This window comes from Emys orbicularis, chromosome 7, assembly GCF_028017835.1.
Source record: "Emys orbicularis isolate rEmyOrb1 chromosome 7, rEmyOrb1.hap1, whole genome shotgun sequence".
Taxonomy (NCBI): Eukaryota; Metazoa; Chordata; order Testudines; family Emydidae; genus Emys; species Emys orbicularis.
This window is the reverse complement of record NC_088689.1, coordinates 78951924-79023487: the sequence shown is the minus strand read 5'-3', so window position 1 is coordinate 79023487 and position 71564 is coordinate 78951924. Positions and strand designations below refer to the sequence as shown.

General features: G+C 51.6%; 1 protein-coding gene across 1 annotated transcript; it reads left to right on the top strand.

The window, feature by feature from the left end:
• The first annotated feature begins 25707 nt into the window (after window positions 1-25707).
• On the top strand, window positions 25708-59143 carry LOC135881557 (toll-like receptor 7). The gene is made up of 4 exons (XM_065408220.1): window positions 25708-28877; window positions 52666-53255; window positions 56047-56100; window positions 59022-59143. The coding sequence occupies exons 1-4, from the start codon at window positions 25708-25710 to the stop codon at window positions 59141-59143; spliced, it is 3936 nt and encodes a 1311-aa protein (XP_065264292.1).
• The last annotated feature ends 12421 nt before the right edge of the window (window positions 59144-71564 follow it).

The window sequence follows — 71564 nt, the reverse complement described above, 5'->3', positions numbered from 1 at the left end:
GTCCTGAGCAGTATCAGGGGGTAGCCGTGTTAGTCTGTATCTACAAAAACAACAAGGAGTCTGGTGGCACCTTAAAGACTAACAGATTTATTTGGGCATCTGTTAGTCTTTAAGGTGCCACCAGACTCCTTGTTGTCCTGAGCAGAACACTGGCCGCTAACCCCCTGCTCCCAGACTCTCCCGAGCAAAACACTGGTCACCAGCTCCCCACCAACTGTCTTGAGCCAAACACCAGGCACCAATCCCCCCGACTCTCCTGAGCAAAACAACAGCCACTAACCCGCCCCCCCCCCCCGGACTCTCCTGAGTTAACCACCAGCCGCCAACCCTCCCCCCCCCACTGTCCTGAACAAAACACTGGCCGCCTACGCCCCCCAGACTCTACTGAACCAATCACCAGCCTCCAGCCCTACCCCCCCAACTGTCCTGAGCAAAACACGAGCCACCAGCCCCCCCAACTGTCCAAAACCCAACACCAGCTGCCAACCCCCTGTCTCCAACTGTACTGAGCAAAACACCGGCCACCAACCTGCCCACCCCGACTATCCTGAGCAAAACACTGGCTGCCAAACCACCCCCACACACACACACACCGACTGTCCTTGGCCAAACACCAGCCACCAACCCTCACTCCCAACTGTACTGAGCAAACCACCAGCCATCCCAAGACTGTCCTGAACCGATCACCAGCCGCCAACCCTCCGACTGTCCTGAAGAAAACAGAAGCCGCCAATGCCCCCCAACTCTTCTGAACCAAACACCGACCGTCACCCCCTGTCCCGACTGTCCTGAGTAAAACACCAGCTCCCAACCCTCCCTCCCGAAATGTCCTGAGCAAAACACCAGCCCCCAGACCCTCCCGCGACTGTCCAGAGCCAAACACCGTCCACCCCCACAGCTGTCCTGAGCCAAACTCCAGCTGCCAGCCCCCCCAACTGTCCTTAGCAAAACAAAGGCTGCCAACCCCCCACAGACTGTCCCGAACCAATCATCAGCCACTGTCAGGGTTCCCTCCCCACTCTGAACTCTGGGGTACAGATGTGGGGACCCGCATGAAAACTCCCCTAAGTTTATTTCTACGAGCTTAGGTTTAAAACTTCCCCAAGGCACAAATTCCTTCCTTTCCCTTGGTATCGCTGCCATTACCAAGTGATTTAAACAAACATTCAGGGAGGGCCACTTGGAGCCCTACCTCCCGCAAAATATCTCCCCAAGCCCCTACACCCCCTTTCCTGGGGAGGCTTGAGAATAATATCCTAACCAATTGGTTACAAAGTGAGCATGGATCAACCCCCCTGGGTCTTTAGGACACTGAAAAACAATCAGGTTCTTAAAAGAAGTTTATTTAAAAAAAAAAAGATAAAATCTGTAAAATCAGGATGGAAGATAACTTTACAGGGTAACAAAAAGATTCAAAACACAGAGGATTTCCACTCTAGGCAAAACTTTAAAGTTACAAAAAAAAAACAGGGATAAACCTCCCTCTTAGCACAGGGAAAATTCACAAGCTAAAACAAACGATAATCTAACGCATTCCCTTGCTATTACTTACTATTTCTGTAATATTAGATGCTGAGTTCAGATATGGCTTAGGGAGATGTATTTTCCCTGCCATGGTTCCTCACTGACCCGGAGAGGACAAAGGAACCCAAAACAAAAAACCTTTCCCCACAGATTTGAAAGTATCTTCTCCCCTCATTGGTCCTTTTGGTCAGATGCTAACCAGGTTATCTGAGCTTCTTAACCCTTTACAGGTAAAGGAGGGATTTTATGCTATCCTTAGCTGTATGTTTATGACGCCACCAACCCCCACCCCCACAACTGTCCTGAGCAAACCACCAGCTGCCAACGACCCCCAAATGTTCTAAGCCAAACACCAACTGCCACCCCCCTGACTGTTTAGCACCAAACACCATCCGCCAGCCCCCCCACAACTGTCTTGAACCAAACACCAGCCGCCAACCCCCGTCCCGACTGTCCTGAGCAAAACACCAGCTGCCAACGCTCCCGAAAGTTCTGAGCCAAACACCAACCATCACCCTCCTCACCGTCCTGAGCAAAACACCAGCTCCAACCCTCCCTCCCCCCCCGCCACTGTCCTGAGCAAAACATGAGCCACCAGCCCCAGCAACTGTCCTGATGCAAACACCAGCCACTAACCTAGTGACTGAGGATGTGGAAAAAGCTAATGTACTCAATGATTTTTTTGCCTCTGTCTTCACAAACAAGGTCAGCTCCCAGACTGCTGCACTGGGCAGCATAATATGGGGAGAAGGTGACCAGCCCTCTGTGGAGAAAGAAGTGGTTCGGGACTATTTAGAAAAACTGGACGTGCGCAAGTCCATGGGGCCGGATGCGCTGCATCCGAGGGTGCTAAAGGAGTTGGCAGATGAGATTGCAGAGCCATTAGCCATTATTTTTGAAAACTCATGGCGATCGGGGGAGGTCCCGGATGACTGGAAAAAGGCTAATGTAGAGCCCATCTTTAAAAAAGGGAAGAAGGAGGATCCGGGGAACTACAGGCCAGTCAGCCTCACCTCAGTCCCTGGAAAAATCATGGAGCAGGTCCTCAAGGAATCAATTATGAAACACTTAGAGGAGAGGAAAGTGATCAGGAACAGTCAGCATGGATTCACCAAGGGGAAGTCGTGCCTGACTAACCTAATTGCCTTCTATGATGAGATAACTGGCTCTGTGGATGAGGGGAAAGCAGTGGATGTGTTATTCCTTGACTTTAGCAAAGCTTTTGATACGGTCTCCCACAGTATTCTTGCTGCCAAGTTAAAGAAGTATGGGCTGGATGAATGGACTGTAAGGTGGATAGAAAGCTGGCTAGATCGTCGGGCTCAACGGGTAGTGATCAATGGCTCCATGTCTAGTTGGCAGCCAGTTTCAAGCGGAGTGCCCCAAGGGTCGGTCCTGGGGCCGGTTTTGTTTAATATCTTTATTAATGATCTGGAGGATGGTGTGGACTGCACTCTCAGCAAGTTTGCCGATGACACTAAACTAGGAGGCGTGGTAGATACACTAGAGGGTAGGGATCGGATACAGAGGGACCTAGACAAATTAGAGGATTGGGCCAAAAGAAACCTGATGAGGTTCAACAAGGACAAGTGCAGAGTCCTGCACCTAGGACGGAAGACTCCTATGTACTGCTACAGACTAGGGACCGAATGGCTAGGTAGCAGTTCTGCAGAAAAGGACCTAGGGGTCACAGTGGACGAGAAGCTGGATATGAGTCAACAGTGTGCTCTTGTTGCCAAGAAGGCTAACGGCATTTTGGGCTGTATAAGTAGGGGCATTGCCAGCAGATCGAGGGACGTGATCGTTCCCCTTTATTCGACATTGGTGAGGCCTCATCTGGAGTACTGTGTCCAGTTTTGGGCCCCACACTACAAGAAGGATGTGGAAAAATTGGAAAGAGTCCAGCGGAGGGCAACAAAAATGATTAGGGGTCTGGAGTGCATGACTTATGAGGAGAGGCTGAGGGAACTGGGATTGTTTAGTCTCCAGAAGAGAAGAATGAGGGGGGATTTGATAGCAGCCTACAACTACCTGAAGGGGGGTTCCAAAGAGGATGGAACTCGGCTGTTCTCAATGGTGGCAGATGACAGAACAAGGAGCAATGGTCTCAAGTTGCAGTGGGGGAGGTCGAGGTTGGATATTAGGAAACACTATTTCACTAGGAGGGTGGTGAAGCACTGGAATGCGTTACCTAGGGAGGTGGTGGAGTCTCCTTCCTTGGAGGTTTTTAAGGCCCGGCTTGACAAAGCCCTGGCTGGGATGATTTAGTTGGGAATTGGTCCTGCTTTGAGCAGGGGGTTGGACTAGATGACCTCCTGAGGTCCCTTCCAACCCTGATATTCTATTATTCTAACCCCGCCTTCCAACTGTTCTGAGCAAAACACCAGCCACCAACGCCCTCCAACTCTTCTGAGCCAAACACCGACCGCCACCCCCATGACTGACCTGAGCCAAACACCAGCCGCCAACCCCCCCAGCCCAACTGTACAGTTGGGGGTTCACTCTCAACTGTCCTGAGCAAAATACCAGCCACCAGCACCCCACAACTGTCCTGAGAAACCCACAGGCCGCCAGCCCCCACCCAACTGTCCAGAGCCAAACACCAGCCACCAGCTCCCCCGACTGTCCTGAGTCAAACGCCAGCCACCAATCTCTCCACCCCGACTGTCCTGAGCAAAACATTGTCCGCCAGCTCCACCCAACCATCCAGAGCCAAACATCAGCCGCCATCCCCCACCCCCCACAACTGTACATAGTCAAACAGCGGCTGCCATCCCCACCCCAAGTGTCCTGAGCAAAACACCAGCTGCTAACCCCCCCCCCCCTCAAACTGTTCACCGGGACCCCGCATCCCCTCCCACACCCCAACTCCCTGCCCCAGCCTGGAGTCCCCTCCTGCACCCAAACTTCCTCTCAGAGTCTGCACCCGCATGCCCCCCACAGCCCAACCCCCCACTCCATCCCCTCCTCCCCATCCCCACCCCAGAGCCCATACCTCCAGCTGGAGTCCTTACCCCCCCCTCCGCACCCTAACCCCCCGCCCCGAGTCCCCTCCTACACCCCAAACCCTTCATTCCCAGCCCCACCCCAGAGTCTGCACCCCCAGCCAGAGCCCTCACCCCCACCCGCAACCCTGCCCCCGCCCAGTGAAAGTGAGTGAGGTTGGGGGAGAGGGAGCAACAGAAGGAGGGTGGATGAAGCGAGCGGGGGCGGGACCTCAGAGAAGGAGTGGGGCAGGGGAGGGGCCTCAGGGCAGGGGTGTTTGGTTTTGTGCAATTAGAAAGTTGGCAACCCTTGCCAGCCACTGGAGCAGCCCAGAGCCAGGAGCCAGCAACTGGAGCAGCCTGGAGCCGGGGCACCACAGACCCCTCTGAGATCAGAGGGGTCCTGCATGGACTATAAGGTGGATAGAAAGCTGGCTAGATTGTCAGGCTCAACGGGTAGTGATCAATGGCTTGATGTCTAGTTGGCAGCCGGTATCAAACAGAGTGCCCCAGGGGACAGTCCTGGCTCCGGTTTTGTTCAATATCTTTATTAATGATCTAGATGATGGAATAGATTGCACCCTCAACAAGTTTGCACATGACACTAAGCTGGGGGGAGAGGTAGATATGCTGGAGGGTAGGTGTGACATTTCACTCCATATGCTTTATGGAAATATGCTTATGAATATGACATAACTGGAATATGCTTTATGCTAAATACCCCTTGTATGGTGTCATTAGAAAGCTTGTAATCTACTAAGTGTGTTCATCCTATTTGTTTACATGTATTATTTCTATATCTGGAGTTAGGAGAATAAGATATAAACTTGTTTTACTGATGTAAACATATTAAGTGGAGGCCATTAAGGGTGCTCCAGAAACAATCAGTTGTAAATGGCCTTAGTTACTTGAAAGCCTTCCTGTGTAGGTGTGGGCCAGTGATGGGGAATGGAGACTAGGGGTCTTACAGTGACTTGTGACCATGTCACCTGATAATGAAATCCATCTTAAATCTGGTACTTTTCCATTTAGAAGGAGGGGTGGGGACCCAGAAAGACAAAAGAGTCCTGCCTTGTGCCAAAGTTATAAAAGGGGGTGGAGCAGGACAAAAGAGGCTGCCAGTCATGAGAAAACCCCTTCTTACCACCTGAGATGTCTGCTGGAACTAACAAGGACTGTACCAGGGGAAAGGATTGGGCCCAGACTAGGAAGGAGTCTAGTCTGTGAAAGAAGTTTATTGGAACATCTCTGAGGGTGAGATATTACCTGTAATTAGTTTATTAATGTATTAGGCTTAGACTTGCGTGTTTTTGCTTTATTTTTGCTTGGTGACTTATTTTGTTATGTCTGTTATTACTTGAAACCACTTAAATCCTACATTTTATACTTAATAAAATCACTTTTGTTTATTAATGAACCCAGAGTAAGTGATTAATATCTGGGGGAGCAAACAGCTGTGCATATCTCTCTATCACTGATATACAGGGTGAACAATTTATGAATTTACCCTGTATAAGCTTTATACAGAGTAAAACGGATTTATTTGGAGTTTGGATCCCATTGGGAGCTGGGTGTCTGGGTTCTGGAGACAGGTAACCTGATGAGCTGTTTTTAGTTAAAGTCTTCAGCTTTGGCGGCGTGGCCCAGACCCTGGGTCTGTGTTGCAGCAGGCTAGCATGTCTGGCTCAACAAGACAGGGTTCTGGAAGTTCCAAGCTGGCAGGGAAAATGGGCTCAGAGGTAATTTCAGCACATTAGGTGACAGTCCCGAGGGGGGTCTCTGTGACTGAACCCATCACAGGTAGGGATAGGGTCCAGAGTGACCTAGACAAATTGGAGAATTGGGACAAAATTAATTTGATGAGGTTCAACAAGGACAAGTGCAGAGTCCTTCACTTAGGATGGAAGAATCCCATGAACCACTACAGCAGGGGTCGGCAACCTTTCAGAAGTGGTGTGCCAAGTCTTCATTTATTCACTCTGATTTAAGGTTTTGTGTGCCAGTCATACATTTTAACATTTTTAGAAGGTCTCTTTCTATAAGTCTATAATTTATAACTAAACTATTGTTGTATGTAAAGTAAATAAGGTTTTTAAAATGTTTAAGAAGCTTCATTTAAAATTAAATTAAAATGCAGAGCCCCCCGGACCGGTGGCCAGGACCCGGGCAGTGTGAGTGCCACTGAAAATCAGCTCGCGTGCCGCCTTTGGCACAGGTGCCATAGGTTGCCTACCCCTGCACTACAGGCTGGGGACCGACTGGCTAACCAGCAGTTCTGCAGAAAAGGACCTGGGGATTACAGTGCATGAGAGCTAGATATGAGTCAACAGTGTTCCCTTGTTACCAAGAAGGCTAACGGCATATTGGGCTGCATTAGTAGGAGCATTGCCAGCAGATCGAGGGAAGTGATTATTCCCCTCTATTCGGCACTGGTAAGGACTATTACGTCCAGTATTGGGCCCCCCACTACAGAAAGGATGTGGACAAATTGAGAGAGTCCAGCGGAGGGCAACGAAAATGATCAGGGTGCTGGGGCACATGACTTACGAGGAGAGGCTGAGGGAACTGGGCTTGTTTAGTCTGCAGAAGAGAAGAGTGAGGGGGGATTTGATAGCAGCCTTCAACTACCTGAAGGGGGGTTCCAAAGAGGATGGAGCTCGGCTGTTCTCGGGGTGGCAGATGACAGGACAAGGAGCAATGGTGTCAAGTTGCAGTGGGGGAGGTCTAGGTTGGATATTAGGAAACACTATTTCACTAGGAGGGTGGTGAAGCACTGGAATGGGTTACCTAGGGAGGTGGTGGAATCTCCATCCTTAGAGGTTTTTAAGGCCCCGCTTGACAAAGCCCTGGCTGGGATGATTTAGTTGGTGTTGGTCCTGTTTTGAACATGGGGTTGGACTCTTCCAACTCTAATCTTCTATGATTCGTACCAACAACTGTTTTCCAACCATCCTGGCCTCACTAACTTAGCTGTCCACCAGGTGGATACAGGAGCCCACCCTCCTGTAGGAGGTCTGGGTCACTGGGAAAACAGCCCAGGACCTGGTGGGAGAGGTCAGAGACATGCTGACTTTAGGGGGTGATCCAGCCATCCACCAGCCCTTGGGGCCTCTCCTGTGGTGGCGGTCTCCAGGAAAGATGGGTCGATCCGATTCTCAATGCCATCACCATGTCTGGTGCCTGCCCATACCTAGGCCTGATGAGATCCTAGACAAGCTGGTGGGGGACTCAGTACCCCATGGCCAGGGATCTCACCAAAGGCTACTGGCAGGTGCCATTTGATCCAGATGCCAGGTTGAAACCTGCTTTTGTCACCTCTTTGGGCTGTACAAGTCCCTAGTCCTACCTTTCAGCCTTAAGGAGGCGCTGGTCACCTACCAGTGCCAGATGGATCAATTACGGAGGGGGATGGAGAATTTTACCCTAGCGGACATTGAAAATATTTGTGCCATTAGCCAGACCTGGGAGGATCATGTGTCCCAGGCGAAGAGGGAGCTGAGTCGCCTCCAGGATTCAGGGCTGACTGTAAAAGCTGGGACATGCAATGTGGGAATTGTAGAGGTGTCGTACCTGGGCCACAAGCTGGGGAGTGGCTGCCTAAAACCAGAGCCGGCCACGGTGGGGCCGATCCGAGACTGGCCTGCTCCCCAGACTAAGAAACAGGCCCAGGCCTTTATTGGGATGGCGGGGCACTACCGGAGGTTTGTACCCCACTTTAGCTCTGTGTCAGCTCCAATCACTAAGCTATGCAAGAAGGGTGAGCCAAACAAGCTGGTCTGGTCTGGGCAGTGCCAGAGGGCTCTCTGCACACTGAAGAAGGATCTGGTCAAGGGCCCGGTGCTGGGAAACCCAGATTTTGACAAGCCTTTTATGGTGTTCACTGATGCCCCACACTCAGGGCTGGGCGTGGTGCCGAGGCAGGCCAATGCAAAGGGGGAGAAACACTCCATCATGTACCTGAGCAGTAAGCTGCTGCCCCAGGAGCAGGGCTATGCAGCCATAGAAAAGGAATGCCTGGCCCTGGGGTGGGCTCTTAAAAGGCTGCAACTGGATCTATTTGGGTGGCGCTTTACTGTGTACATGGACCACTACTCCTGCCCTGGCTGCACCAGATGAGAGGGGCCAATGCCAAGCTCCTGAAGTGGAGTCTGTCCTCCCAGGATTATAAGATGGAGGTGGTCCACATTACAGGGAGTGAAAAAGTTATAGCTGATGCTTTGTGCCGGAGAGGGAGACCTGAACTTCCCCAGGTCACTGGCTAAAGTGACCCCACTCAGTTAGGTCTCGAAGGAGGGAGAGATGTGACGTAGTGGGGATTTCCCCTTGTTATGTTGTATGTGAGTCTTACTGTTTTGCATGAGTGCTGTGTGTGCCTCAGTTTCCCTGTGTATTGCACCAATGTCTAGGTGGTGGTGTTGAGTCTGAACTTTTGATGAGCTTAAACTTAACCCAGACTTGATGTCTCTGTCTGAAACTTTTAATCAAAGCTCTGACCTGCTAACTACTCATGACACCCCCCCTCCCCTTAAGTAGCCATCTCCACTTTTGTCTTTTTAAGTTTACATTTTAACCTGTTTTATCCTGTAGAATCTTGATTGATTATGCATGACCATTATGATCTGTTAATCACTTTGTTTACTTCTGTGTATAAATATTGATGCTCACCCCTAATAAATTTGCCACACTTACTCCGAAGCCTTTTAAGCTAAGGATAGTGTGAGCCCGTTGATCAACGAATTGGTGTCTGGTCTCTGACAGATTGTGAGCCCCATACCAACTCCGCACAAACTCGGGTGCTGGAGAGGTGAGTAAGGACTTGCTTTTTACCTAACAATTTGGGGGCTCGTCCGGGATTTCCTTCTGGTGCGGTGCCTCTGTCCAGTGGTCGGACCACTCATATATGAATTGGCAGGCGCCACGGGAGATTTCTCCCAGCCAATTCAATATTGAGGGGTCGTGTACTGGACAGCAGGATAAACGCCAGTTGGAGGGCTCCTGTCAGACACCATGGGTCAAGGGACTAGCGTGCCTCTTGAGAGTCCACTGGGGATTGTAAATAAGTTATGGAACGAAGGGAAACTCCCAGTACAGACAGGAATGTCTAGGAGGAAGTTAAAATAACAGGAGTACTTGTGGCACCTTAGAGACTAACAAATTTATTAGAGCATAAGCTTTCGTGGGCTACAACCCACTTCTTCAGATGCATATAGAGTGAAACATATATTGAGGAGATATATATACACACATACAGAGAGCATGAACAGGTGGGAGTTGTCTTACCAAGTCTGAGAGGCCAATTAAGTAAGAGAAAAAAAACTTTTGAAGTGATAATCAAGATAGCCCAGTACAAACAGTTTGATAAGAAGCAAGTGTGAGAATGCTTACAAGGGGAGATAGATTCAATGTTTGTAATGGCTCAGCCATTCCCAATCCCTATTTAGCCCTGAGTTGATTGTGTCTAGTTTGCATATCAATTCCAGCTCAGCAGTCTCTCTTTGGAGTCTGTTTTTGAAGTTTTTCTGTTTTAAGATAGCCACCCGCAGGTCTGTCAAAGAATGGCCAGACAGGTTAAAGTGTTCTCCCACTGGTTTTTGAGTATTATGATTCCTGATGTCAGATTTGTGTCCATTAATTCTTTTGCGTAGAGACTGTCCGGTTTGGCCAATGTACATGGCAGAGGGGCATTGCTGGCACATGATGGCATATATCACATTGGTAGATGTGCAGGTGAACGAGCCCCTGATGGTATGGCTAATGTGATTAGGCCCTATGATGGTGTCACTTGAATAGATATGTTGTTCGCCCTCTATAACACTGATAGAGAGATATGCACAGCTGTTTGCTCCCCCAGGTATTAATACATACTCTGAGTAAATTACTAAATAAAAAGTGATTTTATTAAATACAGACAGTAGGATTTAAGTGGTTCAAAGTAGTAACAGACAGAACAAAGTAAGTCACAAGCAAAATAAAATAAAATGCGCAAATCTATGCCTAATCAAACTAAATACAGATAATCTCACCAGTTCCAGAATGCTCCCTTTTACAGGCTAATCTCCCTTTAGCCTGGGTCCAGCAATCTCTCACAACCCCTGTAGTCTCTGTCTTTTGTTCCAGTTTCTTTCAAGTATCCTGGGGGGGGGGGGGGTGGAGAGGCTCCTTCTTTAGCCAGCTGAAGACCAAAATGGAGGGGTCTCCCCCAGGTATAAATAGGCTCTCTCTTGTGGGAGGAGACCCCCCTCCTCCCTCCTATGCAAAGTCCAGCTCCAAGATGGAGTTTTGGAGACACCTGGGCAAGTCACATGCCCCTGCATGACTCAGTCTTTACAGGCCGACGCCATTGTCCACATGGTATCTTGCATGTCTCCAGGAAGACTTCTTATGTGGATTGGAGCATTCCAAGATGCATTGTTCCCCAAGTGTTTCCTGATCAGGTACTTAACCTAGCGAATTCCTTCCTAAAGAAGCTGACCAAATGCCTCCCAAAGCTTACTTAGAAACCAAGCAAGCATAGGAGGAAGTTGTACACACTGTGTGTAAGGAATTGGACTGGGTATACCGCGGTATTGGCCGACCCGGAGATGAGGTGGCCTTCGTATGGCTCTTTCGAACAGGCTGCCTTAAGAGGAGTAAGGAGCCAGATCGAAAAAGACCATCCGGGACAGTTATGTTACTGGTTTTGTTGGGACACAGCAGCAGAGCTGTGGAAATCTTTAAAAATTATGGCAGTCAGGTATTCTCCCGAGAGTGAATCCCCTCCATGTTATTTCGATGAAGGGTGTAAACCACGGCGTGTTTTGACTCGTCAGTTGGTCCCCACTGCGCCTGCCCCTATTCCTCCGCAGGGGGACTCTCTCCAGAGCGCAGAGGGGAATCTGCAGGACTTCAGATCGGAATCTCTGCAGAGGGATAAGGGGGAAATGGAAGGGCACACCTCGGGAGGAGTAATTACTAGGCAAAAGATCAAGCAAATGCAGCAGGAAGCATATCCCTTCCCTGGGGACGCCCAGAGGGTCCGGTCGCATCCGCAGATACTTACACCAGGAACGAATACGCCCCTGCACCACCAGCCCAGCCCGTTCCTCAGGCCTGGATCAACTACGGGCAACAGCAGCAGCTGCAGCAAACTCAGCCTCCTCAATGACGGTACCCCGGGGGCGAAGGCAAACAATGTGATGGTCTTATTTCCTTAATGTCTTTAGCCGGCTCCTTCCTCACTTTGTCCCCTCCCAGCAAAGAGCCTCGTCTAACCCTTTCAGTCCAAGGACTGCCTGTCTCTTTCCTCATTGATACTGGAGCTACTTTCTCTCTTTTAAATCATGCCCCCTCTCCCTGGCTATCCTCTGAGGTTAAAACTGCAACTGGGGTGGAGGGCAACCCACAGTCTCTGGGACTCACTTTGCCTCTAAATGTTATTTATGCTGATACATGTTTTTCTCACCGTTTTCTTTTTTCCCCAGCTTGTCCGATCCCTTTGATGGGCCGGGATTTACTCTGTAAGCTTGAGGCTACTTTAACCTGCACTCCTAAAGGGGTAGGATTATTGATGACAGTGTTAGGAGATTCGGCCCCAACTCAGGGTAATTGGGAAACCCCCCCCTCTCTCTCCCCTGACCTCACTGACTTGCCTTTAACCCTCTGGGGAATTTCTGACACTGATGTTGGCCTGCTCCTTTCGGCAGAGCCAGTAAGGATTCAAGTGAAGCCCTCCTTAACCCCCCCGTCAGTCCCTCAATACCCCGTCGCTGGAAGCCCGGGAGGGCATCCGCCCCATTATCGAGGGATTCATTGCACAAAAGCTAGTCCGCCCTCAGCGCACTCCCTGTAACACCCCTATACTGCCTGTCAAAAAGCCTCCTAAAAAGGACGGAGACCCTATTCGTTGGCGCTTTGTACAGGATCTACGGGTTGTTAATCAGTATGTGGTCCCTCTTCATGCAGTAGTTCCTGATCCAGCTACTATCATCAGCCAAATCCCCTGGGATGCTGAGTGGTTCACTGTTATTGACTTAAAATCAGCCTTTTTCAGCATTCCTGTGCACCCAGACTCTCAGTATCTCTTTGGTTTCACCTGGGAGGGACAAAGTTATGTCTGGCAACGACTTCCTCAAGGCTACAGAGACAGCCCCACGATTTTCAGCCAATGCCTCCGCCACGACTTGGAAGGCTTCACCAGTCCACAGGGATCCACGTTAGTCCTATACGTAGATGACATCCTATTAGGTAACGGCGAAGAAGCTGCCCTCCACATCGATGGTAAGGCACTTTTATTATACCTACACACCAGAGGCCACAAGGTAGACCCTAACAAGATTCAGTGGGTCTCACAGAAGGTCCGATATCTGGGCTTCCTGTTAACCCCAGAGGGGAGACAAATGGACCCAGTCCGCATAAAGACTATCCAAAACTGCCCTCTGCCAAACACCAAGAAACAACTTCGAGGTTTCTTAGGATTAATTGGCTTCTGTCGCCCCTGGTTGCCGTCCTGCAGGGAGTTAAGCAAACCGCTCCACCGACTCACTGCTACAAGGACAGTGTGGCCTCCTCCATGTCTCTCCGCCCCCCCAATTACAGCAAACCCTTTCACCTTTTTGTCCACGAGAGGGGCGGAATTGCTAGTGGCGTCCTTACCCAGCTGAGCGGGCCCCACCATTTCCCGCTTGCTTTTTACTCTCAGCAGATCGACCCTGTCGCTCAGGGAACCCCATCCTGCACCCGGACTCTGGCAGCAGCTGCCCTGCTGATCACAAAGGCAAAGAGCCTGACCCTGGGTCATTTTACCACGGTTTGGACCTCTCATGCCTTGTCAGCACTTCTGCGTAGGGGCACAATCCAAGTCTTTTCGGCCCATCGTCAGCAACAGCTAGAGGCCGAACTCTTAGAAGACACTAACCTAATTTTTGAAAGGTGTGGGCCCCTTAATCCAGCTACCTTGCTTCCTGACCTGCCAGTCCTCCAGGATCAGCACGACTGTGTGGAAGTAGTTCATAGCATCTTACAGATAAGGAACAACCTGTTTGACGTGCCACTGGACAACCCTGATTGCATCCTCTTCTCGGACGGAAGCTCCTTCTATGTTGATGGCAAGCGTTTCACCGGTTATGCAGTCACCTCTGAATGGGACATTCAAGAGGCCGCCTCACTGCCAGACAACTGGGGAGCCCAAGCCGCCGAACTCTATGCCCTGGCCCGAGCTTGCCAGTTGGCCGCTGGTAAGACCGTTACCATTTTTACTGATAGCAAGTATGCTTTTGGAGTTGTGCATTGTCACATCCACCTCTGGAAGTTTCGAGGTTTCCAGACAGCTGCCGGTAAACCCATTCAGCACCTCCCCCTCATCCACAAGCTTTTGGACGCCCTCCAAGAACCCTCGGTCCTGGCTGTAGTTCACTGCCGGGCCCATACTAAAGATAATAGCCCCGTCACCCGTGGGAATGCCCTGGCTGACGCCTCCGCCAAGACGGCTGCCGTCTTACCCTTAGCCATGCCCACGTTGGCTATTGTAACCTCCTCCTTTACTCCACCGCACCCCGTACCAGTACCCGCTGCTGAACTACAGTCGTGGGAGAGCCTCGGAGCCACTCTGGTCAAAGGGACCTGGCTTATGCCGGATGGCCGAGCCTGCCTCCCTCGCTCCACATACCCCGTGGCAGTTCGCTGGCACCATGATAAGGGGGGTCACTACGGCACGCACGCCCTTGTGGACACCATCGCTCGCTTTTGGTATGCTCCAGGCATTCAACCCTACTGCCTGTCAATAGTGAAAGCATGCAGCACATGTCAGCGTAATGGACCTGCTCCGCCTCTTAACAAAATTAAGGGTGGAAGACCTCCGCCTGCTGCTCCATTTCAACATCTTCAAATTGACTTTGCAGATATGCCAAAGGCTTTTGGGAAAAAGCACCTCCTTGTTTTGGTTTGCCCTCTGACTTCATGGGTCGAAGCTTTTCCTACTGCTAATTGTACTGCTGCCACAGTGGCGAAGATTCTCCTTAGAGACATTGTACCCCGTTTTGGCATCCCTCTCGTGCTTAACTCAGATCGCGGACCCCACTTTACTGGTCATGTCCTTGGCCGTTTAGAACAAGGACTGGGCATTTCACACTCCTTTCATACACCCTACCACCCCCAGTCTAGCGGGAAAGTTGAGCGTATGAATAGGGAGCTTAAGCTTACATTGGCTAAATACTGTCAGGAAACAGGGTTAAAGTGGCCTCAGGTACTTCCCTTGGTCCTGTTTCACCTTCGTACTCGCCCAACCCGTGTATTGGGATTATCCCCCTTTGAACTGCTCTATGGACACCCCCCTTTTCAAAGGCGGGGCGCTACCACGTGCTGATGTTTCACTATTGGGAGGGGATCATATGACCGCGTGCCAGTTTCTCTCCCTACAGGCTCGCCTCCGTACCCTTTGGAAAGCCTCGCAGTTCTCCCAGACCGTGCCGCTGGAAGAACAGATCCACCCGTTCCAACCAGGGGACTTCGTTTGGGCCAAAAAGTTCGTTCGTGACGACACCCTCCAGCCGAGGTTTACTGGACCCCACCAGGTTCTTTTAACAACCCAGACTGCAGTGTTCCTGGAAGGACGCAAATCCTGGCTCCACCACTCCCACGTCAAGCCAGCCGTAGTGGACCACAGTGACGGACCAGCAGCTCTTGCCACCACTGAGGACACTGCCTCTGACCAGTGGACCAGCTTACCTCTTTCAGACATCAGACTTAAATTGACTCGGAAAAAATGAGAGGACCTTTTATTCTGACAACTGTATGTTTTTTATTATGCCTTTTTAGTTTATTTTCTGCTTATGAAGATAATGCTTTTATTAGATATTCCCACGAGGTTAAAACTCGTATTTTAGGAAATAGAAGTAATTGCTGGGTATGTACTCAATTTCCAGTAAATGCAGAACAGGGACTCCCCTTCACACCCATTCCTCTGACCACTGCTAATATGACTTGGATGCCACCGGCTAGAGTAAAAGATCCAGTCCAACACAATCTTACATGGGACAAAACAGGAGTGCCAATTAACAGATATCTCAGGGTAACCAATCAGACAGGATCACTGTGTTTTGTTAAAGAAAAGGGGTCAACTTTTGTGGGAACAAGTAAATGCAACATGTATTTTAATAGCACCGCCTTTAGTAAAAATCTTGGCTTCAAGCCTTGCGCATCCCACTTATCCCATATGTGGATCCCTCACCCCGATCCAACTTTTTCATGGGTGGGCAAGCCTTCAGAGTCAGCTTTTAAGAAGCCCTGCTCAGATCACGAGGGTGTCCAACTAATTGTTAAGGGATATAAGATTGCCTTCTACAACTGCTCAAGCAGTACTACACTGCACTTTGAAAACACCACTACCAAATTGTGCCTCTGCAGTTCGCACAACGACCCCTCTGCGTTACCAGGGGAACAGTGGTCCAACGGGTGGTGGGTTACCTCCTACTTTGAGAAATGGAATACCCGAAACGCACTGTATGGAACATACTGGGTGTGCGGGCCCAAAGCTTATTACTTTCTCTCCCCTGATTGGGCAGGGTCATGTTATTTAGCGTGGCTAACACTGCCTTCTCGCATCTCCCTCACTCCCCCTCATTTTCCCCACGTTCGTAACATCCGTGAAACCTTCAGAGATATTAATATCCGTGATGGTTTGTCGTGGCAGCGGTGGGTTGGTCTCATTAGCTTGAGGGGTGGTGTCATCCGTCTACAGGGACTACTGGAATCTTTAACCAATGAAACTGCGACCCTATTTGAGAATCAGGCCGGGGAAATGTCCCAGCTGCGCCAGTTAGCTTTGCAAAACCGAATGGCTTTAGACATAATGTTAGCAGCCCAGGGAGGAACTTGCGCCCTCATAAATGAAGAATGTTGTGTTTTTGTAAATGACACCTACCCTGACACTTTTCAACGTACCAAACATCTAAGGGAAATGGCTAAGAACTACTCCTCTGGCCAGCCACCTTATGATTGGTGGGGAGCCTTATGGAATTGGCTGCCTGGATTTGGGTGGGTTAAAAAACTCTTGGTGGGTATTGTTGGGGCCATAGTAATCCTTATAATACTGTGTTGCTGTATTCAGTGTGTCCCCTCCCTCATAGACTCATGTGGGTCAGTTTATTCTTTTCCTACTTCAGCCAAAGGCCTTACTCTCTTCGAGTTGGCCCAGGCTGAAATTGCCAAGCGGCCCTTGGCTCCTTAAAATGGGGTGTAGCTTTTGGTAAATAGTTATCCCAAAGCTACAAATGGAGGAATGTTGAGTCTGAACTTTTGATGAGCTTAAACTTAACCCAGACTTGATGTCTCTGTCTGAAACTTTTAATCAAAGCTCTGACCTGCTAACTACTCATGACACGCCCCCTCCCCTTAAGTAGCCATCTCCACTTTTGTCTTTTTAAGTTTACATTTTAACCTGTTTTATCCTGTAGAATCTTGATTGATTATGCATGACCATTATGATCTGTTAATCACTTTGTTTACTTCTGTGTATAAATATTGATGCTCACCCCTAATAAATTTGCCACACTTACTCCGAAGCCTTTTAAGCTAAGGATAGTGTGAGCCCGTTGATCAACGAATTGGTGTCTGGTCTCTGACAGATTGTGAGCCCCATACCAACTCCGCACAAACTCGGGTGCTGGAGAGGTGAGTAAGGACTTGCTTTTTACCTAACAGTGGGAATAAGGGTGTGTGACTTTTCCGGGGCTGCTCCAGCTGCCTGCACTGATGCTATAGCCGCTCCTTCGTAACCTGAGACCCAGGAGGGGGATACGACCAGGTGACTCTTGGCCCGGGAAGCGAGACAAAGGTGAGGAGCAATGGGCAGGGCAGGGGCCAGGCAGCTGGAAGTGAGTCAGTCTCAGCTGGCTTGGGGCTCAGGGGGAGGACCAGAGCCCTGGCTCTGGGCTCCCCTCCCCCCAAGATGGACTTGGCTGAAAGTCACTGATTTCTGTGTTCAGAAGTTCTGTCCTGCGCTGTGTTCCTGTTGACTAATAAACCTTCTGTTTTACTGGCTGGCTGACAGTCCATCTTTGGAGTCCTGGGCCAGACGCCCTGGACTTCCCCTCTTCCAGTCCCCCCAGGCAGACTGCCAGCTTCCAGGGACCGGACCTCCAACACCCCCCTGTTGCCCCTCCTCCTTCTCTTTGTCTTGCTTCCGGGGCAAAAGGTGTCACCTGATTGCACCCCCCTACTGGGTCTCAGGTTACATAGATGCAAACAGTTGAGCAGCCTCACCTGCCCTGAGGGCCTCAGCAAAAATCACACACCCAATTCCCACCACTGAAGTATTGGTGCAGTACAGTGGGAAACTAATGTACACACAGTATTAGTATAGGACAGTAAGACTCACATGCAACATAACAAGATGAATAAAACCCCACTTTGTCGCATCTCTCCCCCATCCGAGACCGAACTGAGCGGGGCCACTTTAGCCAGTGGCCTGGGGAAGTTCTGGCCCCCCACTCCAGGACAAAGCATCGGCTATAATGTTGGCACTCCCCCTCACATGGACCACCTCCATGTCATAACCCTGGAGGAGCAGGCTCCACCTCAGGAGCTTGGCATTGGCCCCTTTCATCTAGTGTAGCCACCTCAGGGGTGAATGGTCGGTGTACACGGTGAAGCACCACCCAAATAGATACGGCTGCAGATTTGTAAGGGTCCACACCATGGCCAGGCATTCCTTTTCTATGGCTTCATAGTTCTGCTCCCGGGGCAGCAGCTTCCTGCTCAGGTACACAATGGGGTGTCTCTCCCGCTTTCCATCTACCTGCATTAGCATCACACTCAGCCCTGTGTCTGAGGCATCCATGAACACCATAAAGGGCTTGTCACCCTAACCTTGGGGGTCAGCTCAAACTTGCACAGCAGGGCTTGTTTGAACAGTTCATAGTCCCCTGCTTCCACCCCATCCATCTGGCTGAATATCTCTATGTCCTTGGGACCCAGTAAGGGGGTGAAATGCCGAAGCCTGTCTGCAGGGTCAACCTGGTGCACATTGCAGGCCTTCTCAAAGGCAGTGAGGAAGGTATCTATATCATCCCCTTCCTTAACCTGAGGCAGCACTTTTATATTGGATTTCCCTGTTGGCTTAGCCACCCTGGCCCATCCCCACTAACCCCAGCAGGGGTCCCTCTGCTTCTCAGCTCTGCCATCACCAGTTCATGCTGCCTCTGTCTCTCACGGTCCTCCCATTCCTTCTCCAGTCCTGCTGTTCCTTCTCACGGTCCTCCAGCTCTTTCAGTTTCAGTTCCATTTCCAACTCCAACTGTCTCAGCTCCACCAATGGGGAACTCGGCTGTGAAGATCCCCTGCTGGTCGGTTAGGTGGATCCTGGGGCTGCTTGTCTGATTTCAGCCCCGCCCATGTCCCCGTTGAATCGGTGGCTGGGGTGACCCCTGGGGCTGCCTGGCTGCTCCCAGCCTCTCTCGCGGCCCCAGCTGGGTCAGGAACCGGCAGGGCCGGCTCTAACTTTTTTGCTGCCCCAAGCAGCAAAAAAAAGCGCCGCCCCCGAGCCCCCCCCCCCGAGCGCCGCGCCCCCCGCCGCCCCCCCCGCCGAGCGCCGCGCCGCCGGAGCCCGCCCCCCCCGAGCGCCACGCCCCGTGCCGCCCCCCCGCCGAACGCCGCCGGAGCCCACCCCCGCCCCCCGCCGAGCGCCGCCGGAAACCCCCCCCCCCAGCGCCGCGCCCGCGCCGCCCCCCCGCCGAGCACCGCGCCGCCGGAGCGCCTCCCCCCCCCGCGGAATGCCACGCCGCGCTTCCCCCGCCGCCCCTTACCAGGTGCTGCCCCAAGCATGTGCTTGGGTGCCTGGTGCCTGGAGCCGGCCCTGGGAACCGGCTCCTTAGAGTGATCATTCTCTTCCAACAGAGTAATCAGCTGTGCCTTGGTGAATCTTCCAATGGGCAGCCCCCTCTCTCTTTCCTTCTTAAGGCAATGGTTATAGGCCATCTCCACGCTGTTCCCAAGTGGTCACGGACTCACAGGCCTGTGCTCTCTCAGCTCCCCACAATCCCTGGGAGGAACCTCTTCAGGGCAACAGCCCTTCTCGGGGGTCCACTCTTTCTCGGGGTTAAGCTGCAGGCTTCTCCACTTCCTGGAACCGCACCTCTTTGAGCTGTGCAGGACTATCTGGCTTCCCCAGGAGCCCTGCCCGGGCAGACTCGCTGCGGGAAGCGCATGGTGTGGAAGGGGATGCTGAATGCTCCGAGGTCAGACCCAGGAAGGTTGAAGCTGTGTAAGCTTCTTGCCCTGGAGACAGTATGCTCAGAGAGAGGAGGCATGCTCTCCCAGAGTCCTGACTGGCTTCATACGGGAGTAGTTCCAGAGCATCGCCTCAGTGACTTCGTGACAGACGGACACACAGACAGACAGACAGACAGCCACAGGGGGAGTGGACGGATACACAAACAGACAGACACCTGCTGGGGGAGGAGACGGACACACAGGCAGACAGCCACGGAGGGGAGCGGACGGAGACACAGACAGACAGCCGCTGTGGGAGGAGACGGACACACAGACAGAGAGGCGTGGGGGAGCGGACAAACACATGGACAGACGGGCGTGGGGTGAACAGACACACAGACAGACAGCCGCGGGGGCAACAGACAGACACACAGACAGACAGAAGCCACGGTTGGAGCGGATGGACACACGACTGTGTGCAGTACTGCTTTACTGTTCTGCTGCAAAACAAAAACAAAAACTAACTGGACAGTGGGGCCTTCCTGGGAGGGTGGGAGGAGGACAGAGCCCCCTGACCATTTCCAGGGACAGGACATCACAGACAGCACCTTCAGCTAAGGCACTTGGGCCAGCACTGTCTGCCAGGGGAGAGAGTCCTCTGTTGAGCCCTGCCCCGCTCCCTGCAGCACAGGCTCTAGTACAGGGGTGGCCAAACTGTGGCTCTTTTACAGTTAAAGTGCGGCTTCCGGAGTCCCCAGAACTCCCCCCCCCCCTTCTCAACCTACAAGACACTGGCAAGGGGAAGCTCAGGGCTTCTGCCCTGCAGCCCATGGTGGGACTAGGGGCTTCTGCCCTGCAGGGAGAGGGTGCTAATGTCTTTTGCCCAGGAGGGGGGTTACATTGGGGCAGAAGCTCCGAACCCCAGCAGGCGCCACCCCACAGGGAAGGTTGTGTATGTCTTGTGGCTCTCGAATGTGTGAAGATTATTCTATGCAACTCGGAGGGTCGGTAAGTTTGGTCACTCTGCTCTAGTAGCACGTTGGGGCCAGCACCAAATGCCTGGGAGAGCTCTTCCTGCAAGAGAAGCCCTGGCCTCCCCGACCCCCACTAGCTGGGCCTCTCCAAGAGCAGAAGTGGTCTGACTCTGCGGTGCAGCCCAGGGGCTGGGCTGTGCTGGTTCCTCTCAGTTCCCCTCTGCCGCACACTCACATTTCTCAGTCCTTGCTCAGAGTGCGGCAAGGCATGAACTGGCTGGGCTGGCCCAGAGTGCCTGGCTGCCCCCACGGACCCTCTGAGCATGGTGAGTACGGCTGGAGTAGCCCTGACTGAAACCCATAACAAGGGAGTGTTCAGGGGTCACAGGGCTCTGGACTGCAGGAATGGACATGTCAGCTGCTCTGCCTGGGGGACAGAAAGGGTGTGAGTGGGACCCTCACCAGAGCTGCGGGGAACCCATGGCTGGGCTAGGCTGGGCAGGGGCTGCAGGTCAAGCTTAAGGGGCAGGGCTGGGGTCGGAACCTGGCATGCTGTGGGTCCCTATATTCCCAGCTCTAGCAGCAGTGGGTATTGGGTTCCTCGTGTGGGGAGGCAGCTTTCCTGTTTACCGCTGCTGAGCCCACTGGTAGCCCCAAGGGCTGGATCAGTGACACTGAGGTGTCTGCTGGCCATGTAGCTGATCTCCCAGGCCCGTTTACACTGGTCTCAGTGGGGTGGGTGTCTCACACACAAATACCCATGCCATTCCTGGGCCATGTGCCCCCCCAGGGCAGCAGTAGCCCGGTAGCTCCAAGGGACCCACAACGAGCCCTTGCGCACCTGCTGGCCAGCACTGCCCTGCACTGGGGCCCTGCAGAGAGCTGCCTGGCCAGGTCACAGCTGCATGAGGCCTGCTCTGAGCTGGCCCAGACCTCTCCAGGGGCAGCTCTCCAGCTCTTGGTCCTCCCTGCTGGCTGGGGCTGGCCTGTGCACACAATTGGCCCTGGCCTGGTGTCATGGAGTCACCGGGTAAAGGCTCTGGAACTACTCCATACAAACCCAGTCAGGATTCTGGGGGAGCCTCCTCTCTCTGAGCATACTGTCTCCAGTGCAAGAAACTTCCACAGCTTCCACCTTCCTGGATCTGACCTCGGAGTATTCAGCATCCCCTTCCACACTGTGTGCTTCCCGCAGCGAGTCCGCCCGGGCGGGGCTCCTGGGGAAGCTAGAGGGCACTGCACCCCAACTCCGCAGTCAGATGTGACTCTCAGCCATCCGGTAAAACAGAAGGTTTATTATTCGACAGGAACACAGCATATAACAGAACTTGTTAGCACAGAAATCAGTGACTTTCAGCCAAGTCCATCTTGAGGGAATCCCAGGCCAGACGCCCTGGACTTCCCCCTCTCCGAGTCCCCCACAGCCAACTGCCCAACTTCCAGGGACCCGACCTCTGACACCCCGTTGCTCCTCCTCCTTTTCTTCATCTCGCTTCCTGGGCAAAGAGTCACCTGGTCGTCACCTGGTTGCATCCCCCTCCTGGATCTCAGGTTATGAAGTGCATTCACCATAGCATAGGTGCAGGCAGCTGGAGCAGCCTCACCTGCCCCAGAGGTCTCAGCAAAAGTCACACACCCTTATACCCACCACCTAGGCACTGGTGCAGCACACAAGGAAACTGAGGCACACACAGTATTCATGCAAAATTGTAAAACTCACATAGGCTCAACAGTAAGACTCACATAGGCTCACATACAACATAACAAGGGAGAATCCCCACTTCATCACACCTGGGTGCTGTTGGGTTTAGCTGCCTCGGGACAGGGTAAAGCCAGACACCTGTGCTCTATGGGCCCTGGAACAAGGCTGGACCCCATGCAGTGCATGAATGGACGGCTGGGGAAGGCTAGCCCCTAGCCCTGCCCCTTCCACACACCCCCACCAGAGCCCAGTGGCCCTCCCCTGCAGCTGCTGGCCCCCATCCTAGGCTAGTGCCCCCAGCCCTGGAGTGCCCCCAACCCTCCTCCCTAGCCCCAGAGGGATGAGAGGGCAGGTGGCACCACCCGAGCCAGGGCCACCCCACAGGGAGACTGGAGCCGTGCCGAGCAGGAAGCAGGAGGGGGTGGGCTGGGATGGAGCATGGGCGGGGCCATGCCTGGCTGTTTGGGGAGGCACAGTCTCCCCCAGCCTATGATACCCGCCGCCCAAGCTGGGACCCTAACCCAGCTGTGCCCCTTCTCAAGGGAAGTCTGCAGAGTGCCAGGGCAGGGAGCTCAGCATTGTTAGAGGATGTGGCAATCCCTTCCCCCACTCCACCACAGCCCCACCTGGATGTCAGGAACACTGGGGATGAGCAGGGCACCCGGGGGGAGGTTTCTCTCCCTGGGTCCCAGGCCGGACTGTGAAGGGTGGGGCAGGTTGCAGGCATCAGGCTGATGTTGGGGAGCGATGGAACTCATGCCAGAATGGGTGTGGATCCAATCCATTCTTGCCAGGCATCAGGTTATTTACGGGAATGCCCCAGTTGAAAAGGGACCCTGGTGGCTTTGGTCAGCACTGCTGACTGGGCCATTAAAAGTCTAATTCACGCAGGGCTGGCAGGCTCCCTACCTGGCCCTGCGCAGCTCCGGGAAGCAGCCAGCATGTTCGGCTCCTAGATACAGGGGTGGCCGTGGGGGATCTGCATGCTGCCCCCATCGTGAACACTGGCTCTGCATCTCCCATTGGCCAGGAACTGCGGCCAAAGGGAGCTGCAGGGGTGGCGCCCATAACCCGCACCCTGAACCCTCTCCTGTGCCCGAACCCCCTACCCCAGCCCTAAGCCACCTCCTGCACCCCAAACCCCTCATCCCCAGCCCCACCCCAGAGCCCACACCTTCCAGACAGAGCCCTCAACACCTCCCGCACCCCAATCCTCTGTCCCAGTTCTGAGCCCCCTCCCGCACCCAAACTCCATCCCAGAGCCCGTGCCCCAAAACCCCTCCCGCATCCCAACCCTCTGCCTTAGCCCTGAGCCCCCTTCTGCACCCCAACCCTCAGCCGCAGCCCGGAGCCAGTTCCCACACGTCGAACCCCCTCAGTTCCACCCCCCCACCCATCCCAGAGTCTGCACCCCAACCCCCTGCCCCAGCCCGGAGACACCTCCCACACCCTGAACCCCTCATTTCTGGCCTGACCCCTGAGCCAACCCCATGTCCCGGCCCAGTGAACGTGAGTGGAGGTGCGGGAGAGTGCATGATGGAGGGAGAGGGGATGGAGTGAGCAGTGACGGGGCCTTGGAGAAGGGGCAGGCATGGGGTAGGGCAAGGGTGCTTGGTTTTCTGCAATTAGAAAGTTGGCAACCCTATCTAGTTGGGGCTGTGGAGCAGCCTTGCTGGGCCACCAGTGTCCTGCTCTTGGGTCCGGAGGGGCTGCGCAGGCTGTGGGAGTGTTTCTGAGCTAGGCCTGTTCGTGCACTGTTCGGCCCCAGCACCCCACTGCGCCATTCACTGCCGCATTCCTGACCCAGCCCAGCTACAGCGCCCTGCATTCCTAGTGCGAAGGGCCCCGGCAGCTCCCTGCATTCCTAGCGCACGGGGCCCCAGCAGTGCCGTGTGTTCCTAGCGCATGGGGCCTAAGCAAGCAGCGCCCTGCATTCCTAGCACGCGGGGCCCCAGCAATGCCCTGCGTTCCTAGTGTGACGGGCCTGGGCAACGCCCTGCATTCCAGGCACAAAGGGCCCTGGCAGAGCCCTGCGTTCCTAGCACGCGGGGCCCTGGCAGTGCCCTGCATTCCTAGCACAAGGGGCCCAGTCAGTGCCCTGCATTCCTAGTGCGAAGGGCCCAGGCAAGTTGGGGCAATGCCCTGCGTTCCAGGCATGAAGGGCTCTGGCTGCGCCCTGCATTCCTAGCACGAAGGGCCTCAGCAGTGCCCTGCGTTCATAGCGCGCAGGGCCCCAGCAGCGCCTTGCATTCCTAGAGCATGAGACCCCGGCATCGCTCTGCATTCCTAGCACGAAGGGCACCAACATCGCTCTGCATTCCTAGCGCGCAGTGCCCCGGCAGCGCCCTGTGTTCATAGTGCGTGAGGCCCTGGCAGCGCCCTGCATTTATAGCACACGTGGCCCCGGCTGAGTCCTGCGTTCCTAGCACGAAGGGCCCCAGCAGCACCCTGCCTTTGTAGCGCACAAGGCCCCTGCTGAGTCCTGCGTTCCTAGCACGAAGGGCCCCAGCAGCACCCTGCCTTTGTAGCGCACAAGGCCCCTGCAGTGCCCTGCTTTCCTAGCGCATGGGGCACCGGCAGCGCCCTGCATTCGTAGTGCGCGAGGCCCCAGCAGCGCCCTGCGTTCCTAGCGCGAAAGGCCCAGGCAGTGCCCTGCGTTTCTAGCACATGGGGCCCTGACAGTGCCTTGCGTTCCTAGCACGAAGGGCCCCATCAGCGCCCTGTGTTCCTAGTGTGAAAGGCCCCGGCAGTGCCCTGCATTCGTAGCGTGTGAGGCCCCAGCAGCGCCCTGTGTTCATGATGCGCGGGGATCCAGCAGCACCCTTCGTTCCTATCGCGAAGGGCCCCAGCAGCGCCCTGCATTCCTAGCGCATGGGACCCCTGCAGTGCCCTGCGTTCCTAGCATGCGGGGCCCCTGCATCATCCTGCGTTCGTAGCACCTGGGGCCCCGTCAGCGCCCTACATTCACAGTGTGCGAGGCCCCATCAGCGCCCTGCATTCCTAGAGCACGAGGCCCCAGCAGCGCCCTGTGTTCCTAGCACACAGAATCCCAGCAGCACCCTGCGTTCCTAGCCCACAGGGCCTGGGCAGTGCCCTGCGTTCCTAGCATGCAGGTGTTCATGACGTTATGGCTTTGGGCATCCAGCGCCCACCGTGGCCAGTCTCAGGAGAGGGGAAAATGACTTGACATCCAGGGATGGGGGAGGAAGGTGGGCTGGTGAATGGGGAGACCCTGAAGCGTATGCCTCCAATCCCCAGCCAGTGAGCAGCCTCTCTGCACCCCCTGCACACCTGGCTCTAAACTCTTCTCTTCTGCCTTCCGGTTTCGTAGGTGAGCAGGATGCTGTGGCAGGTGCTTCTGCTGGTGGAGGGGCTCCTGGGGACTGGCGCCTACTTCCCTAATTACCCTCCCTGCGCAAACAGCACAGATGGCAGGAGCGTGGACTGCAGCCTGCGTGGCCTCAGACTCATGCCGGATATATGTTCCATCAACGTGACCTTCCTGAACCTTGATGAAAACTTCCTGTCACTGCTGGCCAATGACTCCTTCTCTGGTGTCCCTCACCTGGAAAACCTCTCGGTCTGCTGGAACTGCAAGCCAGGGCAGCTGCGGAAAGCACATGAGGATTGTCAGCTGGTGATCCAGCCAGGGGCACTGGTCGCTCTTCATAACCTAATCAACCTGAGCCTGGCAGGAAATAGCCTGAAAGCTCTGCCCCCGGTCCCCTCTTCCCTCTGCTTCTTGGACTTGAGTTACAACAATATCCTTGTGCTGGGCCCTCAGAGCCTCGCGGGGCTCAGCAACATGAGGGAGCTACTCCTAGGCAACAACTGCTACTACCGGAACCCGTGCAACACCTCCGTATCCCTCGCACAGGATACGTTTAAAACCATAACCTCCCTGAAACAGCTTTCACTGAAGTTTAACAACATGACTGAGGTTCCCCAGGGGCTCCCACCCACGCTGTGCCAGCTTGACCTCTCGGAGAACAAGATATCCCACGTGAGCCACCTGGAGAACCTCACCAACCTGAGATTGCTCAACCTGGAGTGGAATTGCCAGCGATGTGACCATGCTGCTCAGCCCTGCTTCCCCTGCCCAGACAACAAGTCCCTGACCTTCGACACGGATGCTTTTCAGAACCTCGTGAAGCTCAGGAGCTTGAACCTGCGAGGCAACTCCCTGTATGACCTCAACACCAGCTTCTTCAACAACCTCAGCAGCTTGGAGACCCTGGATCTGTCAGACAACTTTCTGACCTGCACCATTAGAAATGGCACCGTCTTCTCTATGCTGCAGTCAGTGCAGACCCTAAACCTGGGCTACAATTACCGTTCACTGGTGACCTTCGAGAACCTGACTCTATCTGAGTCCTTCGGCCAAATGAAAGCTTTGAAAAATCTCATCATCAATGGCTACTTCTTCAGGAACTTGGCTGCAGATGGGATCAAACCTCTCTTCAACCTAAGCAACTTGGAGACCCTCCACTTTCAAACAAACTTCATCAGAGATGTGAACCTGTCGCTCTTTTCTAAGTGCAGAAGCCTAAAGCTCATCAGTCTGTCTCAGAACAGCATTGCCTTCTCCCACCCTTGCGAGAGGAATGGGAATAGAGCTGGACCGGGGCCTTGGGGCCTCTCCCAGGAAGGCACTTCGGCAGAGAATCCCTGGCATTGGGCGGAGCCTAAAGGAAGAGCTGAGGAAATGGTGAGGAATAGCCAAAGCTCCCATCTCAACTTCCCGGCTGGCATTCACTGCAACAAGACCCTGGATTTATCATTCAATAGCATCCACAGCATTGAGCCGGCCCAGTTCAAAGGGCTAGAGGATATCGACTGCCTCAACCTGAGCTCTAATTACATTAGCCAGCCCCTAAATGGCAGCCAGTTCCTGATGCTGCAGTCCCTGAAGTTGCTGGATCTGTCTCACAATAGGTTTGACCTGTACTATGGCAGTGCCTTGCAAGAGGTCCGCCACTTGGTTGTGCTGAGCCTCAGCAATAACCAGTTCCACTTCACAATCAAAGGCCTGGGGCACAAGTTTGAGTTCTTGACAAACCTCAGCAGCTTGAAATTTCTGAACCTGGACAACAACCAGATAGGTATTAGGATCTCCAAACACCTGGAGAGCCATTCACTCGAGACTCTGATCTTCAGCAGGAACCGGCTGGACATCATGTGGATGAGTGGGAGGAATACCTACCTTGAGTTCTTTGCCAAGTTGCCCAAGCTAACGCTCCTGGACATTTCATTTAACAAATTGGACTTCATTCCAGCCGAGGTCATTGACACCTTGCCCGAAAGCTTGAGAAACTTGTCCATCGCCTATAACAACCTCTATGACTTCCCATGGGACAAAACGGAAAGACTGAAAAGCTTGGAATTCCTGGACTTGAGTAATAATGCACTGGAGATGCTAGTAACAGATGGAGATTTCTCTAGGATGAACCTCACGAAGCTCACGAACCTCACAACCCTCAACCTCAGCTACAACAAGATCAGATCTCTTCATAAAGAGTTCTTTTCCAATGTCAGCTCCTTGCACTTTCTAAACTTGAACCATAACAAGATAAAGATGATAGATGAAAGCAGCTTTCCAAACACACTTCTCAAGAGCTTGCAGCACCTGGATGTGAGCAGCAATCCCCTGAGGTGCACCTGTGAAGCCCACTGGTTCCTCATGTTCCTGAAAAGCACTTGCATCATGATAGACCATTTCTCCACTAGCATGCAATGCGACCTGCCCGAATCGAAGCGAGGGCAGCCTCTGCTCTCTATGGACCCTCGGTCATGCCAGGATATATATGGCCACCTAAGCTTCCTGTGCACTTCCCTCATTGTGACATTCATAACCGTGCTTCCTGTCCTACATAAGCTATATGGATGGGACTTCTGGTATCTCAGCCACATCTGCCTGGCCGCAGTCAGAAGAGGCTACGCTCAGATGTCCACACCCTCCCTGGAGGAATACGATGCATTCATAGCCTTTGACTCCCAACACAGCACGGTGGCTGACTGGGTCTACAACGAGATGGTGCCCCACCTGGAGGAGAAAGGAAGGAGGAGGTTCAAACTGTGCTTGGAAGAAAGAGACTGGACAGTTGGAAGGTCCAGGATTGAGAACCTCTGCGACTCCATCTACAAGAGCAGGAAGACCATCTTTATCCTGACGAGGGAGGGGTTTGGCAGTGGCTTCCTGAGGCACACCTTCTTCATCACCCAGCAGCGGCTGTTGGACGAGAAGGTGGATGTGGTTATCCTGGTGCTGCTGGACCCAGATATGAAGATGTCCAGATTCCTGCTGGCCCGGAAAAGACTATGTGGGAGGACAGTCCTGGACTGGCCCGGCAACCCTTTTGCCCAGCCCTACTTCTGGCACTGCATGCGAGCCCTGCTTGCTCACGAGGTTCACCACTTTTATGACTCGCACCTGAGGAGAAGCATTGACAGTTCTGGGGCAGGGGAGCTCCTGCCAGTGGAGAAAGCAGTGGCCAGGCCAACATTGCGAAGGCCCCGAGAAGCAGCCAGAGCTTGTGCATTGCAATGATTGCTTCTCATCTGAGTGGCTCATTGTTTTGCCTTTTACCCACTGCTGAGGGGCAGCTGTTCACTGATCCCGTCTGTGTGGCTGCTAGAACTCCCCATCCCAGCTTTACTCAGAGCCTGCGGGGACATTGGCCAGAACTAGCACCAGTGGCATGCAAAGAATCTCCTCTCTGGTTTGTATTGTAAAGACTTTTCCCATTCTGCCAATGGTCAGATTCGCACCCCTGCCTAGCTTGGCTTTGTGCCCACCCCCATGCTGCACACAAGGGGGATAGGCTAAGTGAGAAATGCCCTTGGGATCCCCATAGCTCAAGTGTTCTGCTTCAGGCCCTCCCCATGGCAGGGAAGCAGCAGGGAGGTGAGGGCTAGGGCGCTAGGGAGTTTCTCCCACACACGCACCCGTGCAGCTGAGTGCTGTGCCTGTGGTGGAGACAGAAGCAGAGACGGGGAGGGCAGGCTGAGCTCAGGAGGGGAAGGGCAAGGGAAGCTTAGGGAGCAAAGGGAAGTTTCCCCGAACCCTGTTTAAAGAAAAGAGCCCAGCCATCCCCACACGCTCCGGCCCCACAAGTGAGGCCCCCTGAAATCATGAGATTGATGTAAACCCACGAGATTCCAAAGCACCCAATGCAGCTGGGTTCTTTGGTTTGTCCCCTGGTTCCTGGGCTGTTAGAAACATAGGCCACAGGGCTAGAGGGACCTCCTGGGTCCTCAAATTCAGCCCCACTGTCACAGGCAGCCCTGTCATAGCATCCCTATCATAAATGGATCAAGGTCTATTGTAAAGCTAGTCGGTGTTTGCCCCCACAGCTCCCAGTCATGGGGAGTTGGGCCTGAACCTCATCCCTCTGGTGGTTAGAAACTTGCTTCTAATCTCCAGCCTGAATTTACTCATGGCCAGTTTATATCCAGTTATTCTTGTGTCCACACTGTCCTTTAACTTCAAGAGCTCTTCCCCCTACCTGGAGTTTACCCCGGTGTATTTACAGAGAGCTGTCAGAGCCCCTCTGAGCCTGCATTTGTTAGGCTTAACCAGCTAAGCTCTTCCAGTCTCCTCTCATCAGCCAGGCCCCACCTGTCACCGTGCCTCTGTGGGTCACAACTGAGAATACCAAATTCAGGACAAACTGCTGAGAAATAGAGCAGACACACCCCAAAACTGGTGGTTATTCTCCCATAAGATATAACAAACCAGCAACAAAGGTAAACTTCTGTTTCACCACACTGGCTAACAAGAAGTCAGAAAAGCAGCCTCCTTAGGTATTCCAGTCCTGGATTCAACACCAAGACACTAGACTTGAAGATGAGTGGTTCTTTAAAACCAATTTCATCAAACAAAAGGTTCTTCTGATCCCAAAGGATCAGACACACACCCAAGTCAATATACAACTCAGATCTTATCCAATAATCATGCTGTTAACAATCCTTTAGTATCTAAAATCTAAAGGTTTATTCATAGAAAGAAAGAAAGAAAGAAAGAAAGAAAGAAAGAAAGAAAGAAAGAAAGAAAGAAAGAAAGAAAGAAAGAAAGATGAGAGTTAAAATTGGTTAAAAGAATCAAATACATACAACAATTGCAAAGTTCTTGGTTCAGGCTTGTAGGAGTGATGGAATAAACTGCTGGCTTGTTAAGTCTCTGGTTGCTTCCAAAACATTGGAAGGTCCTCAGGCCCTTGGTTAGAATGCTCCCATTAGTATAAGTCCATAGTCCAGAGGTTTGAGCAGGAAAGAGGCAAAATAGAGATGTTTCCAGTGCCCTTTTTAGCTTCTCTCAAGGGAAACCCATTGTTCTCCTTGTGGAAAATTACTGGTAGCAAAATGGTGTTTGGGGTCACATGGGCAAGTCGCATGTCCATGCATGAGTTCGCTTAGTCACAGCAGAAGCCATTACTTATACCCCAGATGGAACGTTCAGAGGAAAGTCGATTAAGTGTGGCTAGGCATCTCCCACGGTCCATTGTGAGTTAAGTGTTCCTTGATGAGCCATTTAACTTGAATAGTCCCTTCAAGATGTGCAGGCTAAATACCTTGTGGGCATTACCATAGGAGCAAACATATTTGAAATATAGGTATGGAGCCAAATTCATAACTTCAAATACAAAAATTATACATGCATATGTGACACATGGCTAGAAAGGGTTAAATATCCTGCCAAATAAATGACTAAAATTCAACCCTTAAAGACATGTGAGGAGATAACATTTGTGTTTTTATGTATTTCGTGGTCAATGATGTAATCAACAGTCCCTGTCTATGCTGTATTCTGATAAATCAGAGATCAAAGAACATCCTAGCATTTAAGGGAAGTGTAAATACGGAGTATCTCTGTATTCATCACTCTTTGAAATGTATAGCAAATCATCCATGAATGGTGGAGGAACAGGCGACTGTCTTATGTTAATTCGTATAGCTAAGTAACAGTGATAGATTGCCTGATGGATGGATGCCTTATGTTAATCTGTGTGAATAATTAAAGACGATGCTTAGGAGATAAGAGCCTATTGTTCCCCGAGGGACTCCAACTTGTCAAAGAAGACCTGAAATTGTATAAATGATCCTTGGGTCCTGATCCTTTTTATCTCAGATCTGCTTAAGCTACATCAGGGGAAGTTTGAGTCATAAGATGAGATCCCAGTTAAGCTGGTATGTCCTGGATATGATATTGGACAGTAGACTATAACCTATGAACTAAATTCGAAAAGAACTCTTTGCAATTACAAAGCTCACCATCTCTGCTATGAATCTGAACCTCAAGAATTGAACTCATGTCTGTATGTATAATGATCTTTTAACCATACTCTCTCTCTTTTAAAAAGAACAGGAGTATTTGTGGCACCTTAGAGACTAACAAATTTATTAGAGCATAAGCTTTCGTGGGCCACTTCTTCGGATGCTCTAATAAATTTGTTAGTCTCTAAGGTGCCACAAATACTCCTGTTCTTTTTGCGGATACAGACTAACACGGCTGCTACTCTGAAATCTCTCTCTTTTGTTTTTTTTAAATAAATTTTAGTTTAGTTAATAAGAATTGGCTGTATGCGTGTATTTGGGTAAGATCTGGAATATTCATTAACCTGGGAGGTAATGTGTCCGATCCTTTGGTATTGGTCGAACCTTTTCTTTTATACGATGAAATAAGATTTTCAGAAATCTTCATCATATTTGACTGGATGGAGGCCTAAGGCTGGATCACTTTAAGGGAACTGTGCTGTTGGTTTCTGGACAACCTGTGAGGTAATAAAGAAGCAGTTTTAAGATGGCTTGGTAAATCTAAGTATTGAAAAAAATCCACCATTTTGGGGGATTATCTGCCCCATTCCATAGACACCTTACTTGGCATACTTTGTACAAGATTTGTTGTAATTATATAACAGTGGTAGCAACAATGATCTACATGGTCAGATTTTAATCAGATAACATCACACTACCATTCCCCTGATCCTCCTCGTAGCTCTTCTCTGCATCTGTTCCACTTGAAATTCTCCTTTCTTGAACATGGGTGATCAGAATTGCACACCGTATTCCAGACGCGGTCTCACCAGTGCATTGTACAATGGCATTAATACTTCTCTATCTCCACTGGAAATGTCTCGCCTGATACAGCCTAGGATTTCATTTGCCTTTTTCACAGCTGCATCCATGAGTGGTGTGTATAAGAGCCTGGGGGAGGCTAAGTGGTGTGTATAAGAGGCTGGGAGAGGCATAGCCCTCCCTCTTCTTTCCTGCCTTACTGGTGAGCAATGGGGAGGGGAGGGATGGAGAGGAGCGAGTGGCGGGTGGGCAGAGCCTCAGGGGAAGAGGCAGAGCAGGGGCAGGAAGAGGCAGAGTGGCGGGGTCATGGGGGAAGAGGCAGAGTGGCGGGGTCATGGGGGAAGAGGCAGAGCGGGGGTGGGGCCATGAGGGAAGAGGCAGTGTGGGGGCAGAGCCATGGGAGAAGAGGCGAGGTGAGGCTTTGAGGGGCGAGGCCACAGTACAGCGTTCGCATAAGCCTCCCTACACGAAAGAGTCATGTACCACCTATGGCTGCATCACACTGGTGACTCATAGTCCTCCTGTGATCAACCCACACATGCAGGCCTCTCTCCTCCTCTGTCGCTTCCAACTGATGAGCCCCCAGTGTGTAGCAAAAGCTTTTATTAATAGACCCTAAGTGCACAACTTTGCTCTCTGTACTATTGAATTTCATCTCATTTCTGTTCCTTCAATCTTCAAGGGCATCCAGATCTTCTGATCTTCCTCAGTATTGATTATGCCGCCTGTTGAAACAGATATTTTAATGGCCCACAGTTGGGCATGTAGAACTGATGAATGAAATTGTTTTTAATTGTTCACTTTATTAATGTAACTTCATAAGTAAAGTTTTATGAATGAAACAATATTCATTCATAAAACCGGTTACCCCAATAACTGGCTAATTAACAATTAAGATGCTTGTTAAGAGCCATAGCTGTTCAGTCAGCTGCCTTTGTAAGTTTCACTATCAATCCAATTCCTGCTTAAATCACAAAGGGCAGGTCCACACTGGGGCGGGGGATCGATATAGGAAACGCAACTTCAGCTACGAGTATAGCGTAGCTGAAGTCGACGTTTCCTATATCGAACTAAATTTACTTACTTCAGGTCCACGCGGCGCAGGCAAGCTCCCCCGTCGATAGCGCTTCCTCCTCTCAGCGAGCAGGAGTTCCACAGTCGACGGGGGAGCGCTTCTGGGATCGATCTATCACGTCCAGATGAGACGCGATAAATCGATCCCAGAAGATCGATCTCTACCCGCCGAATTGGGCGGGTAGTGTGGACCAGCCCTAAGACTTGCACTGTTTCAGTATTGTAACTTCTGTTCACCATTTATTACACTTGCCTACAGTGTAACTTCTGTTCACTGTTTGCCATCCATTATACTTGTCTATATTGTAACTTCTGTTCACTGTTTGCCATATTGTAATTCAAACCCCATTTTAAAACGCTTACTACATTTTGTAAGGGCTTGCTGCAACCTTCATTTTTGCAAACCCTGCTGTAATCTTATTAGTTTAGTTTAGATGTGTGAATGAGGTATGTATGGATGATGGAATAGAGTTCCACTGATTAAATAGAGTTCAAACACCAAGGGCTGAAGATGCAGACAAGAGCCCTAACAAAGTAAGAAAAATCCACCCTAAAAAGAAAAGGTACAATAGAAGGAAGATCAAAGCCCGGTCCGAGTCTGAAAGTCATGTCTGCAATTGACGGGTGATCAATCACCAAACCTGGAGGCAGCGTGACACAGCAAGACCTATAGACTCTGGATTCAAACTAAAGCCTACAAAAAGGATGGGTGAGATGGAAAACTTTGGAGGAGGGTAACATTCTGCTGCCAACATGGAAGGGCATCGGTGCATGCCCAACAGAGACCCAGCTCGTCCTTGTGCCCGGCTTTCCTGGCCAGTTAGCCGCCACAAGCTACGAACCCAAGCTGCAAACTCAAGCCACAGACTCAAGCAGGACTGGTAACTATGCAGCAGCTGCAGAACATCTGATGGATGTGTGTGTTTGTAAATGTCTGTCTGTGTGTGTGTGTGTATAGGTATTAGGTATAATGTGTGTGTATAAGGATTAAGATATTAGTTATTGGTCATAAATCAAATTGTTATCATAATAAATGTGGCATCTTTATCTTGTCCCCTTTAATAAGATCCTGCTAGTTTTTACTGGTATAACAGGCAGGGATTTACCAGTACCTGTGAGCATACGGAAACCAGTATGCTTAATGCACAGTCATTTCTTTGAGAGAGAATTACACAAGCAGTTACGGTTACATGGTATACATTCTTTACCATAAGCCTCAGTACCCCAAGCATAAACCCTCAGTACCTATGTTGGCCTTACACAATATCCTGATTGGCAAACAAAGCAGATATATTTACCAGCTCTAGATGGAGACGACTTCTCTTTCCCCTCTCAGGCACTTGGTCTGTCCCTTGAAGCAGGGCCTTGGTTACCTTGAAGACCTCTGGTTTTAAGATCCCTCGAGGCGGAGCCTTGGTTACCCCGATGACTTCTGTCTCACAGTCTGGAACCTCTTTGGATGTTAATTGGGGAATTGATCTGACTCATTTACTTTGCTTAGCACCTATATACCTTTTTGTTCTCAAATGAGTCACATGTTCCAGAAATATGCCTCATAGGCATTTATTACTTGTTTTCTTCATAATTTTGAAAGGGATTGGAAAGTGAAAACACAGACCAAAGCTCAGCCATAGTTTACTCTCTCATAAATCATTCACTTAAGCTCTTAGCATGAGGTTATCCAAAAAGGGTCATTCTGACCCATGTCAGCCATGTCAGCACCAAGCCCACTGATCGCATGATCTTACGTGTTCTTTACTTTGTGAGCGGGTTCTCTGCTGATATATTCCAAAGTTCGGGGTTAAAACACACACGCCCATTGAGCCATTATTAACCATTCCAGTGCAGTTTCAGCACCTTCAGTAATTTTCCACTCCATTTATCTAATGCTAAGAGAATCCTGCTCCCAGAATCCTCTAGCAGGTTCAGACATACCAAGCCATACCAAACTCATGCTTGTCACATTCATTCATATCAGTCACAGCAATTCATAATAATTTGGCACCGTCTCAACACCGCCCACCTTTGTTTCATCAGCACACTCCTACTTCTTGTGTCGAGGTCAGTAATGAAAATATTAAATAAGATTGGTCCCAAAACCAGGCCTTGAGGGACCCCACTAGTAACCTCCCTCCAGCCCAATAGTTCATCTTTCTGCACAACCTGTTGTCCTCTCCCCTTTTAGCCAGTTCCCCCCCGCACCTTACAAGTCCTTTACTAATCCCCATCTTCTCCTGCTTCGCTAATCATTGCCCATAAGACACTGTGGCAAATGCTCTATTGATGTCCAGACAGATTAAATCTACTGCATTTCCCTAGTCTAGAAAATCACTTCTTGTCCAAGAAAGAGATGAGGTTGGTCTGGCACAATCTATCTTTGCAAAATCCATGGTACATTTTATCGCATTTTACATTTATCTCCATGTCTTTAATTATTCTTTCCTTCAGAATTGGATCTAAAGCTGTGCATACTATTGAGGTCACACAAATGGGCCTGTAATTTCCCCCCTTTCTTAAATATAGATACAATGGCTGCAATTCTCCAGTCATATGGTGCCACCCCCTATTTGATAGAGCTCATGTGCTGGCTCTTTCAGTGTCCCCTTTGAGCTTGTTTCCACCTCTGATGTGGTCATTTCCGTTTCTGTACACTCATTCCCATCAGCTGTCCTGCCTTTGTCCCCATGGCCTACAGTGGCATCCTGACTGAAAACTGAGTTTAGAATAGTTTTTGGACCACGCCTAGATTATTCGTAAACTTTATCCCACCCTCACTGCATACAGGTCCCACTTCTTTTCTTGTTCTCTTTTTATTTAGAGGGCTAAATAACTGTTTACTATTGTTTTACTTTTCTCGGCAAGGTCTATCTCTGCTGGACTTTTGAAAGTCTCTCTTTATCTCTACGCTTTCTGACCTCCATGATGTCATTTTCTTTGCGGATCAGTCCCTCCTTCCATGTCGTGTAGGCTCTCTGATTGCTCCTAACACCCATTCTGAGCAGTTAGGTGCTGACAAGCTTTTTGACCTTGCTTGGGATGCAAATTCCACATCGTTTTTGCACCTTTGACTTAAAGAGGTCCCTGAATTCTTTGGTTCAGCTGCCTTCACTAGCTAGTTCCCTTCAGCTCTCAAAGTCTGTCTTTTTGAAGTTGTTAACCTCAGTTATCAACCAGGTTTTGATTATTCTCTATTTAATTTAAATTGGATCAGCTTGTGATCCTCGACCCACGGTTACTGTTGTGACTAGCGCTTTTATCATGTCGTGGCTATGGCCTGTAACGGGATTTCCATACACCACTGGCATGCCTCCTCTGTGTCTAAGGCTGGGCAGGCCCACCGACTGCGGGGGAGGGGGGCAAAGGGGGCAATTGCCCAAGGGCCCGGGCAATTTAAAAGCGCTCAGGGGTCCCCGGCCGCCGCTGCTGCTGTAGTAGCAGCGGCGGCAGCCGGGAGCCCCTGGCCCTTTTAAATTGCCCGGACAAGTCGCAGGGCTCCTAGGTGCGTGTGACAGCTCCAGGCCCCACACTTTGGGGGGCCCCGTGGGCCGGCGCAGTCAGTCCCGTAAGTGATGACATCGCAGACGTGATGGATTCGTCACTTCTGCCCTGGGCCCCGCCCCCCCCCGGGACGGCCCTGGCCTTGGCGCTGGCCCTGGGGCCCAGAATTGCTGTTGATGGGGCTGGGGCAGTAGCTCTTCAGCATCAGGTGCCCCTTCTACTCTCTGCTTGCTCTGCAATAGTCCCTCTTGTGGTAACTTGGCCTTCTGGCCAGGGCACCGTTTAGTATACCCCTCCTCGGGTTACAAAGTATGACAGGACCACACTCCAAATGCCGTCTCTGGCTGGTGTTCTGCCCCAGCTCGGGGCTCTGTGTGGCTGGCACAGGAACCCGGGCCCACCTGCTACACTGGATTCCAGCCTAGAGACCTATAACCACCAGTACAGTCCCCACCCTCATGCTGTTTCCCTGGTCTCCATTCTACCAAGTGTAAACAGGGTAAATGAATTGAATGAACTCTCCCCTGGCAGCTAGCTGGGAGGGGGAGAGACTTCAAGAGCAAACTGTATTTACATGAACACACCTACTCTGCTTAGATATCCAGCAGATAGAGCAGTGTTGCTTAAAATAATCAACTTTGGCTGGTGTTGGGTTACAAATCACTTTAGTACTCAATGCAGGAGTAGTGAAATGTTATCAATATTGTTGTCTTTATTGTATGAGTAAAGGAGAGCAGAACTGTGCTTAACCTGAACCAAATGAGAGGATCATCCTCAGCTGAAAGGACCTCATTAAGCCAGGGGCTCAGAATGCCAGAGTGTCTCAGCCAGGAGGTGTGGCCCACCTCCCCAAGGGTCCTCTCTGGTCTGGTTTAACCTGTTCCCTCCCACTATTCAAAGAAAGAGCTAAATAGGCTTCATTAGGAGCCTCTTTGGTATTTTAAATGCTCAATCAGAGTTGAAATCATTTGTAGTAGGACTGTGTTTCTGCCCAGCTTGCTAAGAGCTGAAAATCACTGAGGCCTGGTCTACACTACGAGTTTAGGTCGACTTTAGCTGCGTTAAGTCGACTTAAGCCTGGACACGTTTACACGACGAAGCCCTTTCTTTCGACTTAAAGGGCCCTTTAAACCGGTTTCTTTACACCACCTCGACGAGGGGATTAGCGATAAAATCGGCCTTATGGGGGTCGGAATTGGGTAGTGAGGACGGAATTCGACATTAGTGGCCTCCGGGAGCTATCCCACAGTGCTTCATTGTGACCGCTCTGGACAGCACTCTCATCTCAGATGCACTGGCCAGGTAGACAGGAAAAGCCCCGCGAACGTTTGAATTTCATTTCCTGTTTGCTCAGCGTGGAGAGCACAGGTGACCATGCAGAGCTCATCAGCACAGGTAACCGTGATGGAGTCCCAGTCCCAGTCTCAGGATCGCAAAAGAGCTCCAGCCTGGACCGAACGGGAGGTACGGGATCTGATCGCCATCTGGGGAGATGAAGCAGTGCTGGCCGAACTCCGAAACAGTAAAAGAAATGGCAAAACATTAGAAAAGATCTCCAAGGCCATGAAGGACAGAGGCCATAACAGGGACGCACAGCAGTGCCGCGTGAAAATTAAGGAGCTAAGGCAAGCCTACCACAAAGCCAGAGACGCAAACGGAAGGTCCGGGGCTGAGCCGCAAACATGCCGCTACTACGAGGAGCTGCATGCCATTCTAGGGGGTGCAGCCACCAGTAGCCCAAGCGTGTGCTATCAGTCCCTCTCTGGAGACAGGGAATCGGGTTCGGCGGACGAGGAAGATGAGGATGGAGAGAACATCATAGATAGCTCACAGCAGCAAGGAAGCGGAGAAACCAGTTTCCCCAACAGCCAGGATATGTTTGTCACCCTGGACCTGGAACCAGTAACCCCCGAACTCACCCAAGACCCTGTGGGCACACAGGGGACCTCTGGTGAGTGTACCTTTGTAAATATTACACATGGTTTAAAAACAAGCGTGTTTAATGATTAATGATTAATTTGCCCTGGCAATCGCGGCCAGTACAGCTACTGGAAAAGTCTGTTAACGTGTATGGGGATGGAGCGGAAATCCTCCAGGGACATCTCCAGAAAGCTCTCCTTCATGTACTCCCAAAGCCTTTGCAAAAGGTTTCTGGGGAGGGCTGCCTTATCCCGTCCGCCATGGTAGGACACTTTACCACGCCAGGCCAGTAGCACGTAGTCTGGAATCATTGCATAACAAAGCATGGCAGCGTATGGTCCCGGTGTTTGCTGGCATGCAGACAACATCCATTCCTTATCGCTCTTTGTTATCCTCAGGAGAGTGATATCATTCACGGTCACCTGGTTGAAATGGGGCGATTTTATTAAGGGGACATTCAGAGGTGCCCCTTCCTGCTCTGCTGAACAGAAATATTCCCCGCTGTTAACCACGCGGTGGGGGGGAGGGGTGAAGTGTCCAACCCAGAGAATTGGGTGTGTGGGGGAGGGGAGTTAGTTGGGTTTGTGCTGCATGTTAAACCTTAAACCTCAGCCCCTCCTTTTACATTGCAAACCCATTTTAAATGGCCAACCCAACGGGTGCTTGGTATGGTTAATGAGAGCAGTACTGTTTTAAACCATCCCCACTTGTTAACAAGGTTAAAAAAGCCCAAAGACTGTGTCTTACCATGGCTGCCTGCAAGCTGAAATCTGTGGCCTGGCACTGCGTGAGTGATCTCTCACACCAAACCGGCAGTCCCTCAATGTAAGAGGAAAAATGCGACCTTGTAACGAAAGCACATGTGCTGTGTGATGTGAACAGCAAAATCTAACGTGAAAGAGTGTACCCATTGTTCTAAAAAATGTATCTTTTTTAAACAACTCTCCCTTCTCCTCCACCAGCTGCAAATGTTTCACCTTCACAGAGGCTAGTGAATATTCGAAGAAGGAAGCGAAGGACACGTGACGAAATGTTCACTGAACTACAGACTGCCTCCCACGCTGACAGAGCACAGCAGAATGCGTGGAGGCAGTCAATGACTGATTTTAAAAAAGCCCAATATGAGCGAGAGGAGAGGTGGCGGGCTGAAGAGGAGAAGTCGCGGGCTGAAGAGCAGAGGTTGCGTGCTGAAACGCGGGCTGAAGAGGAGAAATGGCGTCAGCTTGTACTCAGAAAGCAAGAGTCGATGCTCCGGCTGCTGGAGCATCAAAGTGATATGCTCCTGCGTATGGTTGAGCTGCAGGAAAGGCAGCAGGAGCAGAGACCGCCGCTACAGCCCCTCTGTAACCAACAGCAGGAGCAGAGACCGCCGCTACAGCCCCTCTGTAACCACCAGCCCTCCTCCCCAAGTCCCATTGCCTCCTCACCCAGACGCCCAAGAACACGGTGGGGGGGCCTCCGGCCACCCAATCACTCCACCCTAGATGATTTCCACAGCAATAAGTTTTAAAGTTTTAAAGTGCAGTGTGTCCTTTTCCTTCCCTCCTCCCCCACCCATCCCGGGCTACCTTTGCAATTATCCCCCTAGTTGTGTGCTCAATTAATAAAGAATGCATGAATGTGAAGTAACAATGACTTTATTGCCTCTGCAAGTGGTGCTTGAAGAGGGGAGGGGAGGGGAGGTTGGGGTGCTTGGTTTACAGGGTAGTAGAGTTAACCGGGTGCGTGGGGGGGGGGGCTGCGATTTCATCAAGGAGAAACAAACAGAAGTTTCACACCATATCCTGCCCAGTCACAAAACTAGTTTTCAAAGCCTCTCTGATGCGCACCGCGCCCTGCTGTGCTGCTCTAACCGACCTGGTGTCTGGCTGCGCGTAATCAGCGGCCAGGCGATTTGCCTCTACCTCCCACCCCGCCATAAATGTCTCCCCCTTACTCTCACAGATATTGTGGAGCGCACAGCAAGTAGCAATAACAATGGGGATATTCTTTTCGCTGAGGTCACAGCGAGTCAGTAAGCTGCGCCAGCGCGCTTTTAAACGCCCAAATGCACATTCCACCACCATTCGGCACTTGCTCAGCCTGTAGTTGAACAGGTCCTGACTCCTGTCCAGGCTGCCTGTGTATGGCTTCATGAGCCATGGCATTAAGGGGTAGGCTGGGTCCCCAAGGATCACGATAGGCATTTCAACATCCCCAATGGTTATTTTCTGGTCCGGGAAGAAAGTCCCTTCCTCCAGCTTTTGAAACAGAAGAGAGTGCCTGAAGACGCGAGCATCATGTACCCTTCCCGGCCAGCCCACGTTGATGTCGGTGAAACGTCCCTTGTGATCCACCAGGGCTTGCAGCAGCATTGAAAAGTACCCCTTGCGGTTTATGTACTCGGTGGCTTGGTGCGCCGGTGCCAAGATAGGGATATGGGTTCCGTCTATCGCCCCACCACAGTTTGGGAATCCCATTGCAGCAAAGCCATCCACTATGTCCTGCACGTTTCCCAGAGTCACTACCCTTGATATCACCAGGCCTCTCATTGCCCTGGCAACTTGGATCACAGCAGCCCCCACAGTAGATTTGCCCACTCCAAATTGATTCCCGACTGACCGGTAGCTGTCTGGCGTTGCAAGCTTCCACAGGGCTATCGCCACTCGCTTCTCAACTGTGAGGGCTGCTCTCATCTTGGTATTCTGGCGCTTCAGGGCAGGGGAAAGCAAGTCACAAAGTTCCATGAAAGTGCCCTTACGCATGCGAAAGTTTCGCAGCCACTGGGAATCGTCCCAGACCTGCAACACGATGCGGTCCCACCAGTCTGTGCTTGTTTCCCGGGCCCAGAATCGGCGTTCCATGGCATGAACCTGCCCCAGTAACACCATGATTTCCACATTGCTGGGGCCTGTGCCTTGTGAGAGGTCCATGTCAATTTCCTCATCACTATCGTCGCCGCGCTGCAATCGCCTCCTCCTCCTCAGCTGGTCCTCCTGGTTTTGCTTTGGCATGTCCAGGCTCTGCATATACTCCAGGACAATGCGCGTGGTGTTCATAGTGCTCATAATTGCCGCGGTGATCTGAGCGGGCTCCATGATCCCAGTGCTAGCTATGGCGTCTGGTCTGAAAAAAGGCGCGAAACTAGTATCTAAAGACCAGGGGAAGAAGGGAGGGAGGGAGGGAGGGAGGGAGGGGCGGGCGACTGACGACATGGCGTACAGGTACAGGGAATTAAAATCAAGAAAGGTGGCTGTGCATCAGGGAGAAATACAAACAACTGTCACACAGAATGCCCCCCCCCCCAGAGATTGAACTCCTAAGCCTGGGTTTAGCGGGCCGTTGATTTGACGGAGGGAGGGGGGAAGGAAATGAATAAAACACAAATCTATTTTTTACATCTTAAGACGACAGTGCAGCATGACTGATAGCCCTCGGCATTTTCTGGGTGCTTGGCAGCCAATACTTGGCAGCAAATAGTATACTACGACTGGTAACCATCATTGTCCAACGAGGACGGTTAAAGGCAAGGGGTTGCTGCTGTGTAGCAATGTAGCCCCACGTGTGCCAGCCACATGTCTGCCAGCACCCAGATCGCCCTCGGCCTTTTCTGGGTGCTTAGCAGACAATACTTGGCAGCAAATAGTATACTACGACTGGTAACCATCATTGTCCAACGAGGACGGTTAAAGGCAAGGGGTTGCTGCTGTACAGTAGCCAGAAGGCTCGGTAAAGGCGCTCAGGCTACAATAATCTATGAGCATTTCAGGCAACCTCTAAATTTACTTGCTTTCAGACCTGAGGAAAGCTCTTCTTTCAGATCTGCTGAGCACCCAGATTGCCCTCGGCCTCTTCTGGATGCTCAGCAGACAATACTGACAGGACGGTTACCAGTCGTAATAAACTATCTACTGCCAAAAGGCAAGGGGCTGGTGCAATGCAGCCCTACGGCTGCCAGCCCCACAGCTACCAGCATCCCGAGCGCCGATGAAGGCTACTACTCATGCTGCACCGTCTACCGCCAAAAGGCAGTAATCTGCTGCTGCTGTTTAGCAATGCAGTCACACGTTTGCCGGCACCCGGAAGACATATGGTGACGGTGAGCTGAGCTGAGCGGGCTCCATGCTTGGCGTGGTATGTTGTCTGCACAGGTAACCCAGGTAAAAAGGCGCGAATCTATTGTCTGCCGTTGCTGTGACGGCGGGGGAGGTGCGTGACGCAATGTACCCAGAACCCCCCGCGGCACTGCTTTGCATCATTCGGGCATTGCGATCTCAACCCATAATTCCAATGGGCGCCGGAGACTCCGGGAACTGTGGGATAGGTACCCATAGGTACCCATAGTGCAATGCGCCGGAAGTCGACGCTAGCCTCGGTACTGTGGACGCGGTCCGCCGACTTCATGCACTTAGAGCATTTTATGTGGGGACACACACAGTCGGCTGCATAAAACCGGCTTCTATAAATCCGGCTTCTATAAATCCGACCTAATTTTGTAGTGTAGACAAGCCCTCAGAGATTAACCTGCAGAGGTCACAGCAGAGTGGCAGGTGGCTGGCAGGCACAGCTGTTGAGAGCGGTGAGCAGACAGCAAGTGTGGTGAACCAACAGGAGTGGTAAGCAGGCAGCTGGCGGGAGCAGTGAGCAGGTGGTGGCTTCACCCCCCTACCACTCATGGTGTAGTAGTAGGATTCAGGTGGGAGGGAAATTCATGCAGATGCACCTCTGAACTCTGGGTCTGCACTGGGCTGGCCAGGGACAACAACTGTGAGTGGGGTGTTGGGGGGGGGGGGCACACCCAGGAACTTTGATGTTGGACTCAAGAACCTGAAGCAAAAGACACTGCCCCACGCACTCTGGGGTGGGTGTCCTGCTCATAGTTTTATGATTATGAATCCTGCTTCTGGCAGTGTTTTCCCTAATTAATGTTGGGTGACTTCCCTCCTTTCATTAAAAGTTTCTTTTCTACACTCAGACTCTGTGCTTGCTATCACAGAGTCTCCGAGTGATGCTCTGGAAGCCAGTGAGGACTCTGGGGGAGCATGCCTCCTCTCTGAGCATACTGTCTCCGGGACAAGAAGCTTACACAGCTTCCACCTTCCTGGGTCTGACCTCGGAGCATTCAGCATCCCCTTCCATACTGTGTACTTCCAGCGAGTCCACCCAGCCGGGGCTCCTGGGGAAGCCAGAGGGCTCTGCACCCCAACTCTACAGTCAGATGTGACTCTCAGCCAGACAGTAAAACAGAAGGTTTATTAGTCGACAGGAACACAGCGTAGGACAGAACTTGCTAGCACAGAAATTGGTGACTTTCAGCCAAGTCCATCTTGGGGGGAGGGGAGCCCAGAACCAGGGCTCTGGCCCTCCCCCTGCGCCCCAAGCTAGCCAAGACTGACTCACTTCCAGCTGCCTGGCCCCTGCCCTGCCTGTTGCTCCTCCTCTGGCCTTTGTCTCACTTGCCAGGCCAAGAGTCACCTGGTCGCATCCCCCTCCTGGGTCTCAGGTTAAGAAGGGGCACCCATAGCATCTGTGCAGGCAGCTGGAGCAGCCCCCGCAAAAGTCACACACTGTTATTCCCACCACCTAGACATTAGTGCAATACACAGGGAAACTGAGGCACACATAGCATTCATACAAAACAGTAAGACTCACATACAACATAACAAGGGAAAATCCCCACTACGTCACACTTGCGAGAGGGGAAATATCGCCTCTCAGAGGCACACTGGGTGTGGTGTGTAATTTTCCAGGTTACTGGGTGAGAGCCCGAGCCAGTTCTGTGTTGTATTGTTGAAAGGTGTTAGGTATAAGAAGTATAAACTGTTTAATATGTTCAATTAATTGTTTAATGAGGCGTTTATAAAGTAATGTTAAGTAAATCACTGGCTTTAAAATAAGATCCAATATGGAGTATATGAACTATTGACCCTTGGACTCCATCTCTGAGAGTGGACTTGTTTATCATTAAGACACAGGCTCAAACCAGTCAAAACCAGTTTTTCCCGCCAAAACCAGCCCTCAGCATTCCATCTCCTCAGAACTTTTCCCGCCACAAAAGCTTTATAAGGACTTGTTCAGCGCCTACGCGGCGCTGTCCACCCCAGCGACAGCACGTACACGGTCGGTCTTCACAGTGCTCCAGAGCTGAAGAGTGAAGAATACTATCGGTCCCACAGTGAGACAGAGGAAAAGAAGGCCTGTCATCATCATTCTTGCCACATCTTACCTGTGGAGGATCCTGCATTCCTGGTGTCCATCATCCCAGAGGGTCTCCTTGCCAGCGACAAAATCCAACAGTCGTCTGGACTTCCCAGTGCTCCTCCTCAAAGGCTCTAAATCAGCCAGAGAGTGGAAGGTCCTGGGCATCACACCTGTACGTTGTATCAGCTGCACCTGAACAGTAGGAAAGGTTTCTGTTTTGGGGCATCATTTATTGTTGTCCAGCTTCCAAGGAAGGGTTTATGGGTCTGAGCTTTAAGCTCCCAAAGCCATTCCCCAAATACATTTCATTGTATTAGTTAAGTTTGCATTTTCCCCTATTCCTCCCAGTTTTCTGTACCTTTACCCTGAATACACTTACCTTTGTTTGCACCAGATCACCTTGTCTCCTCTTTATTTTATTTACACCACACAAGGAGGGAGGCTAAATCCACTGGTGATAGATACAGGAGGGAGTCGAGTTTGCATCTTCTGAGAAAAGGGGCTTTCCTTTCCTATTTCTCCCCTACCATTTCTAAAATTTTTCTTTGAAGCGCTGCCTTATTCCCCTTGAGGTAACAAAGGGAACCCCTAGATATTGAACCAGGCCCTGGTTGCTGCCAGCTCCACCTGGCAGAAGGGTTACACAAGCCTCTCTATCTTCTCTTGCCTGGTTCTGGGTTTACCACGGGTGCTACTCTACTCCCCAATAGCTATGTTGCCCTCCCACCCTCTTGCCAGACTTCTTACTCCTGGGCTTCCTCTCCCCCTGGACTTCCTCCTAGCCCCGGTGACCTCGCTCCTCCCAGGGAGTGACTGCAGCCTCCTTCCCTTGCAGCCCTCTTCTTTTGCTTTTCCTTTTCTCTTTTTTATGGCAGAGCAGACTTGAATGAATAGTCTGCAGCCATTGCCAACCGTAATTCCTCAATATGTAGCAATGTATATCCTCTCGCTCTGCCCTGGGCCATTCAGGTAATGTACCAGTGCCTTTTTATTAACAGTGCCTTTACACTGTGTTATTTAGGAAAAATATCAGGGAATTTCTGTGTAACCTGACGCTGTTTGCATTCCTCAGAAAGCTTTTCCCTTTGTTTCTCAAAGCTCTGTCAGACCCAGAAAAGGCGATCCATTCTTTCTTCCACCTTCTGGAGTGTGCAGACTCCATCCTTGGGTCTGTTTATGGCCAGTCAGTGCTCTAAACAAAAGCACCTCATTAGTCCTAGCCAGACCCTGAAGTACGTTGTCACCCTGAACTCTAGGGCACAAGTCAAAGAAACTTCTTCCTCTTTTTTTCATTCATCCAGTTGTTTTTTGCCATTCCTCTTTTAAATGCATCTTTACTAGGCTTTTGAATTCCTGTTTACTCAAGGGTATTTCTGTGTCAATCCTTCTGTGACGAAGCAGGGGGTTTTCTTGTTGTTTTCAATGGTTTGCATGCAGAGGGTGTGGGACTCAGTTTCCCTGTGTGTTACTGGTTTAACCAGGTGGTGGGAGAGGGAGTTTGTTGTTACAGAGGGCCAGAAAATGGCCTGGAGAATGGATACCCCAGCGACTGGTGACCTGGAGGCCCAGCTCAGGAGTCACAGCCGGTTCTGGCCAGTGTGAGAACAATGGGCTGCGGAGAGAGGACCCTGGTGACCTGACCAGCTGGTTCCAGCCAGAGGGGAAACAAAGGATGGATGAGAGGAGAGGCTGAGAGGAGAGGAGGCCAGGCGGCTTGTTTACCTGGGACAGAAGACAAAGGACAGAGGCGGGACTTGGGGGCCGGTGATATCAGATGCCCAGATGGAAGGAGGGGTTTCTGGGCTGGGAGAGGAGAGCAGGTAGAGCACACCTAGAGGCTGAAGAGACCTAGATGTACTGTGCTGAGGGAGGCTAGGCCTGAGGCAGAGCCGTAACTAGCTATTTTTGCGCCCGAGGCAAGAATATAAAATTGTGCCCTCCCCCCTCCATATAATTTCATAATAGTCACTTTGTAAAAAAAAGAAAAATACGTAAATAACAAGAATAATAATGATAATAGAACATTTATTTATTTTAATCATAAGATCCACGTACAAAATCAACTAATACATACAAGGTGTGCATCATAGTGCATCATGAACTGTGGGGGTCAGGGTTGGGGCTTGCAGCCCGGCGGAGGGGTCGGGGTCAGGGCTCCCCTTGCAGCCACACACTGGGGTCAGGGTCGGGGCTCACAGCCCAGGGTCAGGGCTCACAGCCGCACAGTGGGGTCGGGGTCGGGGCTCGCAGCCGCACGCAGGGGTCGGGGTCAGGGCTCACAGGCCAGGGTCGGGGCTCGCAGCCGCACACTAGGGTCGAGGTCAGGGCTCACAGCCGTGCACCCGGGTTGGGGCTCACAGTCCGGCACAGGGGTCGGGGTCGGGGCTTGCAGCCTGGCGCAGGGGTCGGGGCTCACAGTCCGGCACAGGGGCCGGGGTCAGGGCTTGCAGCCCAGCGCAGGGGTCGGGGTCGGGGCTCGCAGCCCGCGCAGGGGTCGGGGCTCACAGTCCGGCGCAGGGTCGGGGTCGGGGCTCGCAGCCACGCATCCCTGTCAGGGTCGGAGCTCACAGCCCAGCGCAGCGGTCGGGGCTCGTAGCCCCGCAGCTCCACACAGGGGTCAGGGTCAGGGCTGGCAGCTCACAGTCGCGCGCCTGGGTTGGGGCTTGTAGCCCCGCAGCTACAGGGGTCGGGGCTCGCAGCCATGTGTCGTGGTCAGGGCTCACAGCCCGGCGCAGGGGTCGGGGCTCGCAACTTGCAGCTGCGTGCCGGGGTCGGGGCTCGTTGTTACCCCCCACATAACTGGGTCGCGACCCCCAGTTTGAGAACCAATGCTTTATAATTACTGTAGGGTGTATTCTATTTATTTTCCATTTACATTGTACATTTGCCATGACACAATGTGCATATTATGTGATTATAATTTTTCATAAAATAATAATTAAAAAACTTAATTTGTCTCTTTCTGCGCCCCTCAGCTTTGCGCGCCCGAGGCAAGTGCCTCACTCGCCTCGCCCTTGTTACGGCACTGGCCTGAGGCCCTGAGAGTTTCCTATGCTGTGTTCAGATGTTCAATAAACCCTCCTGTTTTACGCTGGCTGAGAGTCGCTCCGGTCTAGAGAACAGGGTTGCATTATTCCCTCTGGGTGTGGAGGCCCCAGGAATCCAGAGCGAGTGGGGGGTTCTGAGGGGGCCCACAGTGAGAGACAGGCGTGCTGAAGCCTCAGAGAGGTGCGGTTCCAGGAGGCAGAAGGGCCTACAGTTTAACCCCCAAGACAGAGTGGACTCCCGAGAAGGGCTGTAGCACTGAAGGGGGTTCCTCCCAGGGACCATACAGAGCCGAGAGAGAGCACAAGTCCTGAGAGTCCATGACACCTTCTTTACTGTGTTTCAGCTGCTTTGTTTGCCATTTCATTTCCTGTTGTCCCAGGATTCACTGGGATCCAAGCTAATGCTACACGTAGCCCTGTCTGTACCAACTCTGTTATTAGAAATATAACTGAATTGATTAAATCACTTCTACATGCTGAGACACCCTTTTTTAGTACCTTAAGGCCTGAGATTGAATCAAAAAAACTGACCACTGCTGCTGGGTGTACATCCCAGATCCAGTTTAATGCTGTCGTGACAGCTACATAGTCAGATATTCTTTTAGATGTACTAATTCCCATTTTGGTATAAATATGCTGTGACGGGGCAGAGCGGCCCCGCACTGGTACAGCAGGGGTTAACCCCTCCTTCCTAGCAGAGGAAGCCACACCCCAGAAGCTCTGCTGGGCATGCTCCAACTGGAGAACAGATATAAAAGCCTGCTCAGTCTGGGCTGACTGCTGGAGGAGAAGGATGCATGCTGCTAGCTCCTGCAGAGGGAGGGCCTGCGAGCCAGGATCTGGGAGTCAGTCAAGCCGAGGCACTACCTGAGACGCCGACGGAGGACATCCCAGGGGAGGAACAGACCGGAGGACCCCCCACCGCAGATGAACTGGTATTCACGGTAGGAAGTGACCCAGGGGAACTCTAGAGACAAACAGCGTTAGCGCTGCATTGACGCTTGGCGTGTTGTGGGCGGATCCCTGCCGAGCGAGGGGCAAGGAAAGCTTGCCACTACCAGGGCCCTGGGTTGGGGCTTGGTGGAGAGGGCGGGCCTGAATCCCCCAATCCCCGAACCGTTAGGGATCTTAGATGGACTCTGGCCACTAGGCCGTGCTACCCCGCTCGTAAGGGGGTTTATATGGACTCCGGCCACTAGGCCATGCTACCCTGCTCGTAAGGAGGTTTATCTGGACTCTGGCTGCTAGGCTGCGCTAACCCGCCTGTAAGGGGGTTTATATAGACTCCGACCACTAGGTCGTGCTACCACGCCAGATAGGGGTGATAGTAGGGAGAAAGGCCAAGAGGCCGTCACCGACCTCCCACAGAGAGACAGACGTTAGGACTTGAGAGTGGTGAGGTGCTGGCACCCCATCCTACCCCTGCCACAAAGGGGCGCTGGGGTACACGGTCTGCCACATATGCCAGCCCTCCTCTTTCTGTTTTTTCCCTTTTTTGGACTTATATATATGACAAAATCAACTCCACTTTTCATCTATATACTGGTACTCTTTATTTTTAATACCTACTGACTCTTTTTTACCCTTAGGTTTCTAAAACAAATCTAAATCTACATTTGGACATGCGACTTTCCATCCATAGCTAAGATTCCCATGACTAAAAGTTTTGTCTTTATTCAGTTTTTCCTTGTCTTTCAACTCCTGCATCCTCACTTTAACTTAACCGGCATGTGGAGTTCTAGCATCATATGCTATAGTTCTCTTATCAAATTCCCTACAATCCTCATAAATTTGTTTGGTACTTTAGTCATTGCAGTTCCCATTAACTTTGACCCAGAAAATTAGGTCCAGTACTTTCATTTGTAGTGTAACTGGCATTTCACTAGCAGCTCTCTGTAGCGTGCACACTGGTGTGGTAATAAATGAACTGCACACAATTTGGACTGCCTGGGCTTGTTTTAAATCTAATTTTAAAAGTTCTGATTATGATGCTGACCCAAAAGCTTGTCAGCCAGAGTCAATCCTGCATCTTGGCAGGGCTCAGACTAGAACTAGATGACCCTTGCAGTCCCTTCCAACCCTATGGGTCTATGATTCTAGTAACGGGTCTGATTAAGGCTCTGTATACCGTCAGCAGTGTTTTCTGATCCATCCCCCAAATAGACCCAGCAAGGCTTGTAAGCAGGTTAATCCTTCTGGTACATTTATCTTTAAAATAGTTTTATGATCTTTCCAAAGTAATATAGTATCAAATATTACCCCTGCTAATGCGAACCTTTTAACTCTACCTATTTGTTCTCCATACAGATACATATCACATTCCTTTGTATCTTGTTCCTTTTTGTAAAGCTCAGTCCTTTGGGTTTAGCAATGGAGAACGTGAAGCCCCAGGCATCTCCTCCAGGCAGAGGCTCTCTTAGCACTTTGTGGTTCTCCCTTTCTTGCTCCTGACCCACAGAGTGCAATCATCTGTGACTAGAGTGACACTTCCCCAGCACGTATTTGTTTGCAGAGATCATTTATCATATTAAGTAAGGCTGGGCTGATGGCACTTCCCGGTGGTGTGCCATTTGGAATATTGTATATATCCAACATAACTTTCCCAACTCTGACCTGCATGCTCCTTTTACTCAGAAATTCTCTATTCACCCATCCATTCTTCCCCTTGTCCCTAGTGCATCTGCTTTGTACATCAAGCCTTCCCTCCATAGTATGTTATACACCTTTTCAATCGCTAGAAAGACAGTAATCTTGAAGCCCTTGTGCATCAGATATTTTTTGTTATTCAGTTTCTAATTGAGCAATGTGATCAGTGGTGCATCTTCCTCTCCTAACCCCGATCTGCACTGTATCTGTAATGCCATTGTTTTCCAAATAGGCAGCCAATCTTTCACTCTCCATTCTCCCCATCATTTTACCCAAAAAGGCCATAAGGGCAATCACTCCTTTTCCCAATATAGTGTTAAATAATTCCAAGAGAACCCTCAAACTACTTTCACAGAGATATTTAAATAGTATGTTACATATATTATCTTTACTGGGGATCTATTCTTGCTGATATCAATAGCTTTCTCAAGTTCTCTCATTCAGAACCATTTATTAATAGAATCATAGGACTGGAAGGGACCTCGAGAGGTCATCTAGTCCAGTCCCCTGCACTCATGGCAGGACTTTAGTATTATCTAGACCATCCCTTACAGGTGTTTGTCTGACCTGCTCTTAAAACTCTCCAATGATAGAGATTCCACAAACTCCCTAGACAATTTATTCCAGTGCTTTAATCACGCTGACAGTTAGGAAGTTTTTTCTAATGTCCAACCTAAACCGCCCTTGCTGCAATTTAAGCCCATTGCTTCTTGTCCTGTGCTCAGAGGTTAAGAAGAAAAATTTTTCTCCCTCCTCCTTGTAATAACCTTTTATGCACTTGAAAACTGTTATCGTGTCCCCTCTGTCTTCTCTTTTCCAGACTAAACAAACCCAATTTTTTCAATCTTCCCTCATAAGTTATGTTTCTAGGCCTTTCATCATTTTTGTTGCTCTTCTCTGGATGTTCTCCAATTTGTCCACATCTTTCCTGAAATATGGCGCCCAGAACTGGACACAATACTACAGCTGAGGCCTAATCAGCATGGAGTAGAGCGGAAGAATTACTTCTCATGTCTTACTTACAACACTCCTGCTAATACATTGAAGAATGATGTTCGCTTTTTTAGAAACAGTGTTACACTGTTGACTCAGTGGTGCACTATGACCCCCAGATCCCTTTCTGCAGTACTCCTTCGTAGGCAGTGATTTCCCATTTTGTTCTGATTGTTCCTTCCTAAGTGGAGCACTTTGCATTTGCCTTATTGAATTTCATCCTATTTACTTCAGACCATTTCTCCAGTGTGTTCAGATCATTTTGGATTTTTATCCTATCCTCCAGCTTGCTATTGTCCACAAACTTTATAAGTGTACTCTCTATGCCATTATCTAAATCATTGATGAAGATATTGAGCAGAACCAGACCCAGAACTGATCCCTGCAGGACCCCACTCATTATGCCCTTCCAGCATGACTATGAACCACTGATAACTACTCTCTGGGAACAATTTTCCAACCAGTTATGCACCCACCTTATAGTAGTTCCATCTAGGCTGCATTTCCCTGGTTTGTTTGAGTATATCATTATTCAGTATAGTATCTTCATGTTTAGCCCAACTACATAATAGATCATTATTCTCTTCAATGAATTGTCTTTTAATCTGGTGGAAAACTTCACTTTGGTTTTCATCGTTACTCAGCCCTTGGAACGTTTCTGCTAAAACTTCTGCTTTTTCATTATCAGAACTTCTAACTATGTTGTCAGTCCCAATAAGACCTGGGATGTGGCTATTCTTCATCTGAATTCCATTAATTCTTCTGATTTGTCTGTATATTTCTGATGTCTTGGTATCTTTGTTTATCTCTCCACAGTACTTCCTCCAACTTCCTTTGATCTTTTTTATAATTCTAACCCCCCTTAGATCCAGGGATGGAGCCAACCTCCTCAGGGACAATGAATTGATCAATGCACAATGGAAGGAATATTTTGAAGACCTCCTGAATTGTGACTCCAATGTTGATGAAAGCATCTTTGACTTAATCTTTCAACATCCCATCAGCAATGACCTCAGAATCCCCCCAACACTCATCAAGGTAAAGAAAGCCATCACACAGATGAAGAACAATAAGGCATCTGGACCTGCTGAAATTTTCAGAGGAGGAGGAGAAGAACTGGTTCACCAGCTTCATGCCCTAATCCTTAAGATTTGGAACTCAGAAGACATCCCAGACAATCTTAGGGATGCCATGATCGTCATCATCTTCAAGAAAGGAGGCAAATCGGATGGTGGAAACTATCAAGGAACCACCCTGTTGTCCACCTCTGGAAAGATTCTTGTCAGAATTATCTTAACCAGCTGCTCCCTCTGGCAGAGGAAATTCTCCAAGAATTGCAGTGTGGATTCAGATCATCTCGAGGAACCGCCCACCAACTTCAAGAAAAGTGCCGCGAAAAACATCAATCTCTACATGGCCTTCATCAACATCACAAAAGCATTCGACTCCATCAATTGTGAGGCTCTGTGGAGAATTGTCCTTAAATTTGGATGCCTGCCAAAAATTATTTGTTGTTCTTCAACTCCTCCATACCAGGGGCATGCGCAGGAATTTAATTTGACCGCTTTACACATTAAACCATATCAACGCTGTGACGAAGTTCCTCCTCTGTCTTGGTGGGTCCTGCGCTTATTGGTGGATTTTCTTGCCTCAGAGATTCACCATGTGGGTTGGGGAACAGCCCAGAGACCTTCCCCTCTGGAAGAACCCACAGTCCAGGTCAATTGGGAGGTTTGGGGGGAACCCGGGCCCGCCCTCTACTCCGGGTTCCAGCCCAGGGCCCTGTGGACTGCAGCTGTCTATAGTGCCTCCTGTAACAGCTGCATGACAGCTACAACTCCCTGGGCTACTTCCCTATGGCCTCCTCCAAACACCTTCCATATTCTCACCACAGGACCTTCCTCCTGGTGTCTGATAACGCTTGTGCTTCTCAGTCCTCCAGCAGCACACCCTCTCACTCTCAGCTCCTTGCACCTCTTGCTCCCAGCTTCTCACACTCGCACCACAAACTGAAGTGAGCTCTTTTTAAAACCCAGGTGCCCTGATTAGCCTGCTTCAATTGATTCTAGCAGCTTCTTCTTAATTGGCTCCAGGTGTCCTAATTAGCCTGCCTGCCTTAACTGGTTCTAGCAGGTTCCTGATTACTCTAGTGCAGCCCCTGCTCTGGTCACTCAGGGAACAGAAAACTACTCATCCAGTGACCAGTATATTTGCCCTCTACCAGACTCCTGTACCCCACTGGTCTGGGTCTGTCACAACTCGCACACATACATCAAATGCAGAGAAATAAACAGCAGTACACTTACCATTCCAATGAAAATCCATGTGCCATGAAGCCATCTGAATAAATGTATCCACAACCTCTTCTGTGTTAACACTGTTGTTCAAGTCAGTCTACTGCAAGAATTAACAGTTGTTGAAGACAAGCGTCTGTAAGGCTGCTTCGAAGTCTACTAAGGATGTGCTTTTTACCACTAAAACATCTTTCTGCAGTTGCAACTGTAACAGGTAGCATTGCCAAAAGCACCAATAGGTCATAGGCATGTGCAGCACATTTCAGTAGGGTGTGCACCCAGGGAATTTTATTTATTTATTTATTTTTAAAGGTGAACATTTATTGAATACTCAATCTCCCTCCAACCCCATAGGGTGAGCGAAGCTTTCTGCTTCCCCCTCGGCAGGTGCACCTACTGCCCACAGCCCTGTGCTGGGCAGGTCTTCTGGATGGCTGGAGAGTTACCCACCCCCAAGGGGCCCCTAGTAGCAGTCGTGGTAGGGCCGTGCACCATGGAGCTGTAGTTGCAACAGTGTGATGACCTTGAAATTTTCATAATATTTTGTATGAATGCTGTGTGTGCCTCAGTTTCCCTTATGTGCTGCATGTTTAATTCGGTGGGGGAAAGGGTTGTTTAATGTCTGCAGAGACTGAGAGGACCATGTATGATTAATGACTGACTTTCTGGGGCCTGGGCCCCACATCCATGGAGAACCCAGAAGACAATGGCCTGGACATTCATAGAAGCATAGAATATCAGGGTTGGAAGGGACCTCAGGAGGTCATCTAGTCCAATCCCCTGCTCAAAGCAGGACCAACACCAACTAAATCATCCCAACCAGGGTTTTGTCAAGCCGGGCCTTAAAAACCTCTAAGGAGGGAAATTCCACCACTTCCCTAGGTAACCCATTCCAGTGCTTCACCATCCTCCTAGTGTTTCCTCATATCCAACCTGGACCTCCCCCACTGCAACTTGAGACCATTGCTTCTTGTTCTGTCATCTGCCACCACTGAGAACAGCCTAGCTCTATCCTCTTTGGAACCCCCATTGAGGTAGTTGAAGGCTGCTATCAAATCCCCCCTCACTCTTCTCTTCTGCAGACTAAATAACCCCAGTTCCCCCAGCCCCCTAATCTTTTTCGTTGCCCTCCACTGGACTCTCACCATTTTGTCCACATCCCTTCTGTACTGGGGGGACCAAAACTGGACACAATACTCCAGATGTGGCCTCACCAGTGCTGAATAGAGGGGAATAATCACTTCCCTCAATCTGCTGGCAATGCTCCTACTAATGCAGCCCAATATGTCATTAGCCTTCTTGGCAACAAGGGCACACTGCTGACTCATATCCAGTTCTCGTCCACTGTAATCCCCAGGTCCTTTTCTGCAGAACTGCTGCTTAGCCAGTCGGTCCCCAGCCTGTAACGGTGCATGGGATTCTTCCTTCCTAAGTACAGGACTCTGCACTTGTCCTTGTTGAACCTCATTAGATTTCTTTTGGCCCAATCCTCCAATTTGTATAGGTCACTCTGAACCCTATCCCTACCCTCCAGCATATCTATCTCTCCCCCCAGCTTAGTGTCATCTGTGAACTTGCTGAGGGTGCAATTCATCCCATCATCCAAATCAATAATAAAGATGTTGAACAAAACCGACCCCTGGGGTACTCCGCTTGATACCGGCTGCCAACTAGACATCAAGCCATTGATCACTACCCGTTGAGCCTGACAATCTAGCCAGCTTTCTATCCACCTTAGAGTCCATTCATCCAATCCATACTTTTTTAAATTGCTGGCAAGAATACAGTATCAAAAGCTTTGCTAAAGTCAAGATACTGTATATCACATCCACCGCTTTCCCAATATCCACAGAGTCAGTTATCTCATCTTAGAAGGCAATGAGGTTGGTCAGGCATGACTTGCCCATGGTGAATCCATGTTGACTGTTCCTGATCACCTTCCTCTCCTCCAAGTGCTTCAAAATGGATTCTTTGAGGATCTGCTCCATGATTTTGCCGGGGACGAAAGTGAGGCTGACCAATCTGTAGTTCCCTGGGTTCTCTTTCTTCCCATATGGGCACTATATTTGTCTTTTTCCAATCGTCCGGGACCTCCCCTGATAGCCACGAATTTTCAAAGATAATGGCCAGTGACTCTGCAATCACATCAGCCAACTCCTTCAGCACCCTTGGATGCATTAGATCTGGACCCAGGGACTTGTGCATGTCCAGCTTTTCTAAGTAGTCCTTAACCACTTCTTTCACCACTGAGGGCTGCTCACCTCCTCCCCATACTGTCGGTACCTAGTAACGAATGACCATGGACACAGACCCCTGTGCGTGAAGTCAGCCAGTTTTGACCAACTGGAGAACAAAAGGTTGAGAAGGAGGGCCAGGTAACCATGTTTGCCTGGGAACAGGAACAAAGGACTGAAAAGGGCCAGGTAGGGTTGTATACTGTGGGCTGCTGGAAGCAGGAGACACTTCTGGACTGGGGTTAAGAGAGAATGCTGGCCTCTGGACAGACCCAGTAACCTTGCTGTAACTTTCCATTCTCTATGCTAACCAAGGACTGTCTACGCTCTGTTCCAGACATCTAATAAACCTTCCTGCTTTACAAAGCGGGCTGAGAGCAGGGGCAGCTCCAGGCACCAGCGCAGCAAACGTGTTCCTGGGGTGGCAAGCCGGGGCGGGGGCGGCAGTCAGGGAGCCTTCGGCGGCGTTTCTGCGGGAGGTCCGCGGGACGCCGAAGGCGCGGGACCGGCAGATCACCCGCAGAAACGCCGCCAAAGGCTGCCTCACTGCCGTTCTTGGGGCAGCAAAAAACATAGAGCCGCCCCTGGCTGAGAGTCACTGCAGAGTCAGGAAGTCGGGGGTGCAGTGCTCCCTTTGGGGATGCAAGTCTCCCCAGGCATCCAGTTCAGGTGGGATCTGTGACACTCAGCAACGCCAGCCCCTCATTACTCTGCCTGTGGGGAGCCCCAGGCAGGTCTTGTCACCCCTTTACATTCTGTTTGGCTGCTGGCTTAAAAGGTCAAAATGAACATGACAGTGATCTGGCTCCATGCGAGCCCCAAAGCCAACACCCCGAACATGGGGGCCAAACTCCTGGCCCAAATCCAGAGCCGAATTTGGCTCAAACAAGGGGCTGCACAGAGCTAGACACACATCACATCAGAGGGTACTAAGCGCAGCACATAACCTGCTTGGGGCATGAGCGGGGACTGCCAGTTACTATGCAGCTGTGCAGCCCAGCCTGATGGAGCCCTGGGGTGGGGCAGCTTGCCCATTTAATGGACTGCAGAGCCAGGGCCTAAGCAAGCCCTGGCCTAAGAAGAAGCCCAACAAGCAGATGTTGGGAACCAGCTGATCCAACTAACCAGCAGCTAATGCTTGGCTCCAACTCCCAGCTGGGAGACATAAGTGAGGACCTAGCCCTGTAAGGGGGGCAGTCCCTTTAGAGACAAATGCTTCCCTGAGCATGGGCAGGCGCAGGCTCCAGCAGGGTCATGACCCTTGAGCTACTGGGGGAAAGGACCCTGCAGTTGCAGGCCAGGTCAGGGCTATCACGGTTGTTTCTTGTCAATATGTCTTGCCTTTGTATGGCAGAGGAACACGAGGGCCCGTGCTGAAAGCTAACACTGAGCCTGGGTATGGCTGACGTTTGTCCCCAGGCTGCTAGACAGGCCCGCCCAGGCTCTAGTAGGGTGACCAGATCACCCAGGTCAAATATCGGGACGCGTGGCGGGGGGGCGGGGCAAAAAAAAAAAAAAGGTGGCAGAGCACAAAAAAAACCCCACCCCCCCTTCCTCCACAAGTGCTGGAGGGAGGCCCCGGAGACGCAGGGGGAGCGGGGTGCTGTGAGTGAGAGTCCGGCCTGGCCCCCGAGCGCAGGCAGGACTCAGTCGGGCGGTAGGGAGAGTAGGGGGGCGGCCCGCGGGGCCAGGCGGCGGCTGTTCTCCCCCCCTGGGCAGCGGGACTCGGGAGCAGCCGCTGCTGCAGCTCCCACTGCCATGGGGGGAGGAAGCGGCCGATGGCCAAGCTCGGCGGCTGCGGCTGCGGCTCTGGCGTCCGGGCCCGAACCCCCCGAGCCCGGGCCTGTTGCGGGGACCCAGCAGCGCGCACGCTGCGCCCAGCCCCTGGCCAGTCACGTTTGGGCTGGCTGCCCAGCTGGTGCAATCCTACGGCGGCCCCGGAGTGGGGGCAGCAGGCTCCAGCCGCCCCGTCCTGCTTGGGTCCCACAGGGAAACGAACGGGGCTGGGCTGCCGATGCCTCCGCCGCGGGGCTGTCGCGGGATTGCACCAGCTGGGCAGCCAGCCCAGACGCGACTGGCCAGGGGCTGGGCGCAGCGTGCGCGCTGCTGGGTCCCCGCAACAGGCCCGGGCTCGGGGGGTTTGGGCCCGGGCGCCAGAGCCGCAGCCGCCGAGCTTGGCCATCGGCCGCTTCCTCCCCCCGCGGCAGTGGGAGCTGCAGCAGCGGCTGCTCCCAAGTCCCGCTGCCCGGGGGGGAGAACAGCTGCTGCCTGGCCCCGCGGGCCGCCCCCCTCCTCTCCCTACCGCCCGACTGAGTCCTGCCTGCGCTCGGGGCCAGGCCGGACTCTCACTCACCCCGGCCCCGTGCTCCCCCTGCGTCTCCGGGGCCTCCCTCCACAAGCGCTGGAGGGAGGAGGAATGGCGAGCCTGGGAAAGAGGCGGGGATTTGGGGAGGGAGCCAATGAGGGAAGGAGGGGGTGGAGTCGGGGGGGGGGGGGGGCGAGCACTTCTGGGCTCCGGAGCATTTGCTTGTTTGTCCAGTGTCCCAACCTAACATCGGTCGGGACGCGGGACAAACAAGCAAATATCGGGACAGTCCTGATAAAATCGGGATGTCTGGTCACCCTAGGCTCTAGGGACAGCATGGCCAGGGCCGGCTTTAGGCCGATTCCCCCGAATTGGGCCCCGCGCCTAAGAGGGCCCCACGCAGTGCCATAACAAGGACGAGGTGATCGGGCAGCGTCCCTGCCGGAAGGAAAGCTGTGCGGCTCTCCCGGAAGCAGCCTGCTGCTGCTTCTATGGCAACGAGAGACACTGACGCTGGCCGGCAGAGGGCTGAGGCAGAGGCAACGGCTGTTGCACGTCAGGAGGGGGGAGGAGGCACACATGTGCTTCGCAGCCCTCCCCTCCCCTCCCCTCCTCTGGCACCCACCTGGAGGAGACGCCGAGGGGGCTTCCGGTCCGGTGGGAGACAGGATCATCTGCAGTGGACCTCACTCACCTGAGCAGCTGCTGGGGCTTCGGTCAGTGAGTGTTTGAGCCTGTGATTCCCCTCCAGCCGCCACTCCTGCAAACACTGGGCAAGGGGCAGCCTCATCCCCCACCCCCAGTGAGGCTATGGTGAGGGGCAGCAGGGGAGGAAGGAAGCCACATGTGATGGCAGTCCCCTCCCCCCCAGCACCCACCACCCCCTGTCTGGCCCCCAAACTCCGTCCCAGAGCCTGCACCCACCCCTCTGCACTGTATATAATTCATGTATGTAATATATAATTTTGTTATTATTTATATAGTCATGGAAAGTAAATAATACATGGAAGAAATGAAAGGGTTTTTTTTAAGTGTTTTTTTTTTTAAGTCATCCCTGCCGGGGGCCCCTGCCGAAACTGTTCGAATTGGGCTCCGCACTTCCTAAAGCCGGCCCTGAGCATGGCTCCTGATGCACTGTTAAAATATGTGTGTCGGGGGGGGGGGGGGAGGAGGAGAGAATTAGAGCCATAGCAGCAGCTGTGCAGATTCTGACCCCAACGCAGTTGCAGCGCAGCAGCTACCCCAGCCGCAAAAGCAGCAGGAGGAACAGCAGCAGTTTGTGTTGCCTGTTAATGCTCGAGAATCAGAGCCCATGGGTGGGTGTGGGGCCGCAGTTCCTTGGGGAGAGGGAGGAGTCCTCTCCAAAATGGGACTACAAGATGACCCTGAGGCTTCCTAGAGCCTTTTGAGCAGGTGGCCGGCGTGTACTAGTGGCCGAGCAGGAACTAGTTGCTGAGATTGCACCTGCCTGAGAGGAGGCTCAGGTGGCTGATTGTGCAGTGGGGATAGAGGCAGAAAAGGACTATGGGACACTCACACTAGACCCCCTAGGCGTAGTGAGGAGGACTAACCATTTGCTGTAGGCTCCTGGCCAAGGGCCAGAGCCCAACGACTCCAGCATTTTGGTTCTCACTAGCCAAAACTAGAGTGTGGTGCTGGCAGACTGGGTGCCAGATCACGTCAAAGTCCTCCTGCTGCGACTGAGCGCTGACAGATACGCAGCTGGGACCAGGCTGGCTCACCCCTGTGTCACTGTCATTAAACTATGCATGAGGGTTATAAGAGTGTGTTTACTGTTCAGACTTTATTGAGTGCTTGTAAGTTGCTGCCAGCATTCATCTCAGGCTACGTCTTCACTACGGGGGGGCGATTTAAGATACGCAAATTCAGCTATGCGAATAGCGTAGCTGAATTCGATGTATCCGAGCCGACTTACCCTGCTGCGAGGACGGCGGCAAATCGACCTCCGCGGCTCCCCCATCGACCGTGCTTACTCCTACCTGCGCTGGTGGAGTACAAGCGTCGATTCGGGAATCGATTGTCGCGTCCCGACGAGACGCGATAATTCGATCCCCGAGAGATCGATTTCTACCCGCCGATTCAGGCGGGTAGTGAAGTCGTAGCCTCACTTACAACAACTGCATCCTGTATTGTACGGCAATATTTGTGTGTTTGCACTGTAACTGTGTAAATCACCAAACAGGAGAGGGACATTAACTAGTGTAAAGTGTGATCTCCATCGACACCAGATGGACAAAACACTTGGGTGTGCTCTCACCCCACCACCCTGAAGATGAGTCTTGCAAGTGAATTCCTCCCATCAGCTGAGTTTGCTCAAAGCAGAAGTGGGAAAGGGAATAAAAAAACCCTAACAAGGAGGAACTTTATCTTTTATGCTGCCTGGATTAGGGGGGGCAAGGATTACTAGGCATAAGCAAAAAATTTCCAGTGCTTAGCCTGTGTTAGTCCTAAAGAACATACAGGGTGAGTCAACACTGGAATAAAAGCCCTCTGGCACAGCCACGGCTGGCCCAGGTCAGCTGACTTGGGCTTGTGGGTCTGTTTGTGAGGCTAAACACTGCTGTGTAGTCATTCAAGCTTGGGCTGGAGCCAGGGCTCTGGGTCCCTCCCCCCTCGCAGGGGCCTAGACCTTGGGCCCCAGCCTGAGCCCTAATGCCTACACAGCACTGTAGCCCAAGCCCCATGAGCCCAAGTCTGCTGACCCAGGCCAGGCCAGCTGCTGTGTAGATGCAGCCTCAGAAACTTTTATAATAAGCAAGCTCTATTACTTTTTGAAACATAAGACTGGCACTCACGTGTGTGTGTGTGTACATTTACCTGCTTTAACCTTGTAAAAAAACCCTTGTTTCCTTTACCTATTAATAAATCTTTATGTAGTTCATTATAAGATTGGCTACAAGTGTTGTCTTTGGGGCGAGATCTAAGGTGCAATTGGCCTTAAGCGACTGATCCTTTGGGACTGTCAGTAATCTTCATACTGCTGTGAACCTTGGCGTAAGGGACCATCTATCACAAAGGTAGGCTCACCTGGGTGGCAAGATAGACTAGAGTACCCAGAGACTAGACCATGGACTGTGACTCCACGTTAAGGCTCACGGGGGCACGTGACTCTTGCATTGGGAAGGTTGGGCGTGAGCGCTGGAAGCTCCTTAGAAATGGGGGGAAGACCACCAGCGCCCGAACTATAGCCCTGCCTCCCGCTGTGCCCTAGAGACCCTGCCCCCACTCTGCCTCTTCCTGCCTCCCTCCCCCAAAGTCCCTTCCTGCCCCCCTCCCCCAAAGCCCCTTCTGGCCCCTTCTCCCCCAGAGAGGCATGAGTGGCGAATGGGGCTTCGGGGGAAGAGGCGGAGCGGGGGCAGGGCCACAGTCTGGGAACCAGTGGCAGCCCCACTTATCAGGAGCTTCCAGCAGTGGCACTCCAAAGGCAGTGGGCCAGCACACCTTCAAAGGGAGGTGCACCGCATTCAGCATTTCTTGCCCGTTTGGCATTTCTTGCCCGCTTAGCCTCCCCAAGCCTCTTATACTCACCGCCCATGTTCAGGCTGTTATAGTGCCCGAAGAGTTTACACTGGATGCTCGGTTGGTGAAATCTAAGAATAGAACCCACAACCAATTTGGGGTTGGTGCCCTCATTCTTAACAGTCTGCCCTGAGGTTGGTACTCGCATTCTTGAGTCACAGAGCTGACCACAACACATACATAGTTGTTATAGACTTTAAGAAGCATATGATAGTACATGTTGAGGCTGACAAAATTATTAGGATGGTACAAATGTGTGTTTGCCATTCCAAAAGTAGAGTATAAGTAGGGAGTGAAATCTCTGCCCCATTTGACATCAGTATTGGACTAAGCCAGGGAGATGCATTATTCCTAGTACTCTTTAATGTCGTTATGGAAAGTGGTATGATTAAGGCTGTGAGTTTGTCACAGAGGTCATGGAAGTCACAGATTCCGTGACTTCTGCAGTGGCTGGTGCGGCTGGCTCTGGGGCTGCCTGAGTAGCTTAGGCAGCTTCTGGGCCAGTTGCACCTTCCGCTGCTGGGGGCAGTCTTGCCCCCCCCCCCCCATCAGCAGCAGAAGGAGTTTGTGTGTGGGAGGGGGCTCAGGGCTGGGGGTGGGGCATGGGAGGGGGTGAGGGCTCTGGGCAGCATTTACCTTGGGGGAGACTCCCTGGAAGCAGCAACATGTCCTTCCCTCCCTCCCTCAGCTCCTAGCTCTGCGTGCTGCCTCCACCCACAGGCACCGTCCCTGCAGCTCCCATTGGCTGCGATTCCCGGCCAATGGGAGCTGTGGAGCTGATAGCGTGCAGCGCTAGGAGCTTAGGAAGGGACATGTCACCACTTCCGAGAAGCCAGGTAGGGAGCCTGCCAGCCCCACCAATCCCCACTCCCAGCACTCGTGCCACCCCCGGACTGCCCCCCCCCCACACCTGCAGGTTCCCCCCTCCCCCCCGCACACAAGCACCCGCGGCACTCCCAAGATTTAGTCAAGGGTGTAGTACAAGTCATGGACAGGTCACGGGCTGTGATTTTTGGTTACTGCCCGTGACCTGTCCATGACTTTTACTAAAAATATCCGTGGCTAAAACGTAGCCTTAGGTATGATCACTGCACATTTCTCAGGATGGAGTGAATTTAAGTGGCCTGCAGCAAACCTTTGGATTTGCTGATGACCTAGCTATCCTAGGAGAGACAGAAGATATGGGACAAAGGGTGACTGGAGGCTGGAAGGAAGTGGCAAGAAAAATGGGACTCAAGATCAGTGAGGATAAAACCAAATATATGGGTGTGAGCTGAGGAGAAGATCTTAGACATGCTTACCTAGCAATCAATTACCAAGGACATCATGCATGCATTATCATTCATAAAAATATTAGACAATTCCCCCTTCATCACAAGTTCCAGCCCCCATTCATACTACTCCACCTGTTTAGAAAAAACACTGTTCAATGGATTGGGCCAGTAGCTGAGAACCATTCAAAAAGGCTGACAAAGGAGGTGCTGTCGTCATCATGAATAAATTGGAATATGACCAAGAGGCTGCTAGACAGCTCTCTAACACCACATTCTACAGGCCATTATCCTCTGATCCCACTGAGGATTACCTAAAGAAACTACACGATCTGCTAAAAAAACTCCCTGACAAAGCACAGGAACAAATCTGTACAGACACATGCCTAGAACCCCGACCAGGGACATTCTATTTGCTACCCAAGATCCATAAACCTGGAAATCCTGGACGCCCCATCATCTCAGGCATTGGCACCCTAACATCAGGCTTGTCTGGTTTTGTGGACTCTCTCCTCAGACCCTACGCTACCAGCACTCCTAGCTATCTTCGAGACACCACTGACTTCCTGAGGAAACTACAATCCATCGGTGATCTTCCAGAAAACACCATCCTGGCCACTATGGACGTAGAAGCCCTCTACACCAATATTCCACACAAAGATGGACTACAAGCTATCAGGAACAGTATCCCCGATAATGTCACAGCTAACCTGGTGGCTGAACTCTGTGACTTTGTCCTCACCCACAACTATTTCACATTTGGGGATAATATATACCTTCAAGTCAGCTGCACTGCTATGGGTACCCGCATGGCCCCACAGTATGCCAACATTTTTATGGCTGACTTAGAACAACGCTTCCTTAGCTCTCGTCCCCTAACGCCCCTACTCTACTTGTGCTACATTGATGACATCTTCATCATCTGGACCCATGGAAAAGAAGCCCTTGAGGAATTCCACCATGATTTCAATAATTTCCATCCCACCATCAACCTCAGCCTAGATCAATCCACACAAGCGGTCCATTTCCTGGACACTACTGTGCTAATAAGCGATGGTCACATAAATACCACCCTATACCGGAAACCTACTGACCGCTACACTTACCTACATGCCTCCAGCTTCCATCCAGGACACACCACACGATCCATTGTCTACAGCCAAGCTCTAAGATATAACCGCATTTGCTCCAATCCCTCAGATAGAGACAAGCACCTACAAGATCTCTATCAAGCATTCTTAAAACTACAATACCCACCTGCTGAAGTAAAAAAACAGATTGACAGAGCCAGACGAGTGTGACAATGCGGTTCTTGCGGGACCCAACTGAGAGTGCCAACTCAGGACAAATTGCTAAAACAGGGCAGTTACAGCCCAAGGCTGGGGTTTCTCTACCTCTAAGGCAACCAAACCAGCCAGACTAAGAGGACTTCGGTCTCACCCCACTGGCTAACCGCAACCTCACAAGCAATTTCCTTAGACACTCCAGTTTCCCAGTATCACCACCAGTGCCGCTCGTTATGGGGATAAATGGTTATGAAAACCAATATCCCAATATACACAAAAAGGGTTCTCTCGATCCCAAAGGACCAAACCCCAGATCCAGGTCAATATACAAATCAGATCTTTCCCACAAATCACGCTGTTACCAATCCTTTAGAATCTAAAATCTAAAGGTTTATTCATAAGAGGGAAAAAGATAGAGATGAGAGTTAGAATTGGTTAAATGGAATCAATTACATACAGTAATGGCAAAGTTCTTGGTTCAGGCTTGCAGCAGCGATGGAATAAACTGCAGGTTCAAATCAAGTCTCTGGAATACACCCCCACTGGGATGGGTCCTCAGTCCTTTGTTCAAAGCTTCAGCTTGTAGCAAAGTTCCTCCAGAGGTATGAAGCAGGATTGAAGACCAGATGGAGATGAGGCATCAGCCTTATATAGTCTTTTCCAGGTGTAAGAACACCTCTTTGTCCTTACTGTGGAAAATTACCGCAAAATGGAGTCTGGAGTCACATGGGCCAGTCCCTGCATACTTTGCTGAGATACAAGGCGTGTCTGCCTTCTCTCAATGGGTCCATTGTATAGCTGATGGTCCTTAATGGGCCATCAAGCAGGCTAGGCAGAGCTGACACCAATTTGTCTGGGAGGTCACCCAGCAGCATAGCATAAGTTTGAAATACAGACAGTATAGAGCCAATATTCATAACTTCAACTACAAAATTGATACACACATATAGACAGCATAATTATAACCAGTAAACCATAACCTTGTCTTAGACACCCCATTTGACCCCCTCTATACAAGATCTGGGTGCCACTACAGGACCTTGGTTGCAACAATGATCTATATGGTCCCAGATTATATCCATAACGTCACAACGAGTACCCAGAAGTCACCTCCTACAAGACAGGGCCAACAAAGAAAATAACAGAACACCACTAGCTGTCACCTTCAGCCCCCAACTAAAACCTCTCCAGCGCATCATCAGAGATCTACAACCTATCCTGAAAGATGATCCCTCACTCTCACAGATCTTGGGAGACAGACCTGTCCTCGCTTACAGACAACCCCCCAACCTAAAGCAAATACTCACCAGCAACCACACATCACTGAACAAAAACACTGACCCAGGAACCTATCCTTGTAACAAAGCCCGATGTCAACTCTGTCCACGTATCTATTCAAGTGACATCATCATAGGGCCTAATCACATCAGCCATACCATCAAGGGCTCGTTCGCCTGCACATCTACCAATGTGATATATGCCATCATGTGCCAGCAATGCCCCTCTGCCATGTACATTGGCCAAACCGGACAGTCTCTACGCAAAAGAATTAATGGACACAAATCTGACATCAGGAATCATAATACTCAAAAACCAGTGGGAGAACACTTTAACCTGTCTGGCCATTCTATGACAGACCTGCGGGTGGCTATCTTAAAACAGAAAAACTTCAAAAACAGACTCCAACGAGAGACTGCTGAGCTGGAATTGATATGCAAACTAGACACAATCAACTCAGGATTAAATAAGGACTGGGAATGGCTGAGCCATTACAAACATTGAATCTATCTCCCCTTGTAAGTATTTTCACACTTGCTTCTTATCAAACTGTCTGTACTGAGCTATCTTGATTATCACTTCAAAAGTTTTTTTTCTCTTACTTAATTGGCCTCTCAGACTTGGTAAGACAACTCCCACCTGTTCATGCTCTCTGTATGTGTGTATATATATCTCCTCAATATATGTTTCACTCTATATGCATCCGAAGAAGTGGGTTGTAGCCCTGAATCCTGAGTTGATTGTGTCTAGTTTGCATATCAATTCCAGCTCAGCAGTCTCTCCTTGGAGTCTGTTTTTGAAGTTTTTCTGTTGTAAGATAGCCACCCGCAGGTCTGCTGAGCTGGAATTGATATGCAAACTAGATACGATCAACTCAGGATTGAATAAGGACTGGGAATGGCTGAGCCATTACAAACATTGAATCTATCTCCCCTTGTAAGTATTCTCACACTTCTTATCAAACTGTCTGTACTGAGCTATCTTGAGTATCACTCCAAAAGTTTTTTTTCTCTTACTTAATTGGCCTCTCAGAGTTGGTAAGACAACTCCCACCTGTTCATGCTCTCTGTATGTGTGTATATATATCTCCTCAATATATATCTCCTCAATGTTTCACTCTATATGCATCCGAAGAAGTGGGTTGTAGCCCACGAAAGCTTATGCTCTAATAAATTTGTTAGTCTCTAAGGTGCCACAAGTACTCCTGTTCTTTATTCAAAGAGTTGACGCTCCAAGACTGCCTGCCATCTTGATGGCTCTTAATGTTATTTCTTCAATGAGGTTCACTAGGCATCATCAGCAGGACAGCTGTCTGAATGCAGTATGATAGCATTGTCTTTGGAACTGCCCAGCCGGACCCCGTGTCAACACAGAGTACACAATGCAGTTCATAATACCCTGCTCCTCTCAGTAGCAACCACTTATTTCAGCTCTGCATCTTTGTCACCTGGAGCTTAGATCCTGCCACAAGCGCTGCATGGGGTCACCCTTGCAGAACATCCAGAATCTGCAGCGGTCCACTCTTTCCAAGGAAGCAGACCAACAGGGCTGGCTCCAGGGTTTTGGCTGCCCCAAGCAGCCAAAAAAAAAAAAAAAAAAAAAAGCCACGATCCGCGATCCAAGCGGGAGTGAGGGACCGTCCGCCGAATTGCCGCCGAATAGCTGGACATGCCGCCCCTCTCCGGAGTGGCCGCCCCAAGCACCTGCTTGCCAAGCTGGTGCCTGGAGCCGGCCCTGCAGACCAATATACTTTGGCTCTGGGGCCTGCAGTGCCTTCCAATTTATACAGTGCTGATGGCATGGGGATGGGCTGGCTCATGCCAGATACTGTGAGTGGGTCAGAGGGCAGGTCCCTAGGGAGGGGATGCTTCCCACCAGTTCCTGAGGGGTGGGTCCCAGAGAGGCAGAGTCAGCTGTGTGGGATCAGAGGGCAGATTCCAGGGGGGGGGGGTCAGAGGGCAGGTCCTATGGAGGGGTCAGAGAGAAAGGGTCAGAGGCCAGGTCCCATGGGGGGTCAGAGGGAAGGGGTTAGAGGCCAGGTCCCATGGGGGATCAAAGGGAAGGGGTCAGAGGGCAGGGCCTATGAGGTGGTCAGAGGGCGGGTCCCATTGGGGTGTGGTCAGAGGGCAGATCCCATGGGAGTCAGAGGAAAGAGGTCAGAGGGTGGGCCCCATGGGGGGTCAGAGGAAAGGGGTCAGAGGCCAGGTCCCATGGGGGGTCAGACAGAAGGGGTCAGAGGACAGGTCCCATGGGGGGTCAGGAAGGGGTTAGAGAGAGGGCCCCATGGGGGGTCAGAGGGCAGGTCCCATGGGGGTCAGAGGGAAGGAGTCAGAAGGCGTGTCCCATGAGGGGTCAGAGGTAAGGGGTCAGAGGCCAGGTCCCATGGGTGTTCAGAGAGAAGGGGTCAGAGGCCAGATCCCATGGGGGGGTCAGAGACCAGGTCCCATGGGGGGTCAGAAGGAAGGGGTCAGAGGCCAGGTCCTATTGGGAGGGTTTCACAGAATGTGGGGGAGTCAGGGCCCTGCACCCCCCACTTCCTGCAATTCACCATGACTCTCAGCCAGCCAGGAAAACAGAAGGTTTATTAGACAACAGGAACACAGTCTAAAACAGAGCTTGTAGGTACAGAAAATAGGACCCCTTAGTCAGGTCCCTCTTGGCGGGTGGGAGCCCAGACCCAGGTTCTGGGCTTCTCCCCAGCCAGCTCCAAACTGAAACCCCTTCCTGCTGCCTCCCACAGCCACACCCCCGGCTCTTCCTCCAGCCTTTGTCCAGTTTCCCGGGCAGAAGGTGTCACCTGGCCCCAACCCCCTCCTGGGCTCAGGTTATGAAGGACAGCCACCATCGTTTACATGCTGGCCATCAAGTATCATCCCTCAGTGAAGTCACACCCTTATTTCCCATCACCATCTAGTATTGGTGCAGTACCCCAGGAAAACTGTTAGCAGAAGACAGTAAACTAGTAAAACCCCCATGCAACATTACCAGGTTAATACTCCCTAGTCCATCACATCTCTCCCACCTTCGAGACTGAACTGAGCAGTGTCACTCTAACCAGTGACCTGGGGAAGTTCAGGCCCCCCTCTCCGGGACAACACATCAGCTATCACGTTGGCACTCCCCTTCACATGGACCACCTCCATATCGTAATCCTGGAGGAGCAGACTCCACCTCAGGAGCTTGGCATTGGCTCCTTTCATCTGGTGTAGCCAGGTCAGGGGATCGTGGTCAGTGTACACAGTGAAATGTTGCCCAAATAGATATGGCTGTAGTTTCTTAAAGGCCCATACCATAGCCAGGGATTCCTTCTGTATGGCCGTGTATTTTTGCACCTGAGGTAACAACTTCTTGCTCAAGTACACAATGGGATGTCTTTCCCCCTTTTCATCAACCTGCATTAACACCGCACCCAGACCTGGTCTGAGGCGTCCGTGAACACCATAAAGGGCTTGTCAAAGTCTGGGTTTACCAGAACTGGGCCACTGACTAGAGCCTCCTTCAGCGTACAGAGAGCCTTCTGGCACTGCTTGGTCCAGACCACCTTGTCTGGCTTTACCTTCTTGCTTATCTCAGTTATGGGGGCGGCAATGGAGCTAAAGTGTGGCACAAATCTTCGATAATACCTCACCATCCCAATAAAGGCCTGGACCTGCTTTTTGGTTTGGGGAGCAGGCCAGTCTCTGATTGCCTCCACCTTGGCTGGTTCTGGATTTAGGCGGCCGCTCTCCACCTGGTGGCCCAGGTAGGATACTTCGGCCATCCTCACCTTGCACTTCTCAGCTTTTATGGTCAGCCCAGCCTCCTAGAGTTGGTCCAGCACTTATTTAACCTAGAATACATGGACCTCCCAGGTCTGGCTAAAGACAGATGTCATCAATGTATGCCACGGCAAAACTCTCCATCCCACTCAGTAGCTGATCCACCAAGCGCTGGAAGGTAGCAGGCGCCCCCTTGAGGCTGAAAGGCAGGGTCAGGAACTCATAGAGCCCTAGAGGGGTGATAAAGGCAGATTTCAGTCTGGCATCTGCATCCAGTGGCACTTGCCAGTAGCCCTTTGTAAGATCCATAGTGGTAAGGTAGTGAGCTCCTCCCAGCCCCCATTTGCTGCTCCCGCGTGCCTCCCCCAGGTCCCGGAGCATCCCTGCCTGTCCCCTGCAGCTCCAGGATGCCTCCGCTCTGCCGGCTCCCAGCATCAACTGCCTCCGCAGGGTCCTAATGCACCCCATCCACTAGTGCCAGAGCAGGTTACTCTGACACTGCCCTTCCACCTCAAACCCTTCCCTTTTCTGGCGGGACCTTCCACCAGCACAGGGGGCCCCCCTGCCCGCAGTCACTGCTCCTGCCCCACACTGGGCAAGGGACAGCCCCACCCAGTGAGGCTACAGTGAGGAGCAGCAGCAGGGGAGGAGGCGCACATGTGATGGCAGTCCGTCCCCGTCCCCGTCCCCCCCCCCGGGCACCTACCACAGGGGAGGCGAAGGGGCTTCCTGGACCTGAGAGGGGCTCTAGGAGCACATGCAGTGGCAGTGGTGTGAGGTGAGTGTGCTGCCAGGAGAAGAGGGGAGTCCCTCCCCCGGAGCTCGCTGCTGCTGGTGGGGAGAGGGCTGGGGGGAGTCCTCCTCTCTGGTCCCAGCCCCAGGGCAGCCTGCCTGCACCCCAAACTCCTCATCCCCAGCCCTGCCCCACCCCACCCCAGAGCCCGCACCCCCAGCCAGACCCCTCACCTCCCCGCACTCCAACCCTCTGCCCTAGCCCTGAGCCCCTCCCACACCCCAAACCCCTCATCCCCAGCCCCAGCCAGAGCCTCATCCCCCTGTACTCTAACCTTCTGCCCCAACCCTGGGCCCCCTCCTGCATCCCTCACCCCTCATCCCCAGCCCCACCCCACAGCCCTCACCGCTCAACCCCAACCCTCTGCCTGAGCCTCCCACACCCCAAGCCCCTCATCATCAGCCCCCCCCCCCCCCCGAGCCCTCACATTTTTACATTTAAAAAAATATATATTGGCTGTTGTCACAGAGTCACTGCACTGGAACTACTCCGTATGAAGCTAGCCAGGACTCTGGGGGACCTTTCTCTCTCTGAGCATACTGTCTCCAGGGCAAGAGGCTTACACAGCTTCGACCTTCCTGGGTCTGACCTCAGAGCATTCAGCATCCCCTTCCACACTGTGCGCTCCCCGCAGCGAGTCTGCCCGGGCAGGGCTCCTGGGGAAGTCAGAGGGCCCTGCACCCCAACTCCACAGTCAGGAGTGACTCTCAGCCAGCCAGTAAAACAGAAGGTAAAACAACAGGAACACAGCGTCGGGCAGAGCTTGGTATCACAAAAATCAGTGACTTTCAGCCAATTCCATCCTGGATGGAGGGGAGCCCAGAGCCAGGGCTCTGGTCCTCCTCCTGAGCCCCAAGCCAGCAGAGACTGACTCGCTTCCAGATGCCTGCCCCCTGCCCTGCCCATTGCTCCTCCTCCGGCCTTTGTCTCGCTTCCCAGGCCAAGAGTCACCTGGTCGCATCCCCCTCCTGGATCTCAGGTTACAAAGGGGCCACCATAGCATCCG

Excerpts from the sequence above, each read along its gene's own strand:
- LOC135881557 (XM_065408220.1), top strand. The coding sequence starts at position 25,708 with ATGCTGTGGCAGGTGCTTCTGCTGGTGGAGGGGCTCCTGGGGACTGGC. Across the intron at positions 28,878-52,665 it reads GCCAGGCCAACATTGCGAAG|ATCCAGGGATGGAGCCAACC; the intron begins GCCCCGAGAAGC and ends AACCCCCCTTAG. Across the intron at positions 56,101-59,021 it reads TGATTTTGCCGGGGACGAAA|AGGGCCCCACGCAGTGCCAT; the intron begins GTGAGGCTGACC and ends CCCGCGCCTAAG.